Source organism: Solanum dulcamara, chromosome 10 (genome assembly GCF_947179165.1).
Source record: "Solanum dulcamara chromosome 10, daSolDulc1.2, whole genome shotgun sequence".
NCBI lineage: Eukaryota > Viridiplantae > Streptophyta > Magnoliopsida > Solanales > Solanaceae > Solanum > Solanum dulcamara.
In genome coordinates, this window is record NC_077246.1 from 64,754,823 (window position 1) to 64,815,770 (window position 60,948).

Consider the following 60,948-nt stretch of genomic DNA (forward strand, 5'->3'; position numbering starts at 1 on the left):
TTCCTCTCACGTTGGTTTCTCACAAAGTCACAGACTCACAGTCATAGACTAACAGTGAAGGCTCAAGATCAACCTCAACTCCTCAACCCCAAGTATAATATTTGTGTTTAGGATCTGAAAATAGAAATAATTATATCATCGAAACATACTTTATAGAAGACTTCGTGTTGATAACGTGCTATAAATAAAATGACAAAATAAATTAAGAAGAGAGAAGAAAATAATAAGATTACTTACTTGCTCTCTCTTCCCTCTTCTTAATTTGCTTTGTCATTTTATTTATAACAGAATGAGGATTAATGGGCACCAACGAAGAGAATTTTTATGCTTTTTATAGGTGTCTCCGAGTTGGCATGGAAAGACCCTTTCTCCCAACTGCATTATCTGCATATTTAGGTAGATACTGAGTATGTGAAAAAGCCTATAAGTATATTAATGTCACCAAAAATGAAGCTACCAACTTTGAAAGTCTTGAAGACTTGAGGGAAAGAGGTGAATTAATTAGGACTGTTCACAGTTTTGGTTAAAACCAAATCAAACCGAAAATTTAACCAAACCGAATAAAAAAACCGACATTCAGTTTGGTTTGGTTTGGTTTGGTTTTAAATTTGAATAACCGATAATATTTGGTTTGGTTATGGTTATAGAAAAAAATAACCGAATAAATAACCGAACCAAACCGATAATTATATACTTAAAATTTATAATTATTTATATGTATAATATTAGTTTTTCATAAATAATTAAAGATATTTTATACGTTTTAATTATTAATTTAATATTAATATACTTATTTTTAAGGCCCAACAATCCAAACCCAACTCTCAAGCCCAATTATAAATTCTAATAAACACTAAACAGCGGTCCAAGTCCAACAATCCAAGCCCATTAGCCCAACTCTCAAGCCCAATTCTAAATCCTAAATTTCTAATAAGCACTAAGCACTTGAGCAGCAGGCAGCAACATAAAGTAAAAGTTAAAACTTTAAAACCCTAATATCTGTTTTACTTTTACATTTTTGTTCCTCTCACGTTGGTTTCTCACAAAGTCACAGACTCACAGTCATAGACTAACAGTGAAGGCTCAAGATCAACCTCAACTCCTCAACCCCAAGTATAATATTGTCAAATTTTGAGAAGGCTTGTAAGGAGTTTTTCAAATTTTAAATTGATTTTAAGTTTTTTTTTTTTCCGAATGTTTAAGTTGTTTCATTTTCTGTTTTGAACCTCTGTGGGTCGTGAGAAAAAAAGAGCTTCATAAGAATTTGAAGAATGTAGAGAGAGAATATTTGAATTATCTCGGCTAGTCATAAACCGAATAACCGAATCAAACCGAACCAAACCGACAATAACCAAACCCGTGGTTATTATTTTACTTGGTTTGGTTATGGTTTTAGACATTTAATAACCGATTAAATTGGTTTGGTTATGGTTTTAATCAATAACCGACCCAAACCGAACCATGAACACCCCTAGAATTAATGAGTAAGAAATAATTATTAAGAATGATGATTAATGGGACCCTGGCGGGTGCACGAAAATAGTGAGCTCGGAACTTGAGCTCCAAACTCCATTTCACAACACACCCCTTTCTCAAGGCGTATTAAACTATACTCTTCACGCCAAGTTCTATTCTGGAAGTTTTATTCGTTCGAATGCGATACCGCGAAGTTGTAAATGCTCCGTATCGTCTTGGCTATCAGTTTACCCAATTAAATTTGAGATTCGATCCTCCACCATTCGCAAGGTCACCCTAGGCCTCACATGACTCAAAATTCGTATAAGTCTGGCCTAGGCTAATCTTTTTTGAAGTTACTATCCAAAATTTTCTGACCCAAACTCCTTCCTCATTGACCTATCTATAATGACAGGGACATGTCATTACACCATTTCTTTCATGAGATAATCCACAAAATTATTGTTACTATCTCATTCTGTGCTATGATTATTCAAAACAATCAAAGATGTCATGTATCTCTTGATGTTCGTAGTTTGAATTCACGTTGATTTTTTAAATACTAGTTATAGAACAAAGATTAGAAAATTTAGGGAAACTGAAACGTGACCTTCCTAAATTGCAGAGATTGAAAAATACAGAAGAATTTTTTAAAACTTATTTAGTGCTAGTTGGTTACATGATTTAAGAAAATCCTAAAAATTGACGTTCTATTACGGCTAATAGGTGCCAATTTATTTTTGATAATTACACCCAGTGACCATTCACAATAGTTTTTTACAAATAAATTGGCCATGACATATTGTCTTACCAAAAAAGGGCCAATGGCCACTCGGCTGCAAATGTTTCTTCAGCCTTTTGGCCATTTGCTTTCTTAATTAAGAAAAATAAATTAATGTGCTACTTAAAGAAAAAAAGACCGTTGATGTAATTTTTTTCTCCTTTTTTATTTTTTCCTTTATAATTGTTTCACTTTTGTGGAAAAAATGAATATTTATGTCGTTTTATTTTTTGTTTATATTTTTATTTATTAAGGTGAGAATGCATGATAATCAAATAAATATCGATACATGATTATACACATTTATACAGTATCAATATATTATATATACACTACATAATTATTTATACATTATATATACATATTTATACACATTTATACACATTTATACAATACCGATGTATTACATATACACTACATCATTTCTTGTACATTATATATACATGTTTATATATCATTTATACAATATTGAGACATGTTTATACAATATCGATAGATTACATAACTATTTTTAAAAAAATAGATACATTACATATACAATATATAATTGTTCGTATATTATATATACATATTTTTACATAATTTATGCAATATTGATAGATGAAAAACATTTCATAAAATTTTTTTGAAAAATAAAGAGAGGATATTTTTTATTTATAAAAATGTATCAAATCTTCTGTCGGTACTCTTATAGCAACAACTTCTCCATTTTCTATTGCTTTCTTCTCTGCGCTTTTGAACTCTCACTCTTCAATTTTTCTGCGCTTGCTGCCGCTCGTGTTGTGCGAAAACCAACAACACCACGAGGTGCGGAATACTCAGGCGAGCAAACCCCAGTTAGCTCCTCTGAGATCTGCTCAGTCACGCGCTCTTACGCGCCTTCAGAAGTCACAGATCTGCGTCACCACGCGCGTCACGCGCTGGCACGTGTAGCAATTTCCGTCCAATTTTTGACTTTATTTTTTTGCCAGTGTGGTCGCCTCTGCATTTCGAGGCTGATCATATATTTATATTTTGATTCCGTCCAGATTCGGCAGTCAGATCTTCTAAAAAAAATCAGATTCCGCATCAAGGACATCTCCTTTTTTCGGCATATTTGTTTGGAGAAGATATGTTGTTTCTTCACTGCTGGTCCATAGCTGTTCACTACATTGCCAGTCATCACGTGCTCGTTCCCATACCGTTCTGGATTTACTGATTGGCCTATTGTTCTTAATTTTTGTGTGTGCATTGTTCTTAGTTACTGACATATTTATACATGTTTATACAATATCGATATATTATATAACTATTTATAAAAAATCTATATATTACATATACAATACATAATTGTTTGTATATTATATATACATATTTTTACATAATTTATGAAATATTGATAGATGAAATTTTTTTTGAAAAATAAAGAGAGGATATTTTTTATTTACAAAAATGCATAAAAAAAAACAGACAAATTTTTATTTATTTATTTAAAAATCAACATTGCAAAGAAAAAATGAAAAAGAAAAAGAAAGCAACCAAAAAAAAGCCTAATGGCATTGGACTGAGCAATGATTTTTTTTTTTGGCTATTTTTTGTGTAAATAAAATATCATTATATTTATTATAAATTAATTAGTTTATTATATATATTTGAAATTGTCTTTTTATTTTTTTAATTATTAATTGCTAATTAATTTTGGGCTAAAAGTCTATTCTATAAAGTCTAATGTGTTTGTGGGCTAAATTTATAGTAATTGGCTAGGCCCAAATATTCGGTCAGAGCATCATCACTGCAATTGCAACGCCAACGCCGCGCTTTATCTCCTCTTCTGGAACTCTCTCTTCATTCCTTTCACTGTCTCTCTCATTCTCCATGGGCTCATCTTCTACACTCTCTCTGTGCTCTCATCCAACGGTATTTTCCTCTACTTTTTAGCTCACTTGAACTTAATCTTATGACTAAATTCTCACTTTTTTTTCTCCTTGTAATTTTAGGTGAATTTTGAATTTAATCCTAGAAAGGCCGGATACGGATTGAAGAAATCATTGAACAGTTCATCCAGTTATTGTTTGATTCATATTTCGCCGATTTGTATCAGTAGTAGAAGAAGAAAATGCTTGCAATTGAGACGTGTAATTGTTAGAGCTGCTTCATCGTCTAATACTGGTCCGAGACGTTCGACGAATTCTCGGAGAGTTTATAAGGAATCACAAGCTCAAACGCCAGCAATACCTGTTGACCGAATTGTTTCGTTTGCTGTGCCCACTGGTGCTTTTGTGGTTATCTCTTTTGGTATTGACATTTTGCCTATTTTCATCTTTGATAGCTTTAATTTCTTATGCCGAATTGAGAAGTATTTTGCGTTTGTGTACTTTCGGGTTTGAGCAATAAATAAGAAAAGGAGTTAAAAAATTTACTTCTTTCAATATATGTAACACCTTTGACACGAAGTTTAAGAAAGGTGACATTTTTTTGACGGATTAAAAAGGAAAGTGTTCCACATAAATTGGGACGGATTAAAAAAAAAGTGTGCAATGTTTGCTTTCCATTATGTCGCTGTAATGGTTTTTAGTTTCTGTTTTCCTTGCTATTGGGATTAGTTTTGCATCTTTTTGCTTCTAGTTTAAGCTCAAATGCAATGTACCTTATTTCTGTGGCAAAATAAATGAAATTGCAAATGGTAAATTTGACATTCTTGCTCTTGTATTTTTCACAATGCCACGTTAGTGGCAGGCAAGACTTCAGTATTTGGGGTAAGGGTCTAACGTAACTGGTTTTCCAGTTTTGGAGGATACTGGAAGAGTTCAGGATTCATGCGGTCTTGTGAGAAAATTCTCAACTTACTAGAAAAGTTTGAAGTTATTGGAGTGCTTGGCAATACGACAGAGACCTGGTATTCAACCATGAATGGAGAACTAAAGGCTCTTTATATGGAACCTTTTAAGTAGTACACCCTGCAACGGATTACCTCTTTTTGTTGAGTTATTCGTGACTAAGAAAATGAGTGAACACAGTAATGTTTCAGCATTTAGAGGCTTAGATTTAAAACTTAGAAGTGCAAGGCACCTTACAGCCGAACAGGATTGCCATTTTCATTTTGCAGCCTTTTGATATCATTTTAGATATTCTGCTGCCTGCACTCGTATTGACTGAGGGACACTGACCTCTTTTTTAGGTTCCCAGTTGTTGCAATCATTCTAATTAATTTAATATGTTTTAATTATTTGATATAAATTTACCATTGAAAATTATCTTTCCTCTTTAAGAGTCATTTTCTAACAGCTTTTGAGAAATAGGTGCTGCAACTTCACTAATTCCTTCTCTTGAACCAACTCTTTGGTTGTAAAGCAGCTTGCTCAACAAGACCATAAATCTGGTTTTCATCTTTTTGTTTCCAAATGTAGTTCTATGCTTGAGGGACATGTAGTGTGTGGTTATTTTCTTTTTATTAATCAGTGAGAAGTGTGATGATGACTTGTTCCACAACTTATGATGTCCTTGTTTAACTGTCTCTTGAAAGTCAAGACTAGGAAGAGTGCTCTTGTTCTTTTTAGTTATTTTACTGGTGAAAGTTAATGCAATATTCTTAATATTGTGTAAAAAATATTCTTAATGATGATCTTATATTGATTAAGAATCCCAAAGATTAGGAAATTATCCTTATTATTGTAGGTTAAAACTCCTATTTAAGGAGTCTGCTTGTATGCTGTTAAGCATCAATTAAAAAGAAGAAGTTGTTATTCCCTTTTCAGATGTTATAGATCTTGGTAATGACTTAAGTAATTTCTGCCTATCAGTGCACGGCGTTATGCTAATAGTTCAGCTGGACTTTTCTTTCCTTTTTCTGTTTTACTAATAACACTTCTTTCTTCCTTTTTTCCCTTCTGGTGTCACTCTCATTCTGGTGGCACTGCAATTCTTTTTTTACTTCTTAAGCTACACTTTAGCACCAACCCGAGTTATGCAGATGATATCCTCGAGATTTAATTTAGCATATTCCTTCCGGTGGTTGAATTATAGATTCCTTTACATATGTGCTGCAAAAAGCACTTTCTTTCATTATTCAAATACCAGTAACCTTTTAGAAGAAAAAATTTCAATGCTGCTTTTCTTTTCCATGATCATTCACTACTAATGAGACTATTCAGGTGACTGTTTATGTTCTAATACCTTTCTAGTTATTTCACCATCTTGAATTTGAAGGGGCATGCTTGACGTTAAGTGAATCGGTAAAACATATTGTGTAAAATATTCTTAATAATTATGTTTTAATAATTAGGATCGTGGGAATTTAGTAAACTTTCCTTCTTAATTTAGTTCAGAATTTCTATATGAGGAGCTCCTTGAATGCGGTTAAACCTTTAGTTACAAGAGCTCATTTCTCTCTTCTTGTTTTACACTGTCAAATTCTAATAGAAAGTTAATCAACCACTGGTATCGTTACGTCTAATTTGTCTTAACAGTCAAAGTTTTTACAGATCCATCTCCAAAGATGTTGCTCCATACTTATATTCTATATGATGCAGTTGAATTCATCTTTCAGTGTCAATTACCTCTACGAATCACTTCCGAGCTCTTTCTGCCCGAAAAATTGAGGAGCTGCTTAGCTTGCATCTGTAGAAAGAATAAATTTCTTAGTTTTACACATTGTTGCTCTGGTTCCATCATTGACTATAGGCCCTGGCCATTTCTATTGCTGCACCCTTCCCAACGAACTTGTTACAAGTTATATCCTTCCAACTTTGAGAATGTGGCTGCTAGACTGAAGATCTTCCTCCTATGAATTGTGATTGGAAATAGAGATCTTGTGAAGAAGGAAAAATCTCTATATCGTACTAATCTATGTGTTCAGTTGACAGTTTTGTGGAAGCTGGTGGAGAAAGTTCTTCTACCCAAACCAGCCAAGACATCAGAAGAAAGTAAATCTACTCAGGGATTGAAGTGGTCCATTGCCGCTGGGACAAACTTGTTGCCTGGTTTTGGTGCAAAGATTGAAAGAGAATCCAAGCTGAGGCTTAATGAGTTTGCTAAGGAGCTTAGATCTTTCAGCATTGTTGACATGTCAGGTAAAATTTCAGTCAGTTCTGGCTCAGCTGTTTCAGCTATTAAAATTGGTGTTCGTCTATGCTAAATGCTTTCATAATGGATATCTTCCTTTTTTATACCTTTGATCAAGAGCCTTCTATCATTTGTAGTTTTCAGAAATGTGATGATGATGTTAAAAGATTTGCCTTAACTTGTTAAATTTTTAATTCCCACCTTCTTAGAAAGTTAAACATATAAAGACCAAAGCTTTACCTTGATTTATGATTTTAAAAAAACATGTTCTGCATACTGATAGTGTCTGAAGGACATTTTCTAAACTTGTTTCATTTATAAGCTTCCCCCACCAAGTGCGCAACACTCTAAAACCAAAGTTTTGCGGCATCTTCCTTGTATTGTGATTCTACATGCTTTGCATACTGATTAAAGATTAAAGTTGCAAGTCACAAGAGGTATTGGATTGAATGTTTTAGGCTTTGGCAGGTCGTAACTTTGGAGATGAGGGGCTCTTTTTCCTAGCTGAGAGTTTAGCATATAATCAGGTAATGTCCCCCCACCCCCCCACCCCCCACCCCAACCCCCCCTTCTTCCTTTATCTGTGTGGAGTATGTCATTATTTATTATGAAACGTATAACCATGGTCTATCTTTTTAATCCAAGAGGATGAAGCCATGATGCTGTAATGTAGACAAGTAACAATACAATCTTAGCTTCTTTTTTCCCCGGAATAATATTTTTGGGCAAGTTTGGTTCCTTTACCAATGTACACTGCATTTCCTTGCATGTGATTTCCAGACAGCCGAGGAAGTAAACTTTGCTGCTAATGGAATAACTGCAGATGGATTGAAGGCCTTTGATGGCATATTGCAATCAAATATTGCTCTAAAGACTCTTAACCTATCTGGAAATGCTATTGGGGATGAAGGAGCCAAGGTAATGCACAGATGATATAGGTGAAAATCCAAAGGAGTGAGTTCTTGGAATACAGACGACTAATAAGCAGATCCTAACTTTCCCTTTACACTTGCTTAACTGTTATACCAATTTAACATGTATATTTATGGTCATGCTTTGCATTGTATTTCTCATCTCCGCCTTGGCACTTCAGGATCAATCACGACTATTTGGTTTTAATTTTTGTTCGCAGTGTCTATGTGATATACTGGCAAATAACTCTGGTATTCAAAAGCTCCAGCTGAACAGCACTGGCTTAGGAGATGAGGTCTGAACATGCCCTTAGCATTTAATTAAAGTGCTGTTGCTAACTTGCGATAGTATTTTCTGCTTTCTGGTATATTATTGCCTAAATTTCTCTGCAATGGTTCGTCTGAATTTTGCAGGGAGCCAAAGCCATCGGTGAAATGCTGAAAAAAAATGCAACCTTGCGTGTTCTTGAACTAAACAATAATCTGATTGACTATTCTGTATGTTATTAAGCAGAACTTGTAATTTGTATTTCCTAGTTATTAATTATCTCATTTCTGATGGGAAATATGTTTGATCTGAATATGGTAATAGGGATTTTCAGGTCTTGCTGGATCACTTCTTGAGAATAAAACTTTACAATCCTTGCATCTCAAGTAAGCAAAATTTATTCTGCTGTCTTTCTGTGCCCATCCTCAGTTGTCGTATGTCCAATTTAGCAGTTAATTATTTGTTTTTTCTTTATTGGTGTGGAGGGTGGGGGTGGGTAGAATGAAGTGGATTTTAATTTGTGAGGGAAGGCATATCAATCCCTTATGTCTTTTAATTTATGTGCTTTAATTAACTGTTCAGCGGCAATTATGGTGGCGCTTTAGGGGCTGCAGCACTGGCAAAAGGCCTGGAGAGCAATAAGTCTTTGAGGGTACATTTCTAATCAATTCCTTCCTCCCACTGAGACCCTTCACATTTTGCTCTTTTTTTTGTTCTTGTAGTTTGACTTAGCGAATAATTGAGCTTTTTGTTAGCCTTGATATCTTGCTTCTGTGTCATTGGACTGTTTATTGGTATTTAACTTCTGCACTCATGTTTCCATTTTTTGGGGGGAAACAGCCTCTCTACTTCCACGGGGTATGAGTAAGGTCTGGGTACTCTCTCCCCACTCCCAACCCCACTTGTGGGATTACATTGGGTATGTTGTTGTTGTTGTTACTCATGTTTCCATTTGATTGTATAGAAGAGCTTTTCTTTTCAAAATCTTCAATTTCCTCTGTGACTGCTGACATTGGGATAAAGTGTTAAATGAGCTAATGTTATTAAATAAACTTCTTTGGGTAGTTTCGTAATGTTCCTCATCAATGATCCGAGGTTGAAGCTAGATCTGTTCCGCCCAAAAATGGGAATGGGACTGTTTACATATTACTGTATATCATAAACATACACCTGTATATTCAAATGTGTTTGAAAAGATTCTTTATGTGCAGGAACTTTATTTGCAGGGGAACTCTGTTGGCGATGAAGGAGTACGGGCATTAATCTCTGGCCTATCTTTGCGTAAAGGTTTGCTCATGGGATATCATTAACCATTCTCTTTAAACATATATTGGTATTGTTTCCTGTGCATCTTTTTTGGAAGGTCACCATCATGTCTGCAGGGAAACTTGTCTTACTTGATCTTGCCAACAATTCAATTACTGCTAGAGGTGCATTTCATGTTGCCGAATACGTCAAAAAAAGCAAAAGCTTACTGTGGTTGAATCTCTATATGAATGACATCAAAGATGAGGTAACTGAACCACTTAGAACTTTCACAGTTTTTTTCCTTTGTAATGTAGAAGACTCTTCTCAGCCTTGTCCTTCTCACTGCAATCAGTAGACTCTCTTGATCTATTTTATGGTTTTATTTTATGTAACAGAAGCAAAGAATGAGAAAACTCGAGTTTTTGTCAAATTGAAACCACTAAAATAAGATAGAAAAGATTTTTGGGGAAGAGGGTAAGGATTGATTGTCGAGAAAAACAAAAAGAATATCTGACTTAGTTAGAGCTGAAGGTGATAGTTGAGTTGTTCTTGAAACCAATCATAAGGTTAAATCACATGGTTAAGAAATTTCTAATGGTACTTAACCATTTAAAGAATATAATTTCGAGACTATGTTTAATCACTTTGGGATCTTAACCAGAAGAAAATTAGAAGGGTTGCATGGTGTTGGATGAACTGACGTTTCTTTAAATTTTGTCAGCAGATCAGGAAGATAAAACTCAAATAGACCCAAGTCTGTAGGGGTAGCTTTAATTTTGTCCTTCAAATAAATATGCATATGGACAGACATATTAACTTTGTAAAAATGAATACTTATATAGGTCCTGCCCAACTTTTACGTTAATATTTTAACAGTGAGAAACCTAACTGTGTTCCTCTTGGATTAGATTAGAACTGTCTGCATCCACCATAATTAAACTGGGTTCATCCGAGTCAAAAGGAAAGCTTTGTGGTCGAAGGAGAAAGGTAAAAAGATTGATGATTGGAGGAAATTGGTACGGACTCAGTAACAGAAGGTTAAATCTGTTGTGAAGAGTTCCAAGGGTTTTGGACTGCAAAGAAGGAGTTTTTTCAGAAATTAATGGGGTTGGGGTTGCAATCGGCAGGATATTGCTCAGAAGCACAATTAACTTTCTGCCAGAGAAGAGCTCATGTGCTGGCAACATCAGATTGAAACATAGTCAAACTGAATTCAACCATATTCTTGGTAGATTAGACCAAACTAGCTATTGTTGATTACCCATTCCGGAAACTTAAGGCTATGGATTACATCGACAGAGTTCCTACAAGCAACAACTCCTGCAAAAGAACTTGGGAAGAACTTCTCCCTAAGTTAGCTGGCAAAAATTTTTACTGCTTTCATTTGTGTCAATAAACTTCACATGTAATCCATAGCCTTAAGTTTCCTACTTCAATACAACCCAGTTTCTTTTAGTTGGTATGTGATTTCCTTGGTGTTGAAGATTAAAGACGAAGGTTTTTTGTTTTAAGTGAAAACACAAATCACATGCTTTTCACTTGAGAAACTACTGTTAATATTTGACGTCAAATTTGGGAAGGACCAAATGTGTCCATTTTTTGCAAAACGAAGGATTTATTTTATCCACAGTTATGCTTGAAGGATAAAGTTTAACCTGTCCCCATAAATAAGGGATCTTTTGAGTTTTTACGTCGCAGATCCAGACTCGATCTCTTGATATGCATTGACTTTTCCTTCTTGTTTTTCTCCATTCACATCATATTTATCAGGGAGCTGAAATGATTGCAGAAGCTTTGAAGGAGAACCGCTCGATAACTAATGTTGATCTTGTAAGAATTGTTTCTTCTTTTCTATTTTATTTAATATTTCTTGTTTTGTTCGCGGAGGAGGTTGGGTTTCTTAATCTTATCTGAGCATTATTTTCTATTTACTCTTATGGCTGGAATTCTGCGAATTTTACAGGGGGGAAATGACATACATGCTAAGGGTGTTAGTGCCATAGCAGAAGTTCTGAAAGATAATTCTGTCATTACCTCCGTGAGTTCCATCAAAAAATGTCTGCTTTTACTGATTTATTGGACCAAATTGAATACATTATACTTCAAATTTTTCACAAACAGTTAGAACTTGGTTACAACCCAATTGGACCAGAGGGGGCAATGGCATTAGCAGAGGTACTCAAGTTTCATGGAAATGTAAAAGATCTCATGCTTGGTTGGTGTCAGGTAATCCATGGATTGTTTCGTATGTGCCCCCTCTTTAGCGAACTCTTTTAGCATCCTCAATTGCTCATCTAATTTTGTTGCAGATCGGAGCCAAAGGTGCAGAATATTTTGCCGATATGTTGAAGTACAATAGTACCATATCAACTCTAGACTTGCGAGCCAATGGACTTAGAGACGAGGTTTTAATTCAAAGTTTATAGTTCTTCCATTCTGTGACAATCTTTAATTTCCCTGAAAGTACATAACGATTTCCTTTTTCAGGGTGCAATCTACCTTGCTCGGAGTTTAAAAGTGGTGAATGAATCTTTGACGATACTCAATTTAGGGTTCAATGAAATTAGAGTATGCAACTCTTTTCCAGTACAACCACCTGTCTTGATAAACTAATCATCTTGCATTAACTTAGTTTCTCTTGCGCGCAGGATGAAGGTGCGTTTGCTATTGCTCAAGCACTTAAGGCAAATGAAGATGTAAGACTCACATCTTTAAATCTTGCTAGTAACTTCCTCACCAAATTAGGACAGGTAACTTCAAATGACAATATTATTCTCTCTTTTTTTAGCTGTTTTACGCAATTTTTAGTTTCTTACAATATCTGGATGGATTTTCAAATTTCAGACAGCTCTCACAGATGCAAGAGACCACGTGTTTGAGATGACTGAGAAGGAGCTTGCTGTTATGTTCTAAATACTACATTCCATAGATCAGATACACTTTCCTCCTCTCATTCTTGAGGTTGGGGCAAGGCTGCATAGATGAGGATTTTGTTCTATTCTGGGGGGGAATAGAATCACAGCCTACCATGATATTCTTAGGACTCCCACCTTAGTTCCCTTCTGTGACTGAATCATTTTGAGCGCGGAACGGTGGAAATTTTGATATGGGGATATATACTCTGATAATTAAAAGAATTTTCCTTTTTTAAATCTTTTTTCTCTTGATAACGTAAGTGGAATGTGTATAGAGATTACTTCTATTGAGCATTTCAGATTCATTCTTTGGTTTGAAACTCTCTTTTGAGTTGTTTTTCTTTCCCTGTGATCTTTAAGCCTATTTGGTGTTGCAGGACAGAACTAGCTACCTTTTTGTTTGTCATTCAACTATTCTGATAATTGTGCTGTGCTCTAATGCTTATCCATCCCCTTGAAAAAATAACAGAAGGAAAAGTAAAAATAAAGGGAAGTTTACTGAAAATCCATTCTGTCCAGGGTTAAAAAGATCCTGAAATATAAGCATAACCTGTGAGTCTTTGAATTGAGTTATTCAAAAGGACAACAGTAGAGGAATGGTAAAACATTTATCTATATCAAATGTTTATACCAAATTAAGTAGGTTAACTTTTGTAATTAAAAAATAACGTGAGGAGATATACAACTTAACCTTGATTTGTGTTAAGAGTTTTTATATAAAAGAATAAAGATTGTATTTATTGATGTGATTTAATTATTCTATACAAATAATTTTTTAGTTGAAGGATTTTTATCCAGATTCTTGTCGGGATAATTGCCTTGCATTGCTTTACTGAGAGACAAATTGGATTTTTTAAAAGGATAGTCTGGTTCATAAAAATATTTTGCATTAGTTCAGATCTAAAGAACTATTGCATCCTAAAAAGTGTGACGTAAATAATTTATTATAATACAAATATTCAAGATTACTTTGAACAAAGTGTTTTCACTTTTCAGGACAGAGCTAATGCATAAAATGTGGCTAAGCTCTCTAAATGACATGTCAAATGAATGTTCTAGAGGCGAATTCAAAATTTTAATTAAAAATTTATCACAATAATGATTCCTCTCTTTTCTTTTGAATCTCAAATAAAAAATCGATCTTGCCACACATAAGTTGAAATGTAGAGAATAATAATAATTAATAAAAGTGGGATGATAATTATTGTATTTTTGTCTCCTTGTACGTACTGCTCCCTTTTTTTGAGGTAGTGCTGCAGATTTTGAGCAGGCTCCAGTTAAAACATAAGATCACTACGCGGTTTTAAATGTCATCTTTTGATTTCAATGGTCCACTCTTTTAATTGTTCTTTTCTTCTTTCTTTTTTTATTTATCAAATTTTTAATTGATTCGAGTGTTTATAAAAAATAACTCTTTATTTTTATAAGATAGAAATAAGATTATGTGCACATTATTTTTTTCATATAATTATAAGATTACACTGAATATGTTAGTAAAAATTGGATGGATCACTGATTTTTCCTCCTCACTTCATTCAACTTTCTTACCCAGTGCCGCCGAGAGGAATCGGAGTTTACATAATTTGTTTATGAGAAAAAACCCACAGGATTTTAGCTGGCTCTTCTCCCCCCCTCCCCCCTCCCTCCCCTCCTTTTTTTCAGATTTTTTAGTACAATTTTCAAGTACATCAATATCTTTTTTATAAACTAGCCCACAATGGTGCACTATATAGTGGTAAAGTAATAAAATGATTTTGCACATTAAAAGCATCTTGGACCATTTGGTCATAGATTTTGAATTATTTTCATTTTTTGACAATGGATTTTTTTTTTTTTAGTTTTTTAGCGATTAGTTTTCAAATCTCCAAATTTGCTTTAAATCTGTTTCAAGGTCAAGATATAATCATTAGTTTCTTTTCAAATTTTAAAACTTAATTCAAACTTTTATATTTTATAAACAAAATCATAGTTATTACTTCAGATTTGTTTTGCTTGATTTCTATGAACTTACTTCAGATTTATAAACTCATGCCAATATATAAGATCTCTAAGTATTTCATCAATCAAACTTCTCAAATAATGTTACATTTCTGTTCAAATTATTATAATTCTTCTTTTTGGGGGGTGGGGGAGCAAATATATTCCCAATTGCAACCCACATAAGATGTGATAGCCACTTAGTAAAGTTTCTTAATTCAACATCTTTACATTGAGTCTTTGTTTTGGCACCAACAAAGATTATAGTGGAGTCCTACCTACTCTTTCATTTTTGATCAAAAGTTTTGAATTCGAACTTTTTTGGGTACGGAATCGTCTTTGTTAGAGTTCTTAGGAAATGCTTTACCCCAATATGAGATTTTCCAATGTGAATTCAAATTTAATTAGGCTTCAATATGAACACCGAACACCAAACGACAAACCAAAAAAAAATCTTTGTTTTGACATGCCACAATTGTTGTCTGCTGTTAGCCTCAATCCCGTTTCCAGGACCATTGCTTTGAGTTTCGAGCCCACTGAAGCTTGTAAATTTGCCAAAAATAGAGAAATATCCTTATAAGTTATATAATATAGGAGTAACACTTGAGAAAAATAAGATTGGTACCACTTTTAACACTTATATTAGTTAATGTCCATTCAATTTTTTTAATTTAATTTTTAGGGTTAGAGTACAAATAAAGCAAAAAGTGATGGGGTCATGGGCCTTTCTAGTATTCTTGAAACTTGGGGATAAAAAAGATTGTGGAGATATGGATTTATTTAACATTTTAAAAATTTGTGGATAAAATATAAATTTATAGAAGTATATTATAATTCCAATACACTTATACAAATATTATTCTATTATTTTTAAATATTAACATCAGAACTTTTGCATACTTTTCAATCAAATCTTTCGTTTATTTTCTTGAAGTTTCCCCAACCTTTTGATCTTCTCCATAAGGAAACCTTTTGGAAAACAGAAGTTTTTTCCTTCTTCTCCAACCAAAAGACCTTCTATTGTTGGAACCGTAAACCTTCCATCATCGTTCCTTACGCTACTGGAGAAAGAAAAGCCAATTGGTTTTGTATCAGAAGGTTATGCTACAGGAGAAAAAATTGAATCTTCTTCCCCTTGGTAAATTAAATCTTCTTCTTAGGTAAGTTTTTCGAAAAGTTTTAGTCCTGTTTTTTTTTAAAAAACTGTGGTAGTGTAATAAAAGTTCGAGTTTTGCTTAACTTGGTAAAAATCTAGAGAAAATCCGATCCCTTGAAATGTTTGCTGAGATTTGATCGACTTTAATAGTGTTTCTTGTTTATACATTGTCGATTTCTGTTGGAACTGCTCTTACTACTGATTTTGCATGTTATATTTGAGTCTGATTGTGTTAATAGATTAGTGGTCGATAAATTTATTTTTGCTTGTAGATTAATAAGGTATGGCTAAAATCAGAGGTGGCGGCACTAAACAATTAGCTTCTGTTGCTTCTAGAATTAAGAAACGAAAGTTTGAAGAAAATTTGAAAAGTTCAAAAAAGAAAAAAATCATAGTCGAAGAACTTGAGCCTAACTCAGAATCAGGGGGAACAATGGAGGAAATTGATAACTATCAAGACAGTAGTGCCCAGGCTAGTAATGATATTGAGTTTAGTGAAAGAAAAAGTGAGAGCGGAGATTAGAAAAATAGTAGTGATACCCATAGTTGAGATGAGGAGGATGATCCCTTGTCCCTGCCAACTTGTGCAAAAAATATTTCTGGTAAGTTGTATGATCCATTGACTTGGATAGATGAGCTAGGATGTTTCCTGTGAAGATTTCTGTAAGATCACGGATGCGGTTTATCATGACTTTAGGAAACTTCTGATTGAAGAAAATCTGTATAAAGACTTTAAAAGTACTCGCTTTGGACATTTGAGACATATTCCAGATTTTTTCAAGTTCAATGGACAGATGATTCATTATATGTTGTTGAGACGTGAGAAAAATGATAAGAAATTACATGAAATGTGATTTTGTGTGAATGATAAATCTTCATGTTTTGGTTTAAAAGAATTTTCGTTGATTACGGGGCTTAATTGCTCAGCATACCCCAGTCAATCAAAATTGAACAAAGACCTTCAAAAAGGACAAAAAATTCATTTCAAGGTGACAAAGAACAAAAGCATCACTGCTAAAAAGTTGATGAGTTTAATCAAAAGTAACGGATTCAGTAAAGAAAAAAATTGAAGTGCTCTATAATTTGGTTTGTTCATTTGGTGTTGCTTGTCCATGATCTATCTAAAATTGTGGATTCAAACCACATCAAGATGAAGGATGATTTAGATTTCTTCAAAAGTTATTCATGGGTCAAAGAGTCTTTTCAGTTAACATTGACATATTTGAAGAGAAAAGTTAATTTGAAGAAGCAAAGTGATCTGTACAATGAGAAGAAGAATGGATCATATGTACTGTAATGCTTTCCTTGGGCATTTCTGGTAATTACTATCAACCATGTAGTCGATTTATTAAAGATCATTATTTATTTGTGTAGTACTTCATATACACTGTGTTCTTATTTATGCTTCTATTGATTTCAGGTTTGAATATATGAAGCTTTTCCTCATCTTGAAAAATTTGCTGGAAAGTACTTGGATTCTCCTATACCCATTCCTTGTTTACTTAGATGACACACATTTAAAAGCGATAACATAATCGAAGGTGATCCATTTAAGTACAAAGGTATAAATTTATTTGTTATTAGCTAGCAATTCTTTTAATCTAGTGAATGTTCTCTAATATTTATATATATATTTGTTTTGTAGATTGTGTATCCATACCTTCCTCCGATAGTTCGTGAGATGAAACAGGCATATATGACAATATATAAGCCATATATGAATGAGTTGAAGGAAGCGGTCATCGATGACTTGAAGGACAAATTGAAAGGTGTGACCGTCCTTACATCAACCATCAAAAGCATCGACGATCAATATAAGGGTGATCACAATCCTGTCCAGCCTTGTGATATTTCTATTTCTAGTAGACAGAAAAATGCACCAAGTACTTCTAATGGAAGTATGTGTGACCGTGTTTCCATACTCGAGCAATCAATGATGGAGGTTGTTACTTTTGTATGAGATGAGAGGTTACGGTGAATTGAGAAGAAGAAAGAAGATTCAGGTAAATTAATTTTTACATTATTGCTATTAAATAATTCATTTATTTAATTTGCTAATTTTTTCAAAACAATACAATGCATATGGACATTATACCAGTAATAACAGTTGATGAAGAGGATGCAATGGTCTATGAAGACCTTGAAGCAATTGACAAATACTTTGCAGAAGCAATTGATGAAGTGACACAGGAGAAGAAACAAAAAGAATAAGAAATTGAAGAGGAGAAGTGTCACGATCCAACCCTGTGGGCCGTGACTAATGTTCGAACTGAACACTCGTGTACATATCTGTTATCTATAATCATTTCGCAACAAAAACATGATATGGGACTTAAGAAAATAGAATGTCATCTCGAAACTGTCCCATGTTTATATATTAATGCAACTTGTCTCCTGAGGAGTCATAACATCAAAGATAATATAATACGTAAGCCAACAAGGCTGTCATTTAATGTAGGAACGTCCCATGATATACATATACGCAAGCCGACAAGGTTATCACTACGAATGGGAACATCCCAAAACATAAGTCATACTAGCACAATTAGATAACATCTATATACAACCTACATATATGTCTACAGACCTTTAAGAATATTAACAGTAACATATGACGGGATAGGGCCCCGCCGTACCCATGGATAAATAAATATATACATCAAAATGGTCGAAACCAAAAGTTTAGGCTCCGGGATAATAAAGCACTCCAAAATAGCTGAGTGGAAATTCTAAGTTGGCGGATCTCCAAAATGAGTAACTGTATCTGTGGGCATGAAATGCAGCCCCCCGAAGAGAAGAGGTCAGTACGACATACGTACTGAGTATATAAAGCATAAAATACTATAAAGGAGGTCACATCTGAAGTAGAGATTCAGGAGACAAGTATAATAATCAAGCAATCACCATACCTGTGCCTTATGAAATAAAATCATGCATGATTATATCATATATCATATCAGGCCCATTATGGACTCAGTGAATCTGTCATATATATATGTATCATATTCATCCCATCATGGGGCTCGGTGCCATCACCACATCATCATGTCATCATATCATATCATCGTATATATACCGTACTCGTCCCTCTAGTGAGGGACTCGGTGAACATTGCAGTGAAACTGTGCACAGATTTATACCCGGCCTGAAACTCGGTGAAAGATTAATTAAGGCATGCACGAGTAGAGTAGTGAGTAACCATATACATTTAAATCATCATTTGAGACTCAATAGAATAATTAAAATGAACCATTATTTAAAAATCAAGACAATAGTCATTTCAAGTAACCTTCGATTTCCATTATAAATTATGTCAAATATGGACTATACCGAAGTATGAATTGTACTAAAATATGAATTATACCAATTAGGATGGCTGGAATCATACATATGAGTCAAGACATAACGATATAAATTCTGGAAATCAAGAATATTAGCCCTCCTAGTATATCTATGAATAAGAGCTTCTTTGGAATTTATACATTCGTTGTTCGTTTGTTTCACAAGGTCATGCAAAAAGAAAGAAATGTTAGCTTTATATACCTTTAGCATTTACTTGCACTCAATACGTATATGCTGCCCAATATTGTCTCAACCTATATTAAAACGTTAAGCACTACGGTTAAGCTATGAAAAGGCATAAAACGTGCTTTATCGTTAGTAGGTTATTTCTAAAAATTTGAACAACACCTCCCCTATACCGTTCACTTTCCCCACTTCCAAATCAGCCATACAATCACCAAGCAACATCAACAATCACACATTTAAATACCATGTCAAGACAAGCCAAGATGATATTCAAAAATACCTCGAATAATCCACATAACATTCAACTTTCGTTAATTATCAATATAACGACTACGATGCTATTGGATTATTTCTAATAGGTTGCATCCATCACACCTTATCAAAATGATTTATAACAGCCCACAATCAACCGTACAATGCATAATCATAACTACACTTAATCTTTCAATCCAACACAAGCAACCACACGTTACAACCAATCCATAAATTAATTACAACTCCAACTTGACATGTTGAATGCTTTCATTTTTATTATGTAATCAGCCACAATAATAACCGCAATATTAATAAAAAATAATCCACCATTTTTTGATTAGAACAGCCCCACACGGCCCAAATATTAACATATACAATTCCTTCACTTTTAATACATAATCCATAACAATAATAGTAACAACAACAAACAACCCAATCTAATTCAAGCAACTCCAAATCTGTCCATTTCAACACCAACACTAATCATGGAGTTTTATTGCTTTCAATTCCATTTAATATAATTTAATCTCTTCATTATAACATTATTTGTAAGTTAAGGCAGCCCACATTCATAACATCCGACAACAATCCAAATCCACATACAACTATTACATCTTAAGTCATCTTTAATGAACATAGTCTTAACGTTTTCATCGAAACATTGCTCCAACAACCAACCAACATACAACATAACGTATAATCTTAATTATCATTAATCTTCAAATATCAACAAGAACAACAATAACATATCAAAAAAGTCCCTAATTAACAACCTAAGGAGTCTCAAAACCTTGCGATTACTTGGGAACACACCAAGGAAACTATGTACGATTTTACACCTTATTTCGTACTAACTTTTCTTCCAATTTTCGTGAGACATAGAAGCAGCCACAAGACCATTATATCACCTTATTCATATGTAAATAAGCAACATTATTACCACTAAAATCCTTACAACAACCCACAACAAGTTTAGCTTCAACTTTAACAACTAAATACCTTCATTCTCATCACAAAATCCATATCCATTACAATCAGAATACTAAGCAAAAATTATTCACCATTTTCTGCACCAAAACAGCTCCCAACGTCCCCCACATGTTTCAATCATCAACACCCATATTTTCATACACTCACCACATATTTATCAACTTACACAAGTTTAAATCCTCTAAAACATGTAGAAAAAGATTGAATCTTACTTTAGGCTTTTATGACACAATTTGCTTGGAAACATGAGGGCTTGGTTCATCAATGTTTTTGAAACTCTACTTACTCCATCCCTGTTGCCATCACCATGAAAAATAACCAAGCTTGGAGCTTCTCCATGCTCATCTATGGCCGAGCCTTTCTCTTTCCCTATTTAGAGAAGATGAGAGCTTCTCTCTTCTCTTTACCTCTATGTCTTGTTGAAGAAGAATGAAATGAGTTGGAAAAAGTTTTTGTGGCTGAATAATCAGTCAACAAAGTGATTATATGTGTTGCCATTATCTTGAAAAATTACCACACTTGACCCCTTAATGTCTCCCTCACCCTCTATCTTGGGTGAGCTCTCTTTTTCTCTTCCGTTACTTCTCTCTATCTTCATTTGTTAAAGATGAGAGTTCTTGCTTCTTGGGAGCCTTCTAGAGTTGGAGAAAAAATGTTTTTCTGCAGATGTTTAGTCAACATGTAGACAAGTGTGCTTCCCAAGGATCCTTCTTGTCCCCTACTAACACATGGGCCAATCAGAATTGGCCATGTGGTAGTGGGGGCCACTTGTCATCCCACTATTACTTAATTCATCTCAATTAATCTCAAAATTCTACTTAATAATTCAACTATGGTTAATTAATCCCTAATCTCGACTAATATTTCTATATTGATAGAAATTTGCAAACAAGTCAAGCCATTTTAGAATTCAGAATTAAAAGTCCTTGAATTCATGTCCATTGGCTCACGAATAGTCCAATTCGCAAAATACGAATTATCAAAATTACCATGCTATTTATGAACTGTTTTGAGCCTACTTATAGTGATAAAGGACGGTGGAGTGGTCCTGCCATGTGTCCACCACGTGTCAGGCTCTCTACTTGCGGCCAACGCCTTTGTTCAGTAAATTAGTCATATCTCTTGATTCCGTTATCGAATAAAATTACACGACTATGGTTGGAAAGATAATCTAATTATCTACAATTTTTATTTAGGAGTTTTCCCAAATTCTCAAACCATGATGGCATTATGATCTCTCCAAGTCAGATCACCCGAAAACGTAACTTAAAAGCATCTTTTTGGAGGGATTACACTTGGATTTGGCTCAAGGGTCTTCCTTGAGTTGTGTTTAACTTCACATATATTATCCATATAACTTATCATATGTCCTTTTTATAAAAATCCCATCATGTGGGCTCCACCTCAGCTCACGGTTATGAGGGCTATATATCTTTTAATATATCATTCCAATCATATTGTATGAGCTCCAATACTCATGCTATCCTCATTCCATATGTAGCCTTAGTAACACGAACTTTTCTGGGGTGTAACAAGAAGTTGGAAGAGAATGAAGACCAACAGAATGTTGATGAATAGGAGAAGATAATATGTGAAAAGAAGATAAATAAAAAGAGGTGAAGAAAATGAAAGAGAATGGAGGGGAGAAGCTGGAAGATAACGAAGACCAACAGATAGTTGATGAAGGAGAGAAAATAGCAGGTGAAGAAGAAAACAAAAAAAAGAGAGGAGAAGCTGGAAGAGAATGAAGACCAATAGACTTTTGATGAAGGCTTGGCCCTTGATACGATAGAAAAATGAAAAAAAAATGCAGGTGTTGCCACTAAGATGGAAGAAGTTGAAAAAAATGTTGAAGAAGACACTGATGATAAATCAGTGGATGTGATGAACATTGTTCAGAAAATCAATGGTGAAGTAAATGGTGAAGGTAATGGTGAGGAGACAAACAATTTAGATGAATGATTGCTTAGTTTTTGATTGGTATTTTGATGAACTAGTTGGTTTTTGCTTATAGTTTTTGATGAGTTGGTCGGATTTGGATAGATGGAATTTTTTTGGTGTTCATAGGTGGCATTCGTTGGACAGTTAATTTTTGTTAGTGTTGGATCTCCAGTTAATTTTTGTTATATTTTGTTATGCTTAGTTTTGATGAATGATGTAAGAAATTGACTGTTTTTGATGGACCAACTTGTCTTATCATAATAGAAGGACTTTTATTAACAAACGGATATTACTGTCGATTTATAATATTATCGGCAATGAACAAAAGATTTAATAGTGTAACAATTTAAACTTGGAAACTTTTATTTAATCAGTACTACTACATCGTTGTTACAATTTTCCAAAACGCAAACACCAACAACAAAGCACACAATATAATTTTTAGGCCTTTCTCCTTTTCGATCGCCAAAATCTACCTTTGTTTTAGTTGATCCTTTTCTATTTCAATGTCTTTTAGCAATTCTTTTAAGTGATTTCTTTGCTCTTTGACATCTTTGAGTAAAGTCATTAGCGGATCTCTATTTTCTTCGGAGTTCTGAAGCCTTTCTAACAATTGAAATTTGAAAGCGCCTTGAAAATTCAATGCGTCGGGTTTCGAATACAACTTTGATGGGATGCTCATTGATGAATCATTTTCAAGCTAGTTGGAAAAAAAATATATGCCAACTGCACAGTTAAAAAATTATTGACCTGAATTCGTATCGGTGCATGATGTACTCAACATAGCATGAAAACTACAATGCCAAATGTAAGACTTTTTTGCATTGGATGTTTGAGATACTTGAGACATTGTAAAAAAAGAGACGTTTTTAGTTGTATAAAATAAGATGGAAAAGCTAACGAAGGAAAAAATATGAGAGATAGCCTTCCTTTTATACACCAAAAAACAGATGTTATCATTGAAAAAAATATTAATTTGTACTTTGTTACCATTGGAGAACTTGAATATTTAAATATTCAATGATGATCAGAATATGTAGACCTATAATCAATATTTTTCTAACTGCATAACTTATGATGGACCAACGAGATCTACGCTCCATCATTAGTAAAGTATATATGGGTTGATACAATAGTCCATATATGATCTATATTGAACCTACTAGAACACGATGCTTATATGTAGACCATAATTATTCGAATTTAAAAAGTAGATAATTAATCAATAATATTCTAATGTGGAACCTTACATGATCACATGACTTGTTTAAACTCGTTTAATTGAATAAATTTTATCAATATAATTTATTATTGATTAATTATCTACTTTATAAATTCTAATAGTTATGGTCTACATATAAGCATCGCGTTCTAGTAGGTTCAATATAGATCATATATGGATTATTGTATCAACCCACATATACTTTACTAATGATGGAGTGTAGATCTCGTTGGTCCATCATAAGCTATGCACTTAGAAAAGTATTGATTATATGATTAGTGGCGGAACCAAGAATTTTATGAAGGGGGTTCAGCATTTTATTACCTAAAATCAGAAAAAAAAATGTGTTTATTCGGATTCGAACCCGCGAACTTAGAGACAAGCTAAGACAAAATATTAAACCCTTTGCAACTGAGCTAGTCCCTTGGCTTATGTTCAGGGGGTTCAATGTTGAATATATACTCATAAATTAAAAGCTTTATCTTATATATACAGTGTAATTTTTTAACGAAGGGGGTTCAGATGAACCCCCTGGATAACACGTGGGTCCGCCCCTGTATATGATATGTCTACATATTTTGATCATCATTGAATATTTAAATATCCAAGTTCTCCAACGGTAACAAAGTATAAATCACTATTTTTTTCAAGATTAACATCTATTTTTCCACAAATTTTTAAGGGGTCGTCTGGTAGAGTGTATATTAAAGTAATGCTTTTATTAATTTGGTTAGTTAATAAGAGTTTATGTTCTATGATTGTGAATGTAAAAAAAATTAATTTAATCAATCGAGTCATTAATTTACCTATAATTATAAGTAAATCTTCATGAGAAGTATTATTTAATTAGGCTTGCTTTGGTAAAGATGATAATCAACTTATTGTTATATCGAAAAAAGACGGTTTAAAATTAATTTCAACTTTTTAAAGAAAAAATCAATTTTAGAAAAAAGGAGTCGCCACTTAATTTTTTAAAGAAATTAAGAAAACTTAATTTAAAAGACCCTAACAGATTTAAGTCTTAAAAATTTAGAGAAAAAAGGTACGAGGTTCTTATTTCCACTTTGAGAAGGTGTTAAGCATTCAAAGTGGCCGCTAACGCGCGGTTATCCGACGATTTGAAAATTATTTGACTAACTTTTGAAAATATTAATTTAAAATGAAATGAAGACTTTAGAATTTTATTTTTTTTAGAAAAAAAAAAAGAGATTAAACTTAAACATTAAAAGTAATATAGATGTATATATAAAAAAGTAAAAGTTTATCAAATAAATAAGTAAAGGTAGAAAATCATTTAAAGAGTAAACTTAACATGAATTGGTTTATCTTTAGGGGAATCTAATTAGGTTAAAATAAATTAAAATTAATATCTAGGAAAGTATAACTAACATAAGTAACTAAATTATTACAACCCGAATCAATATAAATACAATAAATAATACATGAACAACAATAATAATAACAACAACAATAATAATAAGAACAACAATAATAATAATAAGAACAACAACAATAATAATAATAATAATAAGAACAATAATAATAATAATAATGATAATAATAATAATAATACTAATAATAAGAACAACAATAATAATAATAAGAATAACAATAATAATAACAAGAACAACAACAATAATAATAATAAGAACAACAATAATAATAATAAGAATAACAATAATAATAACAAGAACAACAACAATAATAATAACAAGAACAACAATAATAATAACAAGAACAACAACAATAAAAATAACAACAACAACAACAACAACAATAATAATAATAATAATAATAATAATAATAATAATAATAATAATAATAATAATAATAACAACAACAACAATAATAAGAACACAATAACAACAACAACAACAACAACAATAATAATAAAAACAACAATAATAAGAACAACAATAATAATAACAACAACAATCAATAATAATAATATTAATAATAATAGTAATCAACAACAACAATAATAAAAACAACAACAATAATAATAACAACAACAATAATAATAAGAACAAACAATAATAATAATAATCGTAATAATAATAATATCAAACTACTTGGAAAAATAATGAACAAAACTAAGTGCTTTAATGAAATAATCCTAACATATTCTAGCTAATTAACTCTAACACATGCTAGCTAATTAATCCTAACACATGCTAACTATAACAAATTTATATCATTAATTTTAATTATTCTTATATACATACTAACTAAAAAAAATAAGACTATGAATCAACTAAATATAAAACGTGAAACAATTAAGTAAAATAAAACTGAAAAAATATTTTACCTCTTTCCGGGTCAAGATTGAAAACGATGAGCGGAAGACAACTTCACCACCATCCAATAATAGTTTGATGGAACTCCAATCTACAAAAACAAAGAAAAAGATTTTTTTTAAAAAAAAGTTTAGACTCGAACCTTCGTGGGTTCTTAGCCTAAATTTCAACTTCAATCTCCTATTTTCCGTGAAGAAAATATAGATTGAAAGCTAGAAATTTTCACAACTTTTAGGCTGGGGACAAAAGTCCAAAATCCTAGCCAAGTTAAGAAAATTTCTAACTTTGGGGTGGTTAAAAAACCTCCTCCTTCTTCCTCTTCTTAATGAAAATATGAGCCTTTATATAGGCTCCAAAAACCCCAAGTTTTCCATGTATTTTCGATGTGGGAGTTTGGGATTTTTTTTTTTTTTAGAAAAAAACTAAAATTTTCAAAAATGCAAACTATAATTAAACTAACCTAACTAACATTGTATTTAGTAAAAAATAAAATCTTTTAAGGTAATTTTTGAATAACCACATAAATATTAATCAAATATATAGTTATATAGAAATATGTATATTATACTAAAATTTATAAAAAGATAAAAATAGTTAAGAATAATATGAAAATATATATATTTTTTATAAAAGCTAATTGTTTCAAAATGTTCAAATTCAAAGAAACTCGATAGCTAATTTGCGTTGTGGATGGCCAAAATTGGGTGTCAACAGCTGTCCCTTTCTTTGGATATGATTGATAAAAGAGATCGTGGACAAAGAAAATTGACAAATCCAATTTTGGCCGACTCCATTTTCATCTTTTTGAAAAGGGGTTGGTACGAGTTTTGAATTATGAATGAACCCCGAAATAACCACACGCCTTCCGATAGAAATGTAGTTTATTGTGGTGGAAGTCGTTTCCTTAGCTCGTGTCCTATGAGTTTGACATTATTCTTTGGACTGTGTCCCAGTTCGCTGCTAAAAGGATTCCACGTTGTGCTGCATCCTCTTTGATGTCGTTCGCACTTTCTTTCATCCTTTTTGCATGTTGGAAAAATCCTCATTGATTCGTTGGTAGGATAATGCTGCACTATCGGTAGGATGGTGATCCATTGATAGGATACTTGAAAAAATAACTATCTGTCCATCGGTAGGACAAATGAAGATCCATTGGTAGGATATGTTGCATGTCAGTAGGATGGTGATCCATTGATAGGATACTTGAAAAAATAACTATCTGTCCATCGGTAGGACAAATGAAGATCCATTGGTAGGATATGTTGCATGTCCATTGGTAGGACGAATGAAAATCCATTGGTAGGATATATGCAATGACCTTCTTGGCAATGAATATGCAATGACCCTTTTGGCAAATGAAAATGCAATGGCCCTCTTGGCAAATTGAAATGCAATGACCCTTTTGGCAATGAATATGCAATGGCCCTCTTGGCAATGATGAATGCAATGGCCCTCTTGGCAATGATATTACCACCTCCGGTAATATAATATGAATAAAATAAAATATGAATGGCCCTCTTGGCAGATGAAAATGCAATGGCCCTCTTGGCAATGATGAATGCAATGGCCCTCTTGGCAATGATATTACCACCTCCGGTAATATAATATGAATGCAATGGCCCTCTTGGCAATGATTATGCAATGGCCCTCTTGGCAATGATGAATGCAATGGCCCTCTTGGCAATGATATTACCACCTCCGGTAATATAATATGAATAAAATAAAATATGAATGACCCTCTTGGCAGATGAAAATGCAATGGCCCTGTTGGCAATGATGAATGCAATGGCCCTCTTGGCAATGATATTACCACCTCCGGTAATATAATATGAATGCAATAAAATATGAATGGCCTCTTGGCAAATGATATTACCACCTCCGATAATATAATATGAATAAAATAAAATATGAATGGCCCTCTTGGCAATTATGAATGCAATGGCCCTCTTGGCAATGATATTACCACCTCCGGCAATATAATATGAATGCAATAAAATATGAATGGCCCTCTTGGCAAATGAAAATGCAATGGCCCTCTTGGCAATGAAAATGCAATGGCCCTCTTGGCAATGATGAATGCAATGACCCTCTTGACAATGATATTACCACCTCCGGTAATATAATATGAATGCAATGGCCCTCTTGGCAATGATATTACCACCTCCGGTAATATAATATGAATAAAATAAAATATGAATGGCCTTCTTGACAAATGATATTACCACCTCCGATAATATAATATGAATAAAATAAAATATAAATGGCCCTCTTGGCAAATGAAAATGCAATGGCCCTTTTGGCAATGAAAATGCAATGACCCTCTTGGCAATGAAAATGCAATGACCCTCTTGGCAATGATGAATGCAATGGCCCTCTTGGCAATGATATTACCACTTCCGATAATATAATATGAATGCAATGGCCCTCTTGGCAATGATATTATCACCTCCGATAATATAATATGAATAAAATATGATATGAATGGCCTTCTTGGCAAATGATATTACCACCTCCGATAATATAATATGAATAAAATAAAATATGAATAGCCCTCTTGGCAAATGAAAATGCAATGGAAATGAAATGCATTGTCATCTTCTTGGATGATTTGACAATTTTTTTTTTTTTTATTTTTTTTTTATTTTTTTTTATTATTATTATTATTTTTTTTTGAACAACTCGTGTTCGTTGGAACTCATGTCTTTGATAGAAGTTATACGAGCCTCGGTGGCTCGCAACTTGAATTTGAGTTCGCTTCATTCTAGCAATGTTGGAGATTATTTGAAGTTGACTTCGAACTTCTGACAATTCTTGATGGAATTTTTGAGATCTTCTCAAAAATTCTGTCCCAGTTGCATATATTAACATGATCTCCAATCTTGACTTGATGGAGATAGTATCTTCTTCTGAATTTTTGAGAAGATCTCAAAAATTCTGTCCCAGTTTTCATTAAAAGGGAGAAATGAAAATCTTACGGGGAACATGACCGAGCCATTGTGGCGCCTACATATCCTGTTGGTGCAGGAATCAGGTCAAATGTAGTTCCAATTCTCTGGATGATGAATGCTGCAAAATCTGAGACAAGATAATCAGTAGACACATGTGTAATATGAGCATAATGACATGGAAAACTGTATTACTTACAACATTTCCAGCTTAAAACACGAGATATTCCACCAGTTTGATATGGACGATCCAATGAAGTAAAATAGGCATCTCACATCAATGGGATTACCCACTTTCAAAGGACAAATGCAAGAGTTTTTTTTTTTTTTAGTGAATGTAAAGAGATAGTCAAATTTTGACTACAATTGGTATCAACAGTTAGGAATGCATAGAAATATTTCTCATTTCCTTTCTCATAACTGAGATTGACTTCAAGGTAATTCTTATAGATTCAAGTAGTACCTCAAACATACTTAAGTGTCGACAAGATTTTTTTCATCCTGCTTCCAACAAAGGTTTAGAATTATACCAATCATCATGTTTCAAGTGCCCTCACAATAAAGAAAGTTCTATTTCGCACATATATGAAGTGTTTGATTTTGAGAACATTTTACAAAGTGCACTCACACTCTCAAGAAAGTTCAACGCATGCAACTGTGATACCATATGCTTGGCCTGCATGTAAGTCTCCACTAATGTGAGAATATTTGGAATGAGATCATATAGGGCTTGTTTATTGGTTTGTAATGTAGGCTAAGGGAACGGGTGGGATATTAATTTAGGATAAAAGTGACTTAATCTCTCCTTGAGCATCACACTGAATTTGTGCTTTTGATGATTGATACGCCTTTGACGTCTAATCCTCTTTCTTTTGTCTCAACTTCTTCGAGTCTTTATTTGATAGAGTTTTTCCTCTTTTCACCTCTTTCTTTTGTCTTGACTTCTTTGAGTCCTTAGTTGTTAGAGCTTTTCTCTTTTCATTCCTTTTTGAGGTTTCTCCTTTTTTGTTGGAGTAGTTTTCTTTTTGACTTACATCGACCTTGTAGGAGGTTCTTTTTTTTATGAGAAAGTCGTTTTTGCTTTCTTGACTTTGGAGACTTTACGTCTTTTGCCTTTGGCAATTTCGAAGTTGGATCTTCTTCTATAATTTGCGCGTCTTTGGTGCGCTCAAGGAGGTTGGGCCAAGAGAGGGATAGTGCATGTAAGCACTCAGAAGGGAAAGGGCTAAGATGTGGTTGTCCAAAGAAAAGGTTTTAGGCTCAAAGTGGGAAAACTAGAGATTAATGTTATTTGGTAGGCTCTGAAAGGCACAATCGGGTCAAAAAAGGCCTACAATCCTTTCTCAAACCAAACATAACTCAGGATTTCGCCTCAACAAACATATCAGGCCAAGTTCTAGATCAACAGTGCGATGCAATTGAATTTTAATCTAAAGCTCACCACACAATGCACATGAAGCCATGAAGTTGGTTATATTCTTACCTTGAATGCCCGCAAGAGAATTTTCAAGCATCACAAAAGTACGAATGAAAGATACCAACAGAAGCTATGGTTTACCACAAAGCCAATCATTTTCATCATACCAAATATTTCGCATGCTCCTAACTGTATTCGTTCCAATCAAGAAGATATGACACTTAACATATGTACACAATTTTTTATTTTATTTATTTTCTATTTTTTTAATCATTTTTTTTTTAAAAAAAGAAATACCGAACCCAAGAAGGGCTGCCTACGTATCTCATCGAGATGAGAATCAGGTGTGCGTAGTTCTTGCAGATATGATATATAAAATAATTTAGAGCTTTAGACAAACTTGGTGTGGTCTTCCAATGTTAATATTTTCTGTGGAGATGCTGCAGCGTGCTTTATAACCTCTCTTGGTCGGAATGTTGTGGCTTCCAACTTCATTACTCCTGATTCGACTTTGGAAAGGCCAATGATGTCATTTATTAGTTGAAGAACCAAATCTTCTGAAGACAATATTACATTCACAAGCTGACGATGTTCCTTATCCAATTTTATGGTAGAAAAAATCTCGATCATATTGACCACTCCTGACAAAAGGATCTAATCTAATGAGACATGGTTGCAAGCATTTGTTTTTCTCGCATAGTTTTCTCTGTTAAGTTCAGTCTCCTTGGCTTTCTGTACAACTATCTCTTCTTGCAATTTTGCCATTTTTTTCTCTTTTCCTTATCTGATCAGTTATCTCCATTCCTATGTAATTTACACCAATTGTCTCTCCTGCCTTACTGAACACAGGTTCAACATATATTAGAGAATTCTTTGACCCAAATAATCCCTTATTTGCCGATATTCCCCTTTCCAAAACCTCTCATTTGAAGTCTCGAGATTCCTTTACATCAGTACTAGTAAAATCTTTACATTTATTTATTGATGATGTCCTCTTCATGCAGACTTGACAAACAATTGTAGATAACATAACTCATTGTCCTGGTGACGGATAATAACGGGTGCATTTTGGAGGACAAATTGTACGAAATTATCTGCTCTTTTCAGAATTTGGGACAATTCTTCTACTGGAGAGGATTGTCTTTCAATGTTTTCTATGCTTTCCTATAATTTCTCAATTAGTATTTGCATCCTGTTGAACACTTGTTTCCAATAATTTGTCCAAATATTTAGCTCTCTGCTTTCAGTATTTTATGATGTCATACTCAGTATCTATTTCTTATTTATCTTGAATTTTTACATCATTTTTAGGAGACTCTTGGAATATGTATCTCTTTAATTCTTCATCTAATATAGACGTTGGATGTTTATCACCCTATATCTTTCTTCCTCAAATTGATACTTCTCCAATAAATCCAATTTCTTGAGCTCTGGTTATTGTTGTTGTGTTTTTCTTGAGGATTGTCTCTTATGATTTGAATTCTTCCAACTATTCAAAGAATCATACGTTGTTATAACCATCCCCGACTATTGTCGGGGACAGTTTTCCTGCAAAGATATGAGAAAAGTATGAAAGCGGGGCCATTATAAAAAAATAAGTAACAAGATATAGGAGTAAGATTTCATAGTCAAAGACTCTCCCGATTTATCTTTCAGGCTGTGTATTGGTGTCTTGTGAAATTTAATGTCATCGTTATTTCCCATTAACTCTTTGTCTCGTGATCCCCTCTCTTGAAATAATGTCGTCTCTTCTGTGTACAAAGAAAACTTCTTAGTTAGGGAGAGGGAATTGACCTCCAAATTGAGATCCTTTCATTTATCGCATGATGTCCTTTGATAACAGCCCCTACAAAGAAAGAAACAACTTTGTTGAACCCTCGATCTTTGAGAAGTAAGCAAGTTTGTTTTCCGACATAAATTAGTCTTTCCCTGAAAAAGAAAAATAACTCAAAAGCTAAAGTATTAGTTTGTGCTTATAATAATTAATGCAAAATATCACATAAAGAATTAAACACATAAATGTTGCTTTGTTTTAAGACAAACTAATCTATGGGTGAAGAAAGAGTAAACGGACAAAAATTAATTTTATGATAAATGTGTGAGAAAAGTTGACTTGTGAATCACAGATTTTTTTTTTTGCGTTTCAACTTTTGTACCCTTGTTTTTCTTAGATGCAGAAAAAGTTCTCAATTTCTTTGAAAGAATGAGGAAAACTGAAAACTTCAAAAACAGGGACCGAGCCTTGAAAGACTGCCTACGTATCTCACAAAGGAGAATTCAGGTCCTACGTAGTTCGACCACTTGATTTTTTTTTTTTTGTGGAGATGAGAAAGCAAAGTTTATGATTTGAGTGTAAAGTTCGAATTTTGTTGGGAAATTAAAGACTCATTGAATATTTGGATGCACTATCGATAGTGACTCGATATTTATGCCTATGAGGCTCTAAAAAAAATCTAAAAGAGTGGACTAGCATGTCTCCAAATAAAGCAACATATTCACAAAACAGTTATAACATATAGCACACAAACAATTATTGCGCATCCTAAACAGATATGTGACCTTTTTGTGCCAAAGGTAGGCCTAACGATTTGAAAGATGTATTACGTCATTTGAAACATTCCATTGTCCCCAAACTTATATTTATACAAATATTATGAATAATTTGAATGGGGATACATAAATGGAAAAAAGGTATATAAATAGTCAGTACCACGCAGGGGTACAATCCTAACTAAGCCTTCGTGGAAAATCCTTCTTTCTTGATTTCTTGACATCTTCGAACGCAACGCCTTTTGAATGAAGTGTCATTTACTGAAGGTCCTTCTTTGACTAGACTAAGCTAAAAAAAAAACTCCCAGCCCCGAGGGACAATGGTTTGCCAAACCGCGTATAAAACTTTCAAATTTAAACATATATGTATGCTTGTCCATTTAGGCCGAGGGCCGTTTTGAACTCAAGGTGGTCATTCTAATGGGCCCAATACGCCTTGGGTATTGGGTCGTCTTAGGCCAATGCACTAAATTAGGGATTTGGCTTTGCTCTACGCTAGATTGACTAAGAGTGGCTTTTGCAAGACTGGTAACCCAAGCGGACAACTCAGGCTGGAACTTACGACAACCATTGGACGCATGACGTATCAATAAATTGTCGATCGTTTCCGAAAAGGGTTAAGTATAAAAAGCCCGACTGCGGTACCACAAAATCGTTCTTTAATATACTATACATTAAATAGGAAAAATGCTATGAAATGCAAATAACAATTTAATATATAAATTAAACACATAATTGCACAATTAAGAAAAACAAGAATTACTAATTATTACAAACTCAAATAGTTAGTCAAATAAACAATCAAATCTAATGGTTAGAACCTAATTAATCCCCAGCGGAGTCGCCATTTCTGTTATATCGAAAAAAGACGGTTTAAAATTAATTTCAACTTTTTAAAGAAAAAATCAATTTTAGAAAAAAGGAGTCGCCACTTAATTTTTTAAAGAAATTAAGAAAACTTAATTTAAAAGACCCTAACAGATTTAAGTCTTAAAAATTTAGAGAAAAAAGGTACGAGGTTCTTATTTCCACTTTGAGAAGGTGTTAAGCATTCAAAGTGGCCGCTAACGCGCGGTTATCCGACGATTTGAAAATTATTTGACTAACTTTTGAAAATATTAATTTAAAATGAAATGAAGACTTTAGAATTTTATTTTTTTTAGAAAAAAAAAAAAGAGATTAAACTTAAACATTAAAAGTAATATAGATGTATATATAAAAAAGTAAAAGTTTATCAAATAAATAAGTAAAGGTAGAAAATCATTTAAAGAGTAAACTTAACATGAATTGGTTTATCTTTAGGGGAATCTAATTAGGTTAAAATAAATTAAAATTAATATCTAGGAAAGTATAACTAACATAAGTAACTAAATTATTACAACCCGAATCAATATAAATACAATAAATAATACATGAACAACAATAATAATAACAACAATAATAATAATAAGAACAACAATAATAATAATAAGAACAACAATAATAATAATAATAATAAGAACAATAATAATAATAATAAGAACAACAATAATAATAATAAGAACAACAACAACAACAACAACAACAATAATAATAATAATAATAATAATGATAATAATAATAATAATACTAATAATAAGAACAACAATAATAATAATAAGAATAACAATAATAATAACAAGAACAACAACAATAATAATAACAAGAACAACAATAATAATAACAAGAACAACAACAATAAAAATAACAACAACAACAACAACAACAACAATAATAATAATAATAATAATAATAATAATAATAATAATAATAATAATAACAACAACAACAATAATAAGAACACAATAACAACAACAACAACAACAACAATAATAATAAAAACAACAATAATAAGAACAACAATAATAATAACAACAACAATCAATAATAATAATATTAATAATAATAGTAATCAACAACAACAATAATAAAAACAACAACAATAATAATAACAACAACAATAATAATAAGAACAAACAATAATAATAATAATCGTAATAATAATAATATCAAACTACTTGGAAAAATAATGAACAAAACTAAGTGCTTTAATGAAATAATCCTAACATATTCTAGCTAATTAACTCTAACACATGCTAGCTAATTAATCCTAACACATGCTAACTATAACAAATTTATATCATTAATTTTAATTATTCTTATATACATACTAACTAAAAAAAATAAGACTATGAATCAACTAAATATAAAACGTGAAACAATTAAGTAAAATAAAACTGAAAAAATATTTTACCTCTTTCCGGGTCAAGATTGAAAACGATGAGCGGAAGACAACTTCACCACCATCCAATAATAGTTTGATGGAACTCCAATCTACAAAAACAAAGAAAAAGATTTTTTTTAAAAAAAAGTTTAGACTCGAACCTTCGTGGGTTCTTAGCCTAAATTTCAACTTCAATCTCCTATTTTCCGTGAAGAAAATATAGATTGAAAGCTAGAAATTTTCACAACTTTTAGGCTGGGGACAAAAGTCCAAAATCCTAGCCAAGTTAAGAAAATTTCTAACTTTGGGGTGGTTAAAAAACCTCCTCCTTCTTCCTCTTCTTAATGAAAATATGAGCCTTTATATAGGCTCCAAAAACCCCAAGTTTTCCATGTATTTTCGATGTGGGAGTTTGAGATTTTTTTTTTTTTAGAAAAAAACTAAAATTTTCAAAAATGCAAACTATAATTAAACTAACCTAACTAACATTGTATTTAGTAAAAAATAAAATCTTTTAAGGTAATTTTTGAATAACCACATAAATATTAATCAAATATATAGTTATATAGAAATATGTATATTATACTAAAATTTATAAAAAGATAAAAATAGTTAAGAATAATATGAAAATATATATATTTTTTATAAAAGCTAATTGTTTCAAAATGTTCAAATTCAAAGAAACTCGATAGCTAATTTGCGTTGTGGATGGCCAAAATTGGGTGTCAACACTTATAACATGCTATTAGAAGTTAAATTACATGAAAAATATAGAAATCTTTTAAGGGCAAAAGAAAAAATATTTTAAGGACAATTAATAATACAGACCTCAATACATAACAGTAGGATCGATAATAAATTTTAATTGACAGAGTACACAATATATGCCATCGTTTGATATTTCTATAATACATAATAAGTAGAGTTACATCTCAAAATCCATGGGCCCAAAAAAAAACAGTGCTCCAGTAGCCTGCTCCAGTAGCTTGATTACAAAAATAAATAGAGTGAAGCCTATCTAGGCTTTGTTGTTGTTCATATATGTGGTTCTCTTGTGTCCGGACCTCTTGCAAATTAAACATTTGTTCCTCCTCTTGCTCTTGAAATTCTCACCGACTCCCTTGACACGTTTTCTTCTCTTCCTTCCAAGATTGGTATTGGCAAGGGGTGGAAGAATTATCACGTCTAGTATTTCTTCTGGTACACACCACTTCGATTCAAGAGGGACAACATTAATAGATTCAGAGTATGCAAGGAGGTACGCTTCAGCTTTATACACAGGTAAAGAGTACTCATAGATGTTCATACCATACTCGTCGCCATGCTTCGATCGCAAAGCGGCCATCGTGTATTCCCTACAAAAACATGACTTTTCTAGCAGATTCACATTGGCAGTAGAACCTATACCGAACAAGGTGAATTGATTATCGTCCCTGATTATGCTTTTTACATACAAAGATTCGCCCTTGATCATATTTTCTCTTGCGATCCTTTCGGCATGAGGCACTATTTTATTACCCTTTGATTTGAGGACATATGCATGCCTATCCCTAAATAATTCTCCAAATCTCTTAGCAATCGAATTAATATGAATGCCATGGGGTATTATCTTTCGTCTATCAACATAACATTGAGTGACTCGGCAATATTTGTAGTCATCACATCATACCTATTGCCTGGAAAATAAGCCCTACTCCACTTCTCAAAATCAATTTCATGCTCAATAACGAAGGAAGCCTCGGGGCATTTTTTCTTGAATTCTACAAAATAATTGTTAAACTCCGTAAAAGAATATGCCTTTGCCGCATTGTAGTATAGGTAGAGGGAATCTACACAATGTTGATTTACCCCAAGATTTTCACCAAGGTGCCTCATACAATATCCGTGGTGAGCATGATTGTAAACCCTCTTAATGCCATTGGCAATGGTCTTGTGTCTATCGGCGATAAAGCACAGATTTGGTTCATCGACCACAATCTGCTGCAACTTCTCAAAGAAGAACATCCAAGATGCATCATTCTCTTTGTCCACGACACAAAAGGTAGTTGGATAAACATGGTTCTCGGTGTCTTTTGCAATAGTACTCAACAACACACCCTTGTATTTACCATGTAAATGAGTATCGTCAATCATAATTACCTTTTTCATGTGGGCGATCCCCTAATGCAAGCACCGAATGCTAATAAGTAATACATGAACCTATGACTATCTTTATTTACCATGATAGAATAGTTAGAACCAATATTAAGAGTGTCAAAGATGTAAGAAAAAGCCGATAAGCGTGAATATCCGTGCTCTGGTCCCTCTGACCATTTTCTTGATAATCACACCTCCCTTCTAACATTTCCAATAGCTTGGACTACAACAAAAATAATTAAAAACAACCCTCTGAATCTCTTTAACATTTGGACCCTTGCCATTACGATATAGATTCACACAAAGCAACGAAATGACTTTGATCGAGACTTTTCTATGGCTACTAATGACATGTTCAACACCGCAACTGTGATCTCCAATGTATTTATAAATACGAAATCTGTCCGAACATTCATACTTTCTCGCCTGCAACATCCATGCATAACTATGAGAAACACATTTTACCTTTAAGAATTTTGTACAACTCTTCAATGTAGCAAAATCAAAAGACTTCTTCGCCGCTGCTTTGGCTAATAATAGTTGCAGCTCATTATTATTACTAAATGTTTGATTTATGCAGAAATTAGTTCCATCATAAAAGGAATGGCTGGGTTGTGACCTCAATTCCCGCTCTCCCTGTATTTCTTCAAAAGGTTCGGGGTATTTACTATTGACTGCATCGACTGACTGATCTGCCTTATCCATTGGATGCTGATGCTTATTCATTAAATCATCACCCAAGTTCTTATTTGAATGATCGTCGAATCTCTCATTTGGATGATCATCCAAGCTCTCATTTTTCGCCGAATCATCATCGTCGTCATTGTTCAATGAATTCGTTGGTCCAATCGAAGGCCTCTCAATGACATTTATCCTCAATATAGGCTTAGAGCCATCATAAGCAACATCCAACATGTACATGCCTATCATTCTTTATGAATGTGGGATGTATTTTTCGCCTCCCATTCATTTGATAGCTAATCACCAAGTCGCTTGGCTCACATGCTAACTCATCAGCCTCAATTACGCTTGCAATCATGTCGTCATATGAACCATTACGACGCAATGCAATAGGAACTGTCGTCTTACTAAAAGATTTCCAATTCCAGCTTTTCAGAGTCTCCTCCCATATTCCCACACAATCACCACCAGCTACAACAAATTTATCTACTGCCATTATAGACTACACTAGATTAAGGTATCAACCTTTAACGGTTGATGGATACTGCAAATTCCGTACAAATCGTACTGAACAAGATGGGTTCAAATCGAGCTCCTGCAATGGAGGACAATCATCAATACTACTTCTAAACTATTAAAATATATCTATTAACGAGTATAAGACTGATTGACTAAGTGATCTTGAAGGATTCTCAAGCTTAAAAAATGTAGTGAAGATTTTTTTTTTTGAAGATTTTTCAAAGAAAATGGAGATGTAAACATTGAAGTAATGAGAGTCAACATGGTAAGATGATGATGATTTTACCTGTGAAAAGAAAAATCTCACCGAAAAGGGACGCCGGAATCGACAAAATCAGCTCCAAAAAATTGGAAGTATTTTTGTGTTTGTTCTTGAAGACTTCTTTTTGCAATTATTATTTTTAATAATGAAATTAAAAGGTTCCATATTTGTTGGATGAGGGGGGACCAAAAGGTATTATGAAAGACTTTGGGAATTGATTTGGTAATTTTTGGAAGTCAAAATGGTGATGTCATAATTAGTGGGCATTGGCCTAATTTTTCAAGATTTGTGTCTAATGGTTAAAATAAGTTTTTAAAGTGGCTATTTAACTTAACGAGTCGCCACCTAATTATTTTTTAAGGTAAATTAGGACACCTAAATATTTAACAAATGTAATGCTAAAATTAACTCCATTTAATGGTCTACTTAACTTATAAGATTCTAGGTAAGGGTTCTAGTTATTCTAAAGGGAAGGGGTTAAGCATCCTTTAAAATTCATTAAAATGATTACCAGCCAAACTTAAGTTAATTAAAAGAAGATTATAAAAATATATTATTGAAAAATTTAAGAAAATATCAATATCTATGGTAACTAGATTTAAATTAACCTGAAGAAGATCTCAAAGTAAAAAGTTTTAAAAATATACTAACTTTACATATAAAGACTCCCAAAAAGTAAAAGAAAAAGTTATCATAATTTTTTAAAGAATTGAATTGATTAAAGCTTGATTTTTTTTTTCTTTAAATGAGTCTAAGAGTTTGAAAGGATGTGTATAAATTGTTGGTTTTTTTTAAAACAAATAACTAAGAGAGTTGCTTCCCTTTTTTTTTTCTAAAAAAAATTATATATTTTTTCCATAAAATATTAGTTTAACAAAGGTTTTTTTAAAAGCTAAGAGGTTAAATTTTCAACAATATATAACATGTATTTTACTTTAGAAAAAATACACTTTTTATCCACTTGAAAGCTATATTTCATTTTTTAAATCGGCCTATTTAAAGTTTTCAAAAAAAAAAGAGAGAGTGTTTTTAACTCTAAACATGTCAACATTTTATACTAAAATTAAAAAAAATAATCTGCATTTAAGAGTGCTAAAAATGGTGTATCTTCATTCAAGATCAATCTTTTAATATTTAAATTGCTTCACTTTAAAGCCCTCAAATATTACATTTTTTTTAACATCAAAATCTGTTTTCGAAGTTTTTTTTAAGACTATATTTTAAAAAAGCTAATGATTTATCAATTTTTTTTTTTAAAAATAGATATACATCTACCAAAAAAATGCTTCACAGTCTTCGTAATTAAAAGAAATAAGTTAAATAATAAAACTCAATTAATAGCATCATTCCGAATGAGTATACTAAACTCAATATCTAAAGGATGGATAGGCGAGTAACTACATCTTACTATAGTTCTTAGTTGGTTTGTATAAATTCAAACACAAATAAAAGCAAGCATAACTATAAGTACAAAAATATGTAAAACATTAACCAAGGGATAACAATATATGTATGCATAAAAAATAAAAATATAAAGCTTTGAAGTGAAGAGGAAGTGATGGATTTTGGAGTGAGCAAATAACTATAGACTCGAGCCAAAAAATGCATATATTGACTGCTTCTCTGATTTGGACAGAAATGGAGTCATATCATAACTCTAAATCCGCTTCCAAGTGTACATGTAAATAAAAAGAGTCAGAGATTAGGAAGACGATTCAAATTTTTATGATAAAAATATATATATACAGGTATTTGCAAACTTAAAACAACGAAGGATTCTGCAATATTAAATGCAAAGGAAAGGTAGTAGGATTGTTTCTTTCATTTATTTTATTTTTCATAACAAATGAAATAATAATAATAATAATAATAATAATAATAATAATAATAATAATAGCAACCAATTATTTTATACTAATAAAATATAGAAAAGTTAAATGACTAGTCAAAAAATATTAAAATAACTAACTTATTTATTAAACCTAAATTTAAATAAAACATATGTATTTTTAAAACTTTCTTTTCTTTTGAAATAATAAAAATAAAAATAAAAATAAAATAAAACTTATACTAAAATGTGACTCTATTTTTGTAGTTTTTTTTAAATCCCCCTTTTCTTTTTATAGAATAAACTTACTAAAATAAGATAAAAACCAAAAATATTTAATTTAGATATAAAAAAAATATTTAAGAACTAAAAATTGTGTAAAATCTCAAATTTGGTTAAAAATTACGTATCTATATATATTATCTTAAAATAATAAAGATGACAAAAATTATTTTAAAATAGCTTGAAAATATTTTGAGATTTATAAAAATCAATTATTTCAATTTATTTAACATTGAATAGGGATAAAATTAAAATAAGATGAATAAACATCAATTAATTGAAAAAATATTTAGTTAAAAAAATATAATAATAATATTAATAATAATAATAATGATGATGATGATGATGATGATGATGATGATGATGATGATGATGATGATGATGATGATGATGATGATGATGATGATGATGATGATGATGATGATGATGATGATGATGATGATGATGATGATGATGATGATGATGATGATGATGATGATGATGATGATGATGATGATGATGATGATGATGATGATGATGATGATGATGATGATGATGATGATGATGATGATGATGATGATAAATAAATAAATAAATTTGAGATGATTTTCGTAATAATTATATAAATAAAAAATATATATATTGTTCAAGAATTATTAAAAAAATTGCAAAAATTACATAAAATAAAAAATGTATATATTTTTTTGATTTTTGCAAGCTAATTGTTTTTACATTGTGGAGTGCCAAAATTGGGTGTCAACAAACATGGCTTTAGAATATAATGAATCCAAAAGTATAATACGTTTATGGATGCATGATGAACTCCTTGTTGTTTACGAGTACATTCCCAAAGGGACAGTAGTTGATCACCTTCATGAAAATGCAGCAAAGTCACTTTCTGGCCTGTCTGAATTATGAGACTTGCTATTGAAACTACTAGTCCATTGTCTTATCTTTATGCTTCTATTTAAGACAATCCCTACTAAGCTTATAAGCACTCTTGGCTTATCTACGCGTTTGGACAGGATTGCAGCAAGGGTGAGTTGCTGGACAACAAGGTTCTTATCCTACAGTGGTAGAGTACAATTAATCAGAAGACTAACCACAGTTGATCGATTGGCAAAATGGATATCAAAGTGCTACTCACTTTAGAGTGCTCTATAATTCTATTAACAATGGAACTAAATTACTAAAAGTAGTTTATGTGATATCTTGATTAGTTCAAAATAATAACACATTATATGACAAGTCTAGATCATCAAATTTGATCTTTCGAGTCCAAAATCATAGAGGTAGTAGTACTAGGCATGTCTCTGTCTGATACTGAAGAAGAATATAAGAAAGGCTTGGGAGGCATTTGCAAAGATCCGAGTTCACCGTGTAACATCTCTACAACCATACTGATAGAAGGCCTGCTGGATGGATCGGTTTGTATGCACCACAGGCTCACCAGTATCATCTTCTCTGCATGTTTTTTATCCTCTTCCTCTACAATGCCAGTTAATCCAAGCTCTTTCTTTTGTTCAATTTGTTTGTAAATCCAGTGTGGAAAGTATATTTCACTGGTACGATCAACAACAACGTCAACATTATTCCTTCCTCCAACCATCTCGAGGACCATCATACCATAGCTGTACACATCTGACTTGTGAGAAACTCCTCCAATGTTTTTACACACAATTTCAGGTGCAATGTAGCCAATAGTCCCTCTTGCGCCCAATAAAGATACGATGCTTTCCTTATTGTTACATAGTTTTGCAAGGCCAAAATCGGATATTTTTGGACAAAAGTCTTCATCAAGAAGAATGTTGTGAGGCTTTATATCGAAATGCAGGATTCTAGTATTGCAACCGCGATGCAGATACTCCAATCTTCTAGCAATGCCAAGCGAAATGTTGTACAATGTTTGCCATCCTAGTTGACGATTTGTCCCAGATTTTGCATCGAAAATGAACTTCTCAAGGGATCCATTGGGCATGAAATCATATATGAGAGCTCTGTCTTGACCCTCAAAACAAAATCCCACAAATGATACAATATTGTTGGGGGAGGAAGCACCACAACTAAAGTTTGATATGACAATTAATATGAAAATAAATTGGACACGAGAATTTTACGTGGAAACCCTTCTAACAGATAGAAGGGAAAGACCACGGGGTAGAAGGATCTCACTATTAAAATATTGAGTACACTGCTCTCAAATACAAGGAGAAAACAAAATTAACACTTCTCTTTTGTAAAAGAAATAACTACTAAAGAGGACACTCAAGACTAAAATATTTATCTTGGTGTATAACTCTCTTTGTATTCTTACTCTCTCTTTCTGGGATGAATAACATGAGGGCAGAATGTCCTCTATTTATAAGAAGATGAAAATGTGTTTCTGTTAAAAGAGGAACGCGTTTTCTACGCGTTAATTGTCAAAAGTAGAAAACACGTTTTTCTGCCAACTTTAGTTTTTCTGCCAACCTTTTTCCACCTTTTTGACTTCTTGCACTTCTTTTGTTTTTCTTCATGCTTTTCCTTTTTTTTGACTTTCTTTTCTTGCATTCTCCCACTTGAAGATTTAATTGCGAATCAATTAAGTCTTCACACCATCCTTTCTATTCAAATTACTGCAATGTTACGTTTCTGCTAGGCCAATAGAAGATCGACACCATATGAACTTGTTACTGTTGATCGGCTTTGTAAACATATCTGCTAGGTTGTCACTAGTGTGAATTTTTTGAATATCCACACTGTCTTCTTCCACCTTCTCACGAACAAAGTGATACTGAACTCGTATGTGCTTTGTCCTTGAATGAAATGTCGGATTCTTTGCGAGATGCAAAGCGCTCTGACTGTCACAAAACAGAGCATTCTTCTCTTGTTTGTGCCCGAGTTCCTCCTGTAACATCTGCATCCATATTGCCTCTTTGCTAGTTTGTGTAGCTGCTACATATTCTGCTTCCATCGTAGATGTAGCCACGATAGATTGCAGTTTTGAAACCCAGCTTACAGCTCCTTCAACAAGAGTAAACACATAACCTGTGGTGGACTTACTTTTATCAAGATCACCTGCATAATCTGAATCAACATAATCTTTAACAGTAAAGTCTGATCCTCCATAATACACTGCAATATCTGAGGTACCCTTGATGTATCTCAGGATCCTCTTAACAGTATTCCAATGCTCTCTACCAGAATTAGCCATGTATCGACTAACCACTCCCACTGCTTGTGCAATGTCAGGTCTTGTACATACCATGATGAACATTAAACTTCCCACTGCTGATGCATACGGTACTCGAGATATCTTCATCCTCTCTGCTTCATTGCTAGGACTCATACTTGAGGATAACTTGAAATTAATAGGAAGTGGGGTAGAAATTGACTTACAATCTTGCATATTGAAGCGTCTCAAGATTTTCTTCAAGTAGTTCTTTTGAGAAAGCCAAATCTTCCTATTATTTCTGTCTCGGTGAATTTGCATCCCTAGAATCTTGTTTGCTGGTCCCAAGTCCTTCATATCAAACTCCCTAGCCAACTGTGCTTTTAAATTTGTGAGACGATCTTTGTTGGGTCCTGCTACTAATATGTCATCAACATACAATAACAAAATAACAAAATCGTCATCATCAAATCTCTTGTAATAAACACAAGGATCTAAACTATATCTGTTGTATCCAAGACTTATAATGAAGGAATCAAATCTCTTATACCAATATCTCGGCGCTTGTTTGAGACCATATAGAGATTTGTTCAACCTGCAAACCAAGTTCTCTTTTCCCTGTTCTTCAAAACCTTCTGGTTGGAGCATATAAATTTCTTCTTCAAGTTCTCCATGAAGAAATGCAGTTTTGACATCTAACTACTCCAAGTACAAGTCAAATGTAGCACACATCGCTAGGACCACTCGAATTGTTGTGAGTCGAACCATCGGAGAAAATATCTCATTTAAGTCTATACCTTCTTTCTAAGCGAATCTTTTCACCACCAATCTTGCACGATACTTCTCCACTTGATCATTACCATTGCATTTGATCTTGTAGACCCATTTATTTCCAATGGCCTTCCTTCCTTGTGGTAATTGAACAAGATCCCATGTTTTATTTTTATGAAGAGCTTCAATTTCTTCTTGCATTGCTGCCACCCATAGAGATGATTCTTGTCCTTTCATAGCCTCGTGAAAATTTGAAGGCTCTCCATCTTCTGTTAGTAGACAGTATGCAATATTACTCTCCATAGAATAATTTGAGTGTCAAGCTGGTTCTCTTCTCTCTCTAGTTGACCATCGAACTTCTGGAGTTTCGATCTCAGCTTGCTCTTGTTCTTCGTGCTATGGTGCTGCTTCAGAAGAAACTGGAACTTCTATTTGTTCAACTTCAACTGTAGTAGTCTCTAATTTTTCTTTTGAAGTGCTACCTTCTTTTGCTTGTATCTTGTTTTCAACAAATACAACATCCCTGCTGATTACCTCCTTGCGGGCTGTGGGATCCCACAAGTGATACCCCTTGACTCCATCAGCATACCCTAAGAAAATGCATTTTCTGGATTTTGGATCCAACTTCAATTTTTCTTGGGTGTTGTACATAACATAAGAAGGATTTCCGAATATATGTAAGCAAGAATAATCAGTTGGTTTTCCTGTCCACATCTCCATTGGCGTTTTTAGATCAATTGCGGTTGATGGTGACCGATTGATCACATAACAGGCGGTTTTGACTGCTTCTGCCCAAAATAGTTTTTCCAACCCTGCAGTTGCCAACATAGCTCTTGTCCATTCTAACAAGGTTCTGTTCATCCGCTCTGCTACACCATTTTGTTGTGAAGTATATGCAACCGTGAAATGCCGTTTAATACTTTCTTATTTACAGAAGTTATTAAATTCATCACCAGTGTATTCTCCTCCATTATCTGTCCTTAAACACTTGATCTTTTTCTTAGATTCAAGTTCCACTCGCGCTTTGAACTGTTTGAAAACTGAAAAAACATTTGCCTTCCTCTTGATTGGATACACCTAACTTCTCCTGGAGTAATTGTCGATAAATGACACAAAACATTTTGCTCCTTCTAGGGACTTCACCGGTGCTTGCCAGACATCAGAGTGGACCAGATCTAATTTTCCTTGCTTTTAGCAGAGGAACTGCTAAACTTCAATCTATTTTTCTTACTGGTAACACAATGCTTACAAAAGGGTAGTGAAACCTTTTTGAGCCCTGGAAAAAGCTTTTGCTCAGCAAGAATCTTCAAAACTCATTCCGACATATGACCAAGTTTACGATGCCATATCATCATTGATTCTTCAAATGAACTTGCTGATGCGGTTGATGCTTCTCCTTCTTGGTGTGTTTCACCTTTAAGCACATATAGATTTGCAACAAGTTTTTTCGCTTTCATCACTACAAGCGCTCTTTTGGATATTTTCATGACTCCACCATGAGTCTTATATGAACATCCATTATCATCTAGTTGTCCTAAAGACAATAGATTCTTCTTCAAGTCTTTTACATGTCGTACCTCCTGAATGGTGCATACCGTGCCATCATACATCTTTATTTTGATGGACCCAATACCAATAACATCCAAAGCATGATCGTTTCCCATGAACACAGACCCTCCTGAGATAGGATTATATTGATAAAACCATTCTATCCGGGAAGTCATGTGCCATGTTGCTCCTGTATCCATGATCCAGACATCAGCGAAATATTTTCTACCTTCATTATTTGATATTGCCTCACTACATAAAATATCGCCATCAGCCGAGGTACATGCAATATTTCCTTGAGCATTTGATGGCTCAGGGTGTTCACTCTTATTTTTGAACCGACAATCTTTCTTGAAGTGTCCTTTCTTGCCACAGTTGTAGCACTTGATATTCTTCTTACTTCTTGATTGAGATCTTTCATGATTTTGACTATCAGTGGGGCCACGTTCCGCTGGTCTTCTTCTCACCATCTTCAAAGCTTCAACTTACTGCGAACTTGCTTGTCTGTTTGATGATGAGTTGATCATACGAGTCAGGCAGACTTTGAAGTAGAAGCTCCGCACGTTCAGTCCCTTCTATTTTGCAACCCATTGTTGTAAGTTGCGAAAACAGAGTATTCAAAGTATTGATGTATTCAGTAACTTACATGGATTCTGTCATTCAAAGAGTATACAATCTTCTTTTTAAGAAGATTTTATTATGCAAAGACTTGGCCTCGTACAATCCTGTAAGAGTATCCCATATTTCCTTCGCCGTCTATTTTTCAGCCATACTAGACAACACTTGATCAGCTAGTACCAAGTGTAGATCTGCAACTGTGTTGCTGTCTATGTCATTCTTCTTGCTGTCATCAACAACGTCTGTGGGCTTGCCTTCAATTGCAGCTAAGCAATTGTCTTTTCTCAATATCGCTTTTATTTTCATTTTTCACAATGAAAAATTAGTCCCATTGAATTTTTCAACGTCAAACTTTATTGTACTCGATATTGTTATTTATTTCACACCCTTCTAGATTATTTCTGAATATTTTTGCGAACAATCGTGACAAAATGTACCGTCACCGAAATTTACTATTCACGTAAATAGTATTTTTCACCGAATTTTACTATTTATGAAAAGTTACTATTCACAGATAGTACCTTCACATAAAATAGACAGAATAACCGAGGGCTCTGATACCACTGTTGGGGGGAGGAAGCACCACAACTAAAGTTTGATATGCTAATTAATATGAAAATAAATTGGACACGAGAATTTTACGTGGAAACCCTTCTAACAGATAGAAGGGAAAAACCACGGGATAGAAGGATCTCACTATTAAAATATGGAGTACACTGCTCTCAAATACAAGGAGAAAACAACAATTAACACTTCTCTTTTGTAAAAGGAACAACTACTAAAGAGGACACTCAAGACTAAAATATTTATCTTGGTGTATAATTCTCTTTGTATTCTTACTTTCTCTTTCTGGAATGAATAAAATGAGGGCAGAATGTCCTCTATTTATAAGAAGATGAAAACACATTTCTGTCAAAAGAGCAATGCGTTTCCTAAGCGTTAATTGTCAAGAGTAGAAAACACGTTTTTATGGCAGCTTTAGTTTTTCTGCCAAACTTTTTCCACCTTTTTGACTTCTTGCACTTCTTTTGTTTTTCTTCATGCTTTTCCTTCTTTTTTTTGACTTTATTTTCTTGCAAATATTAATGTGAGAAGTCCTACTGATACTCGCCACCTCATTGATAAACTCCTCTCCCCCTCCCTTCGATTCCTTCAAGACCTTGACTGCCACAAGGCTCCCGTTATGTAGCTTTCCCCTGTACACAGAACCATAGCCACCTTGACCAAGTTTATTTTTGATATACTCTGTCATCTTTTTAACTTCAGAATAACTGTACTTCCTTGACACGAGTGATCCATGGTTCTTCAAGAAGGCCTTTACAATTCTGTAATCCTCTCCTTTTGTCTTCCAGAAAATCAGGGAGTATTTTGTTCTCAAGTAGAGGAGTAAGACAATTAGTATAGCAATTCCTCCAATAGAAGAAGTAACCGTTGTTGTCAAGACACAAATTGGAAGATTGTTGTCAATTTTTGAAGTTGCACCATTTTTGCAGGATACTATATTGGCATAATACGTAAACATGCCTTTTAACTTGGCCTCATATGGCATCTATGTCCTTCAACTTTGGATGTGTACAAAGAGGCACTTAAACTTGTATATAGTTGAAGTAGTAGACATACACGTCCTACTTGACAATTTGCGTCCTATCTAGCATTCTACGTGTATTATGCCACGTAGGATGTATATGTCTATTTGTTCAACTTTATACAAGTTTAAGTGTCTACTTATGCACATCCAAAGTTGGAGGGCATAGATGCCAGTTGAGGCCAAGTTAAAAGCCATTTTTATGTATTATGCCTACTATATTTTATCAGCATAATAACGTTCCCTGAAGAAGGTACTCTTTATCTGTATGTGTACGTGTTTTTATGCAATGGTAACAAATTTGTAGTACTATGAAATGGAGAAATGACATATTAAGTGATTACCTTATCTACATAATGAACACTTGAGAATACGCACAAAAGGTTTTCAAAATTTAAAGTGTCTAATAAGAATGCTTTATCACGTGTTTAGATGTTCAATTGAAATAAGTCATAGTTCAAATGTCCAAATAAAATTTCAGATTTAAGAGATTATAAATGTGTTACGTATGAGCTTTCATTTAAGAGATTAAAATAGTTCAAATGTGGTTCTCATCTTCTTGATTGGGAATTTCCTTCATTATGAGCTTTCATTCAGTCCTTCCCAATCAACAATTTTTGCTACTATTATTTGGAGATACAAGACAATTGTTGCTAACCGCTCGAACAAATAAAAACTCTGTATAAAAAAAAAAACAAAAAAAAACAGTTATTTTGTTGAAAAAAAATAGTTTTGACATTTTGCCCATGTCATGATCTGACTTGTAATTATACTCCTTTCTTTTTACTCTTGTCATTTAAAGTTTTTATTAGGAATTTCTATGATAAATACTTGAATATTTGAAATTAGGTGAAAATAAGATAATTGGGTTTTCTCTTTCCCGAGTCTTGTTAATAATTTTATTAGATTGAATTAACTGGTATTCCTCAAGTTGGTTAGTTTTCATTGCCTCTTAAGCCAATTTGAAAAATTCATCCTTAGTTTTATATCCTTTTTATGTTATAAAAGGTGTGGCTAGTGATGAGGGAAAAAGAATCTCAATATATAATTCTAATTTAAACACGTCACCTACACGACTCACATTTAATAATACTCCTCTAATATTAGAGTGTGTGGGGTAACAATTCAATACTTACACTTTTTTAAGAAACTTATTTTTTTGTGGGGGTATTAATTTGAAAGAAAAAATAGAGAGTTTAAAATAAAGTAGGATACTGCAAAGTGAAAATAAAAAAAATACGTTATTTTTAAAAAAAGGCTCGACGATGTAGAAAAAAAATGGGAAGAAATATTAAAAAGACAAATAAGATGAGTTAAAATTTAGTCGACATCTGCTCTGATTTTCATTTGCTTATTTCTTTATATATTGAACCTCCTGAATTAAAATCGTGCATCCTTCAGCGAGTACCTATCCAAATATAAGCCTACAATACATTTATGTATAGTTAGGTGGAATTTTCCTTATGTAGGGGTGTTTAAATGTAACACATTTTTTTATAGTTAAGTGATGTTTATGTAATGGAAAAAAGGAAAAGTGACTTTAACTATATGAACTTATAATTGAGTGACCTTCAATGAAATTTACTAGTGAAATAGTTAAGGTGCATGACACCACCATTGTACAAAGAAGTTTACATCCCATTTCTTTATTGTTTTCCTTCAAGTCGTCAAGGTGGAAAATTCCAAGTCAACAAGCGTCTTAAAAGGTTAGATGGAGATATATGTTGTAGAAAAAGAGTAAGAAGAGAAAATATGCACAAAATGGCAGATATTATAAACGAAAATATTTAGATATGACAAAATTTTTAGGCATAATTATTTCATATGAGTATAGTTTCTCTAATTACTTATAATGACAAATATAAACTTTGACATTATAGAAATGGTGTAGCGAATTATACAAAAGTTATAGCGAATTATACGAATGTTATACCCTGAATTATTTGTATACCGAAATACACAAACACTGATATACATATGTGTTTGTATATCTGCCAAGCGAGATCGAGAGAGGGAGGAGAGAGGCGAGCGAGAGGATAATTGTATATGTATATTTTGTCAAAAAATTATATATATGTAACTTATATATATATGTATTTGTATATCTGGCAAGCGAGATTGAGAGAGAGAAGGAGAGGGGCGAGTGAGATTGAGAGAGGGAGGAGAGAGGCGAGCGAGAGGCGAATTGTATATGTATATTTGTCAGAAAAATTGTATAATGGTAGCTTATATATATATATATATATATATATATATATATATATATATATATATATTTGTATATCTGGCAAATGAGATTTGTCATACCACGTAAATAGATAGTTATTTTTGCTGCGAGCCGTAATTATTTTTAAACTATACCCTAAATGCGTAATATAGTAGTAAAGTTTGTCATGCCGCGTAATTTTCCCTATTATAAAGGAGTATCTCTGCTTCTTTCCTTGCATTAGTTTTTAATATCTTATAGGAGTATCAAATTTATTATTAGTACTATTATAAAAATGACTTCATTAAAGAAGTTTTCATACAGAAAATATTTTCGTACTAAAAATAATTTTCCTCAATACCAAACATACCCTTAATTTGAAAAGTCATAAAAAAATGTCTAGTCAAATGGGCACAAAAGTCGGTGATGTCTTTCATTTTCATTCAGCCCTCTCTTTTGGTTCTTTCTATAAAAGTAGTCCTAAGAGTTAAATTTCCAAGTCAAATAACGTGTTAAACGAATAGAGATACATACAAATATGTAGTGCACAAAATAAAAACTACTGTTGTTTAGTTTTTGCATATACATCTTATGAACAATTTATTATTAGTACTTAGATTTTTGAGTATGGTGTTATTAAATTCTTTGTCAGTTTTCTTGATTTTCTATCCTTTGATGAATTTTCATTCAGTTGTAGCTCAGAATCAAACACAAAATAGTAGTAATAGCTGCCTCAATGAATTCAAGTGTGGGAATATTGGAAATGTGAGTTTTCCTTTTTCTATGAATCAGTCACAACCTGATTGTGGATTGTACACTATAGATTGTGATGTTACTCCGAATCCAACAATTCACCTAGGAGAAAATGTTTATAGTGTTCTGCAAAAACGGTTGTTTGATCGTTTTCGAGTTTTAGACCTTAGGCTTCATGACTTGTTGGCGAAAAACAGTTGTCATTCTTTTGATAGAAGTATATCGTTTCCAAGTTCTCCTTCTATCTCGTTTGGAATCAACGAACGTAATCTTACCTTGTTTAGATGCAATGATAGTCTAGATATCAATAGAACCATGAATGATGATCATTTTCGCGATTATCTGAACTATAGTAAATGTAGTGGCTTCAACATATACTACAAGTATCCTAGAAGAGAACGGGAAGGTTCCTTGGATGCACCAGAGGGATATATTCCGGGTAACTGTTCACCTATTCAATTGCCAATTACATGGGGGTCACTGTCAAATGCTCGAAATAGTAATAGCTTGTTTGATCTCATAACTGCGAATTTTGCAATTCAGTGGAGCCTGTCTGATGATTGCAGTAAATGTTTCTATGGAGGGGGTCGATGTTTAACAGACAACAACAACAATTTTCTTTGTTCCACAGGTAATATTTTACTTCCAAAGAGAAGTTGCAGCATAAGATAGCACAAATTGATGATCATATATATTATTATAAAAGCACGACTATAAATGTTGATCACCGAAATATCCCCTAAAAATTGATTTACTTAATTGCTTTTTAGGTTAAAATTTCATCCATCTAAGAAATTACTGATGAGTATAAATGTAATTTTGTACTATGATTAAACAAAACATATTTCTATTAGGACTAAGTTTATTGCAAGGTACACATTATCTTATTAATACTAGGAGCTTAATATTAAATTTATTTCAAGTAAACTATGAGCAGAAAATATCTACATGTTTTATAATATTGATTGACCAAAATATTCATTAAATATTGAACGAATTTTATATCTTTAATGATTAAATATTTAATAGTTATAACTTTAATTAATTTCAAAGTCTTACATATTTGCATAGTAATTAAATAACAATTATTTAAAAAATAGTAAATGATAATTTGGCTATTGTAGAAAAATAGTAAATGATATTTTTATCTTAGAGTCTTTCAATAAAAGGCAAAATGTTCAATCAACATTTTAATGAGATACAACCTCCCGTCATTAATCTTTTTTCATAAATTCAAGATGGTTCGGATCTCAATTTGAATGTTGGATCCTGAGTTAGAAATTGAAGTAAGATTTTGGGTGAGGTGTCAGGGTTGCGTCTCGAGTTAGGTGTCAGGGTAGGATTTCATATTGGGTGTCGGAGTTGGGTTTTAGATCGAGAGTCAAGGTCGGATCCTAGGTCAAGTATTGAAGTGAGTCCGTAATTGATTGTCGTGGTCGAATGTCGGGATCAGATCCCGATTCAAAAATCGAATCTCATTTGAAAGTCGGATTTCAAATCAAGAGTTGTAGTCGGGTCCTAGGTCTAAAATTGGGATCTGATCCTAGATCGTAAGTTAGGGTCAAATCTCTATTCGCAAGTTAGGTTCAAGGTCTGAATCGAGGTCGGATATCCGAGTTGAAAGTTGGGCCGGGTTAGGAGTCGAAACTCGAGGTTGGATCTCATGTCGGATGTCAGGATCAATGGGGTTAGATCCTGATTCAAAAGTCAGGTGTAGGGTCGAATCTTAAGTTGGAAGTCGGATCCCGATCCAGAATTCAGATCGAGTCCTAGATCGGGAGTTGATGTCGAAAGTCGGGTCCCTGATCAGAGTCAGGTGTCAGGTGTCGAAGTCGGATGTTGGATGTCGGGGTTGAATTTCAAGTCGGATCCAAGGTCAAATGTCAGATCAAATCTCGGGTGATCAGAAGTCAGGTCTCAGATAGAGTCTTGGGACAAGTATTGGATCGGGTCCCGGGTCGGGAGTTCGAGTCGAGTCATAGTTCAAAAGTTGAGTCCCGATTCAAGTGTCAGGTGTGGGATTGGATTCTGAATTAGTCATCAGAGTTCTTTTTTGTATGATAATTGTTAGGGAGTAATGTGCAAAGCACGTTCATAGATACTTGTATTATTAGAATTGAAAAGATCCAAAGTGAAAAGTTGGATTACCATTTTATCCCTCAAGTTAAAATTATTTCTATAGTATTTTATTTATTAAAAATAAACTTATATTACAATAAATATTATTAAAACATTAAATATTTTACAATGAATTATTTAATTGATAAACTAAATTTATTGTAGTCTTTTCAATTTCTTGGAGTTACTTTTCCGTATAATACTTATTAAATGTGTTTAATTGTTTTCCATTTCAATTTCCAATGATGATTAAAACATTGCACAGCTCAATCGGTCTGGCGGAACTATTCTACTGTGTATTTTCTTTATTTTTCTATTAGTTTTGTTTGAAGAAGCTCAAAAGTCATGTTTTTAACAATATCAAGTGCAGCCTCTATTAACTAAAATATTACCACACTACACACGTTTTAGCAATTGAAGGGTGTTTATTTGCTTTAAAGTTCAGTTGTGAATGTTATGTATTTATTTTCAAGTTAATTAGACTCTATATACTTTTTCTCTGACTCTCTTCTAAATTGTAATGTAATCTCTTTTCCTTTTGATTTTTTTAATTGAATTATATATTGAACTATGATTTTCATTTGGATATTTAGATAGCTGAAATATGGGTATGATATTTTTGTGGTATTTTTTTTCTTATGGATATTTTTTATATCTTTTGATTTTCTTGAGCGTTTTTAGTGATAATATATTATATTAAATAAAGAGTATAATGTGAGAAGTCCTACTGATACCCGGGCTGCCCTTTTTTATTATCATAATTAACTTCACATATTTTTTGTTTGATGGCCCACTTTTATGAATTTTATTTAATGAATAAAAAATAAATAGTGCTATTTCATAACTTATTTTTTTAAAATATATAAAAGTAACAAACGTGTAACGCACTTTCCCATAAACTAGTATATGTATATACAGAGGAGATATAACCTTTTTTCGTGATTTTTCTTTGGCAGCAGTACGAAGAAAATCAAGACGAACTCTAGTTGCAGGTAAACTATCTATAGCTACAAATTTGCTTTCATATTACTAGTTGTTCTCTCCGTTTATCTTCTTCAAAATATGTGCTTCTTTAGTGTAATTCGAACATAATGTGTTACTATTGCTAAAATATGTACACACAAATATATATATATATATATATATATATATATATATATATATATATATATATATATATATAAAAGGCATAATACATAAATATGCCCTTTAACTTGGTCTGATTAGCTGACATCTATACCCTCCAACTTTGATATACACAAGTAAAAACTTACTTGTAGAAAGAACGACTAGACACACGCGTCCTATATGACATAATATACGTAGGATGCGAATTTCCACGTAGGACGCGTGTATCTACTTGTTCAACTCTATACAAGTTAAGTGCATAGATGACAAGTTAAAGAGCATGTTTATGTATTATGCCTAAAAAAAAATTACCTTCTTCACCGATACCTAAGAATAATATCATGATTCCTGCAAAACTGGTGCAACTTCAAAAAATGACAACAATCTTCCAATTTCTGACATCAACAGTTATTTCTTCTATCGGAGGAATTGCAATGCTAGTTCTCTTACTCCTCTACTTGAGAACAAAATACTCACTGATTTTCTGGAAGACGAAAGGAGAGGATTACAGAATTGTAAAAGCCTTCTTGAAGAACCATGGATCACTCGTGTCAAGGAAGTACAGTTATTCTGAAGTTAAAAAGATGACAGAGTATTTCAAAAATAAACTTGGTCAAGGTGGCTATGGTTCTGTGTACAAGGGAAAGTTACATAATGGGAGTCTTGTGGCAGTCAAGGTCTTGAAGGAATCGAAGGGCAGGGGAGAAGAGTTTATCAATGAGGTGGCGAGTATCAGTAGGACTTCTCACATTAATATTGTATCACTTGTGGGATTTTGTTTTGAGGGTCAAGACAGAGCTCTCATATATGATTTCATGCCCAATGGGTCCCTTGAGAAGTTCATTTTCGATGCAAAATCTGGGACAAATCGTCAACTAGGATGGCAAACATTGTACAACATTTCGCTTGGCATTGCTAGAGGATTGGAGTATCTGCATCGCGGTTGCAATACTAGAATCCTACATTTCGATATAAAGCCTCACAACATTCTTCTTGATGAAGACTTTTGTCCAAAAATATCCGATTTTGGCCTTGCAAAACTATGTAACAATAAGGAAAGCATCGTGTCTTTATTGGGCGCAAGAGGGACTATTGGCTACATTGCACCTGAAATTGTGTGTAAAAACATTGGAGGAGTTTCTCACAAGTCAGATGTGTACAGCTATGGTATGATGGTCCTCGAGATGGTTGGAGGAAGGAATAATGTTGACGTTGTTGTTGATCGTACCAGTGAAATATACTTTCCACACTGGATTTACAAACAAATTGAACAAAAGAAAGAGCTTGGATTAACTGACATTGTAGAGGAAGAGGATAAAGAACTTGCAGAGAAGATGATACTGGTGAGCCTGTGGTGCATACAAACCGATCCGTCCATCAGGCCTTCTATCAGTATGGTTGTAGAGATGTTACAAGGTGAACTCGGATGTTTGCAAATGCCTCCGAAGCCTTTCTTGTATTTTTCTTCAGTATCAGACGAAGACATGCCTACTACTACCCATATGGTTTAAGAAAGGACAGTTGTAGTTTGTTGTTGATCTAAACTTATCAAATCTTAGCAGAAACTATGCATCAAGAGCTGAAAAAGAACTTAGATGTTGAAAAGATTATATGTATAAACGCTTACATGTTTGGACAGAAATGCTGAAAACAATACTAAGCAGTTAATGTGTTTGGTAGAAGTGTGTTGATAAGTACTTTTGTTAAAATGATGGAAATGTCTTTAAACCCATTTACAAAAAACTATAAATTTAAGAGTATTTTTCATTAAAAAAAAGAAAAAATACGAATGCCGGATATAAAATAGAGTGAAATGAAAAGTTATGTTTTACGAAGAGTACTTCAGAGATTATAAAGATATTAGAGATAAAATCGTCAAAGTCTTAATCAACAGAGATTATAAAGATATTAGAGATAAAATCGTCAATGTCTTAATCAAACCAAAAGTGCTTATATGATGTAAAACCACAAGTTGAGGGTGACTTACAGATGATTTATGATTGATTTTATCTTACAAGCCATTTAATTGTTTACCAAACACATAGATAAGACAACCGGTGCTTATAAGTTTGTCAAACACCCTCATTGCTGAAGTATTAATATCAGAAGCATAAAGATAAGCCAATGGACCATGAGTTCCAATAGCAAGTCTCACTCAGACCGGCCAGGAAGCGACTTTGCTGCATTTTCATGAAGGTGATCAACTATTGCTCCTTTGGGAATGTACTCGTAAACAACTAGGAGTTCATCGTGCATCTTGAAATTAGAATCTTTGGGTGTTTATGTTATTATCAAGGCTCAGAAGGGCATATTTATGGGCTATGGTTCATCATCCAAAGGTTACAGGATTTTCTGTTTGAAAACAGAAAAAATAATTCTCAGCAGAGAAGTGAAGTTTGATGAAGCAGCTTCTTGGGATTAGAAAAATCAAGTCTTCTTATTCTTAGTTATTTTCAAAAGAGCAGCCTCAATTTGCGGAAGCTGAACTAGTGGATGACGTACCAGTGTTGGGCGCCAGAACCTTAAAAGATGTTTATCAGTGGTGTAACTTGGTTATCTCTGAAACAACAAGCTTTTTGAAGCACAAGATTCTAAGGCATGTAAGAGAGCTATTCAAGCTAAACTAGATATGATCGAGAAGAATGAAACCTGGCAACTCGTTTAGAGGCCTAGAAATCACAAGGAGATTGGTGTAAAATGGATTTTCAAGACAAAACTCAATCCTGAAGGCTCAATTTGCAAACATAAGTCTAGATTGGTTGTGAAGGGCTACATACAACAACATGGTGTGGATTACCTGGAAACATTTGCTCCAGTAGCAAGGAATGACACAATCAAGCTTCTTCTTGCATTTGCATCTCACAATTCCTGGCAGATTCATCAGTTTTATGTCAAATAGGATTTTTTGAATGATTTGCTTGCTTAAGAGAGCTATGTAGAGCAACCTGATGGTTTCTCAATTCCTGGAAAAGAGGATCGAGTCTATCTCCTAATGAAGGCCCTGTATGGCTTAAAACAAGCTCCGTGGGCATGTACGAAAGGATGGACAATCATCTCATCCAACTTGGCTTTAATAGAAGTCTAAGTGAAGCTACTTTGTATGTGAAAGTCCCTGGTGGTGAATCCATAGTTGTTTAAATTTATGTGGATGACATGCTTGTGACAAGAAGCAAAATTGAACAAATCCAAAGGTTCAAGGATGAAATGGAGAAAGTCTTTGAAATGACTGATCTTGGAATCATGAAGTACTTCCTTGGCATGGAAGTGTTGCAGTCCAGTGATGCAATTTTCATATGCCTGCATACATTCTGGATATTCTAAACAGGTTCAAAATGCAAGACTGCAAACCTGTGAATACTCCAATTTCTACTGGAGTGAAGCTTGGCAAGGGTGAGGATTCTGAAAAAGTGGATGACAGTATGTATAGAAGCTTAAATGGAGGCCTTCTATATCTCACCGCAAGCAGACCTGACATTCTATTTCTTGTAAGTTTGCTCTTTAGGTTCATGCATTCGCCTAGAGACACTTCACAGCTGCTAAAGTAGTGTTAAGGTATATTTAAGGAACCAACATTTTTGGAATTTTCTTTCCAACATCTGTAGGAGAGAGACTATGAATCTGGTTGGTTACTCTGATAGAGATTGGGGTGGCTACATTGATGATTCCAGAAGTACTTCTGGATATCTGTTTTGTTTGGGCACAATTTGTTTTAGTAGGAGCACTAGGAAACAAGAAACTATAGCTCAATCAACAGCAGAAGCTGAGTACATTGCTGCTGCATCTGTTGTGAATCAAGCTACTGGCTAAGGAAGATGTTGAAGGACTTGGGCCATGAACAAACAGAAGCTGCCAAGATCATGTGTGACAACATTTCATCAATTTCAATCTCAAAAATTTCGATGTTTAATGGTAGAACTAAGCACATCAAGATCAAGTTTTATTTTATTAGAGAAGTCCAACAATCTTATGAAGTGTTGCTTGTTCATTGCTCATTCGAGAACCAGCTAGCTGGCATTTTCACGAAGTCATTGCCAAAGGAAAAATTTGAAGATTTTAGGCAAAAAGTTGGTGTTTCTCACAAAAATGCCAAGGAGGAGTATTAGACAATTGGCATTTTGTTGGTTTTTTTAAAAGACAAGGGCAGCAAAAAAGGTTTAAAATGACTCTTTTTGGATTGAAATGTGTTTCAATAATTTTATTAAGCATTAAGGGGCTTTAAATAACCAACATAAAACACATAATCTACATAATTTGAAATTCAAAACAACCTGAAATATCTCAACAACTCAAACAACCTAACTAAAATTCAAAATCCAAATTCATTTAAACCAAACAACTTATTTTGCTATAAATTACAACAGTAACTAAAAACACATTTTTACTTCCAGCTTATTATTTTTATTGTTTTTAACATATTTCAGTTTACTAGTTTCCAATTTTCGACCAAAAGACTTGGTCAAAGTTAGTTGCCTGAAGTTAGTGGCCCTTTATGGCTGTTAGTGACACATTTTCTTACAGTTTTTATCATCTTTGTAAGTGGCTTCTAGATAGGAATAGTTATCTTTTTCTTGTATAAACTCAGGTGTTCTCCATGTTATGATATGCTGGAATTTTAAGGAGTTCTTTGTGCTTTTATACTTCAATTCAGATGTTCTCCATGTTAATGATATGCTGGAATTTTAGGAGAGTCTCAGAAATTCAACCCGGCTGGCCCTCAGTATTATAGTACCTATTCAGATATAAGCCTACAATACATTTTTGTATAGTTAGCTGGACTTTTCCTTATGTAGGGGTACTTAAATGTAACACAATTTTTTATAGTTAAGTGATTTTTATGTAATGAAAACAAGAGAAGTGATTTTTGTTATATGAACCTATACTCGAGTGACTTTCCATGAAATTTACTAGTGAAATTTAATGTCATCTTTAAAACGGCAACGATGCCCGAAGAATGGAGGTCGAGCATAATGATCCCTCTATATAAAAACAAAGGGGATATCCAGAGTTGCAACAACTATAGAGGTATTAAGCTACTAAGCCATACTATGAAACTGTGGGAAAGAGTGGTAGAGATGAGGGTGAGGAGAAACGTGTCTATTTCAGAGAACCAGTTTGGATTTATGCCGGGACGCTCAACTACAGAAGCCATCTATCTTATGAGGAGACTGGTGGAGCAGCATAGGGAGAGGAAGAGGGACTTGCATATGGTATTCATCGACCTAGAAAAGGCTTATGATAAAGTCCCAAGAGAAATACTATGGACATGTTTGGAGGCTAAAGGTGTACCTATGGCATACATTAGGGTGATCAAGGACATGTACGAGGGAGCCAAAACCAGGGTAAGGACAGTAGGAGGGGACTCAGAGCACTTCCCAGTGGTGATAGGTTTGCATCAAGGATCAGCTCTTAGACCTTTTTTATTTGCCTTGGTGATAGATGGATTGACGCGACAAATTCAAGGTGCGGTGCCATGGTGTATGCTTTTCGCGGATGACATAGTCCTGATCGATGAGACTCGCCGCGGAGTTAACGCTAAGCTGGAGGATTGGAGACATACCTTGGAGTCTAAAGGGTTTAAGTTGAGTAGGACAAAGACAGAATACTTAGAGTGCAAGTTCAGTGAGACACCTCAGGAGGTTGGCATTGAAGTTAGGCTTGGTGCTCAGGCCATCCAAAAGAGAAGTAGTTGCAAGTATCTTGGGTCTATCATGCAAGGCAGTGGGGAGATTGACGATGATGTCACACATCGTATTGGGGTAGGGTGGATGAAATGGAGGCTCGCTTCCGGAGTGCTATGTGACAAGAATGTGCCACCAAAACTTAAGGGTAAGTTCTACAAAGTGGTGGTTAGTCCAACTAAGCTGTATGGGGTGGAGTGTTGGCCAGTTAAGACTTCTCACATTCAAAAGATGAAAGTTGCTGAGATGAGAATGCTGAGATGGATGTGTGGGCACACCAGGAGAGACAGGATTAGAAATGAGGCTATTCGGGACAAGGTAAGAGTGGCCTCGGTGGAAGACAAGATGCGGGAAATGCGACTGAGATGGTATGAACATGTGAAGAGGAGAGACACAGATGCCCCAGTGCCGAGGTGTGAGAGGCTGGCCATGGATGGTTACAGAAGAGGTAGGGGTAGGCCGAAGAAGTATTGGGGAGAGGTGATTAGACAGGACATGACGCAGTTACAGCTTACGGAGAACATGACCTTAGATAAGAAGGTGTGGAGGACCCACATTAGGGTAGAA

At 33.4% G+C, this 60,948-nt stretch overlaps 4 protein-coding genes and 1 pseudogene across 5 annotated transcripts; 3 read left to right on the top strand and 2 right to left on the bottom strand.

Annotated features, from left to right (window-relative positions):
• The first annotated feature begins 3,987 nt into the window (after positions 1-3,987).
• Positions 3,988-12,938, top strand: LOC129870279 (uncharacterized). Its single transcript, XM_055945001.1, has 18 exons — positions 3,988-4,132; positions 4,213-4,510; positions 7,078-7,284; positions 7,745-7,803; positions 8,057-8,194; positions 8,409-8,483; positions 8,602-8,685; positions 8,780-8,841; positions 9,038-9,107; positions 9,667-9,742; positions 9,838-9,968; positions 11,474-11,533; positions 11,667-11,741; positions 11,825-11,929; positions 12,013-12,108; positions 12,191-12,271; positions 12,352-12,453; positions 12,548-12,938. The coding sequence occupies exons 1-18, from the start codon at positions 4,091-4,093 to the stop codon at positions 12,614-12,616; spliced, it is 1,830 nt and encodes a 609-aa protein (XP_055800976.1). The 5' UTR covers positions 3,988-4,090; the 3' UTR covers positions 12,617-12,938.
• A 17,798-nt stretch (positions 12,939-30,736) lies between these two features.
• LOC129869877 (histidine kinase 5-like) lies at positions 30,737-36,483 on the bottom strand (annotated as a pseudogene).
• Positions 36,484-42,083: 5,600 nt separating this feature from the next.
• LOC129869878 (rust resistance kinase Lr10-like) lies at positions 42,084-48,462 on the bottom strand. Its single transcript, XM_055944458.1, has 3 exons — positions 48,021-48,462; positions 47,077-47,167; positions 42,084-42,888 (listed from the first exon to the last, which is right to left on the bottom strand). The coding sequence occupies exons 1-3, from the start codon at positions 48,460-48,462 to the stop codon at positions 42,084-42,086; spliced, it is 1,338 nt and encodes a 445-aa protein (XP_055800433.1).
• Positions 48,463-51,288: 2,826 nt separating this feature from the next.
• LOC129871652 (rust resistance kinase Lr10-like) lies at positions 51,289-56,380 on the top strand. 2 transcript variants are annotated; one of them, XM_055946606.1, is made up of 3 exons: positions 51,289-52,088; positions 54,532-54,567; positions 55,112-56,380. In XM_055946606.1, the coding sequence occupies exons 1-3, from the start codon at positions 51,296-51,298 to the stop codon at positions 56,212-56,214; spliced, it is 1,932 nt and encodes a 643-aa protein (XP_055802581.1). In that variant the 5' UTR covers positions 51,289-51,295; the 3' UTR covers positions 56,215-56,380. The 2 variants fall into 2 exon arrangements, with proteins under 2 accessions (XP_055802581.1, XP_055802582.1); XM_055946607.1 differs by having other exon boundaries at positions 54,535-54,567.
• A 1,527-nt stretch (positions 56,381-57,907) lies between these two features.
• LOC129869879 (uncharacterized mitochondrial protein AtMg00810-like) lies at positions 57,908-58,510 on the top strand. Its single transcript, XM_055944459.1, has 3 exons — positions 57,908-57,948; positions 58,029-58,205; positions 58,306-58,510. The coding sequence occupies exons 1-3, from the start codon at positions 57,908-57,910 to the stop codon at positions 58,508-58,510; spliced, it is 423 nt and encodes a 140-aa protein (XP_055800434.1).
• The last annotated feature ends 2,438 nt before the right edge of the window (positions 58,511-60,948 follow it).

Excerpts from the sequence above, each read along its gene's own strand:
- LOC129869878 (XM_055944458.1), bottom strand. The coding sequence starts at position 48,462 with ATGCCATATGAGGCCAAGTTAAAAGGCATGTTTACGTATTATGCCAAT. Across the intron at positions 47,168-48,020 it reads GTTTATCAATGAGGTGGCGA|GCAAGCCCACAGACGTTGTT; the intron begins GTATCAGTAGGA and ends CTGCAATTGAAG. Across the intron at positions 42,889-47,076 it reads TTGGTACTAGCTGATCAAGT|TTGTGGTGCTTCCTCCCCCA; the intron begins GTTGTCTAGTAT and ends ATCAAACTTTAG.
- LOC129871652 (XM_055946606.1), top strand. The coding sequence starts at position 51,296 with ATGAACAATTTATTATTAGTACTTAGATTTTTGAGTATGGTGTTATTA. Across the intron at positions 52,089-54,531 it reads CAATTTTCTTTGTTCCACAG|CAGTACGAAGAAAATCAAGA; the intron begins GTAATATTTTAC and ends TTTCTTTGGCAG. Across the intron at positions 54,568-55,111 it reads AAGACGAACTCTAGTTGCAG|TTATTTCTTCTATCGGAGGA; the intron begins GTAAACTATCTA and ends TGACATCAACAG.
- LOC129870279 (XM_055945001.1), top strand. The coding sequence starts at position 4,091 with ATGGGCTCATCTTCTACACTCTCTCTGTGCTCTCATCCAACG. Across the intron at positions 4,511-7,077 it reads TTTTGTGGTTATCTCTTTTG|TTTTGTGGAAGCTGGTGGAG; the intron begins GTATTGACATTT and ends TTCAGTTGACAG. Across the intron at positions 9,743-9,837 it reads TGGCCTATCTTTGCGTAAAG|GGAAACTTGTCTTACTTGAT; the intron begins GTTTGCTCATGG and ends TCATGTCTGCAG.
- LOC129869879 (XM_055944459.1), top strand. The coding sequence starts at position 57,908 with ATGGAGAAAGTCTTTGAAATGACTGATCTTGGAATCATGAA. Across the intron at positions 57,949-58,028 it reads ACTGATCTTGGAATCATGAA|GTTCAAAATGCAAGACTGCA; the intron begins GTACTTCCTTGG and ends TATTCTAAACAG. Across the intron at positions 58,206-58,305 it reads CTTGTAAGTTTGCTCTTTAG|GAGAGAGACTATGAATCTGG; the intron begins GTTCATGCATTC and ends CAACATCTGTAG.